We start from the raw sequence: 71,141 nt of genomic DNA, 5'->3' as shown, positions 1-71,141 counted from the left end.
GAATCATAGAAACCAACATATTATATATGATATGGCTGTGTCAAAGTGATCTTGCAACATTTTTGGAATTCATTCAAGCAAGAATGCAGTATTTTCTGGCGTTTATGAAGCGACTATCTTTCATTCTGAAGTAAATCTAGTGCTCCAGGAGCCGTAAACATGTCCATGAACTTCTCATCACTCACAGCAAACAAATCCAATCCAGGTGCTACCATGAGGCGCTCTTTGCTGCACAAGTAAAAAAATCATAGCCCATCATTTGATTCAGATTGATCACCAATAGGGATTTAGTTTCATGGATATAAAAATGAGTTTAATGGCTTCTTCTAATCAATTTGGTGTTTTGTAATAAACGGGGAAGATACTTAATTGGTGATTACTTAGCTGGTACGTATTACCTTTAAAACAAAAACTCCACGGTTAATAAGAACACATCCCCTTACCAAGGTATTAAAAAACCAGAATTCAGAGTTGATGCCACTCCCCTCTCATCTAGAACTTCATGAATTCGAGAAAAATGCTGAGCAGCAGGTGAACATATCTCTGAGTAAGCTGATCCTGAAAGATACGAGGTTGATATTCTTATATTAAGCAATATTGTTTTTTTCAAGACAAATAGATATTTTTAAGAATTTTTTTTCAAAATTGATATATTTAAGTTCCTTATTCTACAATGTAATAGAAGTTGGCAGTAATGTCATCCCTAATTCTGTTTCATAATTTCAAAAGCCAAACCGTGAAAAAATTGTTAATCTATTTGCAACTATTGCTAAACTTTATCATAATTTTCTTGATACAACAAAGTTACGCATAGTATCCAATTCTACATACCATACCATAACAGCTTGCAGTAGTAAACGAAGGTTTCAACAATATTTTTAGGAGCAAAATTGAAAATACAATCCAAAAAAACAAAAGAGTTGCACAGTTTCTCTGCTGTAAGTATCTCAAACTCCATCCTAGTACACAGGACGCCAAAAACTATCGCCCACTACCATAGTATAACAGTCTCTCAAGAGTTGTTTCCTCTCCACTACCTTAACTAAGATAGCTGTAGCCAACAACCATAAGTGCAAGAACCACCAGAGCAGCAGAAATAGCCCACATCCAATAGTTTGTCGCCTTCTTGCGTTTGAGCATGGCCTTTGGTGGAAGTGAATCCAGACCGCCTCTGGGGCGTGCTCTATACCTGATTGGGTTTTCTTTACGAGCCTTGATCTTGTGGGGAACAGGAGTTTCGTACTTTTCCTCGACCATCTCCTGTTCAACAACTTCTTCGTTTGTTTCAGACGGCTCTTCAGAATCCACAGCAGCAGCAGTGGTGCCAGTCTTCTTCCTTGCTCTCTTTTCACGCTCCTGTATAAATTCGAATAAAATAACTTCAGTATCAAAGCTTGAAAAATTGTTAGTTGGAAATAGTGTGTGAAAAAAAAAAGATATAATTTCCTTGAGCTTCTTTTCCGCTTCCTGCACAGCTTTTTTAGCTGCTTTGGCCGCAGCTTTCTCTGCCAACTTCTTCCTCCTTTCTTCTGTCTGAATGCGCTTGGCCATCTCTTCTGCTTTCTTAAGCTCTTTCAGCTTAGTTTCATCCAATTCTTCCTTCCTGGGGAGAGAATCCTTCTGGATTTTATCAGACTGAAACACTTCCTCCCTGTCTTGCTCTTCAATCTTCTCCGAGGCGAGTTCTGTTTTATTGTTTCCTTTATTGCTTTTAGCATTCTTAGGATTCTGATCTTTCTGTTCCGAAGCATCTCCTTTAGCCGCGGAGACCAAATCTTGCTTTGGGGGTTGTTTAAAAGTTGTTTTTACCACCTCTGGCACAGATGGAGTGGGCACCTCTACTGACACCAGTGGTTTCTCCTCCGAATTCCTCATCCGACCATCCCTACTCAACTGCCTCGCATCAAGAGAGGACAAGATTCTTCTCTCATAATCATCCCGAAAAGCCTTATTATTATTCCAGAGGTTCATGAAGTTCCCAACCTGATTGAGGGAACAACGGAGAACTGTGAAATAAATTATTACAAAATAATGACGTTGAGTTACTAGTTAAAAGAACATTATCCTCCAAACCTCTGTATCTGAAAGATCCTTCAGGGCCACAACATCCTTGTTAACTGCAAGTACTTTAGCTTTGGTCAAGATGACACGATTTTGATGCAAGGGAGAATTCTGAAAGATGGAATAGAAATTTCATAATGATCGAAATTGTGAATATGGCATTGTTTCCAAGAATGACTTTATGGCAAAAAATATTCAGATTTAAGCTACTAAGAAAAATAGAAAAGCAATCAAGTAACGAGTCCATTTACGACGACTATCCATCATATTTTATCACATTAAAGACTATATAAAGGGATAAACTTTTCTTCCTATTAGCGTCATATATAAAAGAATCAACAACAGCACATGATGAACAATTAAGAAACAACGTTTCACAATTGCATATCAGTGCAAGTGTTCTCTAGTATTGTTATTGTAGTTAAATCTGTGGCATAGTTATTGGTGGCTTAAGGTCTCACTGAGGCAACAAGCATCATAGAACATAAGCACAAGGCATGTGCTTATCAAAGTAAGGGATTTTGGCGCTAATATATTAATATCTAAACTGTGAAGATTATGTCATCCTATGTCATTTATCAGGTTCTTTAAATTCTGTTAAACACAGAAAAACAGATAGTCGTAATTTCTAAACAAAAATGGAAGATCATAGCCTTACATGTTATGCTGAATTTACCATCACTAAATTTAGGATGTACTTAAAAAGCGTTTTGAGCTTTAAAGATACTAAAGAATTGTGTTTCACAACCCAAGCATGAACTTTATTGAAATGCTGAGCCTTGACTTGCATTTGAGCAACGTTTCAGCCTCGTTGCACCTTGTGCCCGACACACATCTGATTATAGGTTTTCACTAACTACTGTGTGATTTTTAAAAACATTTTGACACTGATTTTTTTAAGTAATATAGCCAACAAATAAAACTAACAATTGAAAAAAGAAACATTTTGATTATAAACCAAAATGTATTGCAAGTTTAATAATATGATAATGAGTATTTAACTCGAAATTTATTAAGATTCAAACCTTATTGACTATAATAATATTCATAAATCAAGATTTAATATAATATATTTATTTTAGATGATTTCTTAATAATGAAGTAACAAGGATATAGTGAAAATTTAATTATTTTTATTCTACAATAATTTTAATAACATTCAAACTTTATCAAATACAATGGATATGTTTGTCAAGAGATCGAAAGGATCGGCATGATATAGTTTGTATTTGGTATGATGTAGTGGGTATTTTGGCCGAGTGAGCTCAAACAAGGGGCTCTCTCTTGATACACAGTATAAATGGTCGGTGCATGCTAAAATCACGTCATGGAAAACAGATAGTCCAAAAAATCAGGGTCGTAGTCAATACATTGCATATATAGCTGTAAATCTAAATAATCATACGCGTATCAATATTAAATTGAATTATAGTGATCATAAATTTAAGAAGCGTACCCCTTCGTCTCGCTGCTTTCTCAATTCTTTAATGTTTTCGAAAGTCTTGTCTCTCTTTTCAGTAAGTGCAGTCAATTCCTCCTCTAAAGCTTTGATCGCTTTCTCTACTGTCAGTTTTTCATCCTCAAGCTGCTTCAGTCTGACATTAATCACTTGCTTTTCCTTTCGAACTCCATCAAGATCAACTCCAATCAGCTGCAAAAATACCAAAAAATAAGTATTAGTCTACTGATAAATGGAACTCGTGAAGATTCTAAACATGAAAATGTCAAGGGACTAGATTCTTACTTTGACCTGGTCCTGAATGGCTTCTTTTTCACCTAACGAGTCCTGAATCCTCGCCCTCTCAGCTGCATTTGCAATAACCTTTTCCCTTGTACCTTCGAGCTGTTTGATTTCCCTAAGGATTTGTTTTTCTTCACTGAGAGGAATGCTTTCGTGCTGAATGCGGTATTGGAAACTTTTAATCTGAGCCATTCAGCAATAATAAAAATGTTAGTTACATAACCTCGGAAATAACATATAAAGAATCGCTGTAATATATACTACGTGAAAATAATAAAAAATACAGTTATATAAAATCTTACAAGATCATTGAGTTCTTCCTCAGATGAACATATACCGGAAGCCCTTTCTCTACTTCCGGCAGGACCTCTCAACTTACCCAGAGCCTGCTGGAGAGGTTCCATTTCTTTCCTTTTTTCGTCCATAAATGTCCTGAATTGTTTATTCTCGATGCCCAAAGACCTTAATTGAGCTATTATATTGGCTCGATCCCCCTGCAACACACACTTGGTGTCATTTAAGTTCTCGTTGTTTGCTTTTCATAATTAGATATTGTAATGACCCGAATCATTATTTGAATGAAGTGCTAATTAAGACATGATTAAAGGGTTGTTAATTAAGCATTTTTATGTAATTGATTAGTTGAGGATTAACATGTTGGGATCCACCAAATTGCAAATGGACCACTCAATCTACTTCAGATGACATTATCCCGAGAAATTCAACTAGACAATGAGATAATTGGTCTGTTTTCGTTTGGGTTGTAACATTATTAAGTGATTTGGTTTTCGCTATTTAATTGTTGCTATCAAATTTAATTATGCATGTTGGTTGGTTTAGCAGTGACTCGGATAAGGGCGCTACAGATCTATATTGCACACTAACTCCAGAATCAATACCATGAGAACATGTAGAATAATTAAAATAAGACTAAAGTGGATAGATCAAGTAAACTTTCGGTAGCAACATCGCGCAGATTAATAGGACGAACCAATTTAAAGGGAGGAGGGAGGAGGGAGGAGGCATGGCTAGAGCCCATCCAACCATCAGAGGTACATTCACATGATTTAACATCATCATAACTCATGTGTTTATAGTTACTTAAATGTAGACCTTCTAACACTGAAAAGTTCTCCCAGATTGTAAAAGAACAACACAAATCAACAAAGCGCGGCATTAAAGGGGCAAACAATGAAAAAACTGGTATAGTCTCAGCTAAAACACAATACCACAGCTTACCCTTTTAGCCTTCAATTTTTCAACAAGTTTCAATCGATCCTGATTCCTTTTCTGAAGCTCTTTGTCAGCCAGATCAAGTTTGTTCTTCAGGTTTGGGTCTTCAAATGCCCGGTACCTAACAAAATAAAACGAGTGTACCTGCTTGGGCTCTGGCCACTCGTCTACTGCATCCTTAGGGATACTGGACTCAAAAACTTTAGGAGACTCTCCTTTAACTGGCTCTTCCACACCATGAGAGCCGAAATTTATATTTACTTTTCCATTTTCAACTGCAATGCTGGCTTCATTTCCATTTTCCATGTTGACAGCTGAGTTAGATTCCCCAACCTCCACACCCATGTTATGCAACAAAAGCTACGGTAAAATGCAGTAAATTCTCAAAACCTACACCAGAAAGCAATTACCGTCATCAAACAATCGACCTTACAAAATAGATGAATTCCCGAAAGGAAATATTTTATCAACAAGAAAATGATCTGTTCGAGGAACATTGATCAACGAAGATCACCCAGAGTCTTAGATCAAACAAGTGCACAATCTTAACTATGATGTTTAAGGAAATCAACTCAGGCTAAGAAAGTTAATTGGATTGGTGCATTGTCCCATTAACACTCAAATTTCCACTTCTTATCAGATGGAATCTAGAAATAGAAAAAATAAGTTAGCACCAAGAAAATTCAAGAATTCTAATTCATGCGTAATCTCGAAATCAAGATGTCCCCAATAGATAATTACAAATTAAATACTACGAGCACAAATCGAATAAAGCCACTATGTTTGAAACACCAAAATGATATAGATCAATCTCGGTAGGAAATCAACCGTAGAAATTTTAATTTTTAACAGCAAATCATCAGACATAACACGCAAATCATTCATACAATAATAACACGTGAGAATGCACATACGGGTAAAAATCACCAAAGAAATGTTCAAGAAACCGCGTAAATGAATGCAACAGTTTCGGATTATCGACCTAAACTTAAAAGATTAGTTCATCTATGTATCTTCATAAGAAAAAAAAAATGGAAATTTCGGACATAGGAAAATAAAGTCAACCCCTCATACTCCTCGATCAAATCAATACCACCCAAATTCACCAAAAAAATCAAGAACCCAACATATCGAAGAAGAGGGTGTGAAGAGCAATAAGAATTCCAAATTTGACCTAAAAAAACAATCAAAGAGTAGCAAAAAAAGGCTAGAAAAAATAGTGGGTTCCCATCAAATGGCGCAAAACTGGCATAAACTTACCAGTAATAAATAGCCAAGAAAATTACGGCGGAGATTTGTAGGAGAGACCCTCCTCTAAAGAAAGAGAGAAAGACAACAGATCGCAGCCTTTTTAGAGAGAGATGGAGAGAGAAAATGAAAGAAAGCTAAATTCTTGATTACCGAAATGGGATAAATTCACGAGACGAAAAAAGGTAGATATATATAGAGACAGAAATTTACGCCTGTGTTAGAAATAAAAAAGAAGAAACAAAATCTTGAAAATTACAATTATTATTATTTTTATTATTATTATTACCCAACACCATTAATGGTGGGATTACCGGGATTTCGGTCCGTGGTTATAGTTCTGGTAAAAAGATGCTTCAACGCGGAATGAGAAAGGAGACAAGGTTCGGGTCACACCATTGAATTACAAAAGATGAAACAAAATATCTTCTTTTGTCTTAAAACGATTTCTATGATAATGTAATGTAATTGTTTTGGAGATGACAAATATTAAATAAAAATAACTACTTTATAAGTATATTAAAATATTTTAAATGGTTCCTCTTTTAATAACATTAATACGATAATCGACAGTAAAAATTTTTTAAAAAAAATAGTTGAAATTATGTAGTATTTATATATGGATTAATTACGTTGACATCCTTGAAGTTTATCATAATTAAAATAAACCAAATTAATATAAAAATACAACTACTCCTTAACAATTTTATATATATTATCTTTAAGGAGCGTTTGGTACGCGTGATTAGGCGGGATTATTTTTTTTATCCTGCCTAGTCAGCTGTTTGGTACGCGTGATTATTTAACCAAGTCAATCCCTCCTATGAATGATTAGATTATATTAGATAGGTTAAAATAATACCTCCTCACCCCATAGGATTATTTATCCAACTCTTAATACCTCCTATTTTTTCAATTTTACATTTCTCTTATATTCAAACTCACCACCACTTCCCGCCACCGACCGCCGACGGACCGCCGCCCGACCGCCGGCGCCGACCATTTCTGGCCGCCGCCCCGTCAGCCGTTTCCGGCCGGCCGGCCACCGCCGCGACTGTCGCCGTCACCGCCGCCGCGTTGGGAAAGAGCAATTTTGTCTTTTCATCAAAAAATTCAAAATTATCCTACACTTAAAAATCTTACCAAACATAATATTATTTTACATCATATATTACAATCTTACCACTATCATTTTCTTTATCATTTATATACTAATCATTAGTTTATCTTATTCTTCCAACCAAACGTAGCTTAGGGTATATTTTGTTATCTAACCTTAGTTAATTATTTTAAAAAAAAAATGAATTTTTGCAGTGTATTTATACATTTGAGAATATTATATTTTTTAAAAATGATTGACCAAACAAATTTTCCTAAATATCTCTATTATATATTATTATCCATCCATTAAAAATTATTAAAAAAATATAATTCGAAATCTCTACAATATTCTAAATTTATCCTTAATCAATTACACTTTATATAAGTTTTTAATTTTTTCATAATTACTTTCTTAAAAAGTTTTTGTATTTTTAGTAATTGACAAATTTGAGTTATCAGAAAGTATATTAATAAAAAAAAATATATAACATTCAAAATAAAACTTTTTATCAATAGTACTTATATAAATTATAATTTTTAGAAGTTTCACTTTAATTTTATTTATGATTTTCACAATTATTTTAATAAATATAAATTTTAAATATTCGACAAATTTGATTTGAAATTACTACAAAATTAATTGTATCTTAAATAATTTTATTTTAGTCATATTTTTATTTTAAATATGAAATGGTTTTTATTATATGTATAATTTAATTGACACTATTATCATACGAGTAAAAATAATTAAAGTGTAATCAAAATTTTTGGAGTGAAAAGTCATAATTTTTGTATAAAAATATTTAGAGTGAAAAGTCATATAAAATAATATTTTTTCATTAGTATATCGGATAAGAAATTTGTATCTCAAAATTGACTCATAAAATAATCTCACATAAGTTTTTTATAATAAATATTATATACACATTTGATTTATTTGTTACTCTCTATATGTCAATTCAAGTAAAATATTATTTTGTAGAGTTTATAAATCACATTTGATAAATCAAAAATTGAATTTAAATATAAAAATTACATCTTTTTTTTTTTAAAAAAAACAAATTATTATATTGTGCTTATTTTCTTTTAACCGAGAAAATGAATGTGTCGATGAAAAAACTATAATTGTTTTTTCCTTATTTTCTTCTATGGAAGGATCGGAGAATCGGCCGCCTTGTTGGGCGGTGGCGACGGTGTTTTTGGCACGATAACTCGAGATGCATGACCAAATTACTAGAAAGCCCTCATCTACACACCAAAATTACAAATTGATGCCTATGATAAATTAGTTGGTGGGAGGTTGGAAAATAATGTTTATGCTTATGGTACAATTATTTAGTTATAACTTGAACCGTTGAGACCAAGTATTACATTTACAGCTAATAAGTATTTCTTTCATATTCAAATATTTACAGGACAAATAAGATTCAACTATAATTATATAATTATTAAAAATAAAAATTATTATATATTATATATCGTTATATTTATTTATTTATCCCAAGAATCGATCAAATCTAAATATATAAATTAAAAATTATGTATTGTTCTCCCGTCTTATCACTTATACTATCTACTCTATATCCCAAAAACTTATGTCAACTGTCTCATTGGTCAATTTTAGGATATATATATTAAAATTATATTAAAATGTCTCTTGGATTTGGGCTTTTATTAACAGACTATTATAAGATGAGGCTAATGAGCCTGTCAAATTTCATATGGACCAATATAACAAGTCAGACAAGGGCCCAAAAATAGTTGTAAAAGAGCCTCATTGAGATTTTAACATGGCTATTAGATAACAACAATTTTTATTTTTAGGCCCAAAATCGATTATGCTCAATCGGGATTTGGCGAAAGTCTATTGTAACCGAACCATCGAACCAAAACTAGTAACACTGAACAAATTAGAATTTTTTTCGACAACTTAATCGACTTATTTTAGTCATTAAAATCGATTAAATCGAACCGATAAAAAAAAAACTATTTTAAATTTTGTGTCGCTCCTCATCTAATTTTTTTATTTAATTCCGACAATGATTTATTCCTCAAAGTTGAAATGAAACTTGAAAAAGGGATTGTGTAAATGTTTAGGCTCACTTTCAAAGTTTTAATTAATTAAAAAAAGCCAAACAAAAAAATCGCAACGAAAGTGAAGCTCAAACCCTTATAATTTTTATTTCTAAATATATATAAATCTATATTGGTTTAAGCAATTTAACCGATTTTTCAAATTTAATAAATCACCTAAAGTTTAATAATACGAAAAGCCGTCTAGAATTTAATCTGTGCGGCCTACAAACATTAATTTAATGTCGCCCCTATAAAAAAACGTTGTCGCCATTTGCTTGATGTCCTTGGCCATATATATATATATATATATAACACACACACACACACATTGTATTTTTTGGTATTTGTTCTTCAAATAGATCAAATACAATATTTAAGTTGGGATTGCGTTAATTCAAATTTTAATATTTTTAATTGGGTCGATTGATATTATTCATATATCAAGATCAGCATTTTTTAGTTTACAGTGTTTTTTTAAAAATAAAATAAAATTTATGCACTTTTCTTTTATAAATTTTTCAAAAACTTAGAAGTTCGACAAAAATATTATTTAATTTCAGAGAGATGCTTGGTAATTATAAAAGACAAAAGGAAGAAGACATGGCGAGTCGACGACGTGATGCATGACGTCACTTCCTGATCGTCCATCTAAATTAATTTTCTTAAAGACGATTTTTCCATCTATTATTTTATGGAAGAAAACAACCTCAACTCGTTTTAAAAGTTTTATTGGCCTAAAAACTTATTTTGATATTTCTAAATAAATTTTAGAGAATAGTCCTGATTAAAATTTGAAAATTCACATATTTTATTTTCTAAAAGATAGACATGTCTAGGAAAGTAAAATGTTGCTTAATAATCATCGTTCAAGTAATCTATTATCTATATATATATATATATATCTATATATATAATATAAGAACCAATGTTTTCATAACCAAACAGATAATCAAACCGAACTCCCTTATACAAACGATTCAATCGGACGGTCGATCGGATGGTCGGACCGAAAAAATGTCATATTATATTAAATAATAGTAAAAAATATTTTTAAAATTCTAAATCTTAAATATGTATATAAATATCAAAAATATATTCCAAAACTTAAAATCTAAACACATATGTATAATCAAACATAATTATATATATATATATTTTTAAACAAAAATAAATCAAAATAACTTCTATTATTACTAAAATAATATTTTTAACAAAATTTAAAATTGAATCAATCACATTTATAACTAAAAATAAAATTTAAAATATAAAAAATAAATATACGAAAATAATCAAATTATTAAAAAAATTTAATATATTTTAAAAATGGTGAATAGGTCGGATCGGTTTTAAACGGCTCACCGGTTCTTGATTAGTTCGACCGTAAAATTAATTTTTATACTAGGTTCAAGGTCGGACTCGTGCCTGGTTCTCGATTGAATCGACCGGCTTGATTTTAAAAATAATGACAATTTCAACCTATAAAAGTCACTCGGAGTCTTCGTGTAATTTTGAATTTGCCTAAATCACCCTCCATCTAATCAAATTAACTATATGATTTTATTTTATATTATAATACTATTTTTTATCTCCTACCATTTGAACATAAAAAATTTATAACTCTTTAAAATTGTTTTAAATTAATTCATTCTTTATTGTTTTTTATTGAACACACACATCTCGGTTAGTTTTACTAACAAGTCAAGTATTAATTTCTCCCATTCAGTTACTCACGTTAGTTTCTTTTTGAGTTCTAGAAACAATACTAATCTTGATTTAGTTGATAATAAAACTTTTTTTTTATTTTTGTAATATAATTTTACTCAAGTGTTAGTTTCAAGATGTCAAGTTGAGAGATTTGACAAGCTGAAACTTAAATAAAGTCAAGCTGAAAATCTGGCGAGGTAAAGTATTTCAATAATATCGCATAAATCAGTAATCCAAATGACTAGCGGCCAAAACGGTTGGAAAGCCAACTTAAATATCTAGAAATTATATCTCAGGCCAGTTGAGCGAATTCGTGTGTTATAGAGGAAAAATAGTGATCGCAACATCCGACCGGCTAAACATCCACGAGCAAGTCGGCTCGATAAACCAGCTCTCGTATTTTGGCGATATCTCTAAGTTCAATTATCGTAATGAAACGATTCAACATCCATTGTAAAGATACGACAATGATCGAAAAATCATATTCAAACATTGAAGTTTGAATCTAAATTTAAGAAGCTGATATTTTGCAATAAAATTGATAGTTCTCCACAAGTTGTAGAAAAAATTCAAGCGTGTACACAGTCTAATATTTTCAGCATGCCTATATCATATATACTCGAAATTGAACGCTTTTAAATTATATGGAAAGCTAAGCAAATGACTACAACTTTCATATTCAACACTTAACCCAAAAATAAACGAATCTAGAGATATATTCACCGGACCATTTCACGTTTCACTCAACCATTTTGCTCATTCGCTCAACTGTTTTGCTCATCTGACTTGTTCATTCATTCAACTGTTTTGCTTCTGGAATCGGACTGCACCAGGAACTTGTCAGAAAGGCAAATATGATCGTTGCAATGTTAAAAACATTACATAACATTTCCAACAATCATATTTTAGTGTCTAATATATATATCAATCTTGGAAGCTATATATAAAATCTTGAAGATCATATACAATATTTTGAAGGATATTCAAAACATGAGCAGTCTGCATGAATCAATTAGCAAAAATGAGAGCAAGCCCAAAAGTGAAAGTCTAAATATATATATTAGCTTAGTGATAGCTTCTTTCCATTGTGTATGAGGATACATTTGATAGTATATGCACCGTAATAGATTAATTTCCTCACACACACAATCACTCACATACACAAGAGAGATGAGTTCCAAAATTTAGTAGAGTGATCGACTTTTCAAAAAACACTAAAAATTGTGTTTGTAGTCTTGACATAAAAGACGTTAAACATTATGCAGATTGTGAGGTTGTAGCCTAAAATTGATATTATACTAGGAGTTTCGATTAGACAATGGATAAGTCATAAGTCAAAATGAGTTTATACAAATGATTGTAAAAATTAAAGTTTTCTGGTGAATTATTCAAAGGGGAAGAATGAGTGATGCATGACGCATTTAATTGCTTTTGCTATTGTTTTTGATAGACATAGTTGAATGTGTTTCAAATACCAAAATATTACATAAAAAATATTTGATAAAATGCTTCAATCATCCCATGCTTATTGCTTCAACTTGCATACATTTTAAATATTTTTCAAAATTTTTAATCGATTTTTTGAGGGGTTATTTTGAGTTTCTCCCGTTTGATTTTATAACCAAACTCAATTTAATTTCTCGGTGTTAAATCTATTTTTGAACATTTCAAGAATGAGCTATTGTAGCTCTTTTAATCGGAAAATATTTTAAAGATTTTATTTATCCTTTTAAACGTATGAATAAACTCTGACTCGTTGTTAACATTTATAATTAAAAATATGATTAACACCCAAATACATATTTTTTATTCATTAATAAAAATAAATAAATTGCAACAAATTAAAGAGCAGGACTCGTGAAGATTATCCGTGAGACGAGTCAACTCGATCTATACTTACAATAAAAATTATTACTTTTTAAATTAAACAATATTTTTTCATAAGTCGGAAATGAGATATATCACATAAAATTAACATGTGAAAGACGATTTCATAAAATTTCGTGTGTAATTGCATATTTTCGCTGATATGTGGGGGAAAATACCATAACGAGTTTAATAATAACAAATGCACCAACCTCAACCACTAACAAAATTTTAAATCAGATCATTGACTCCACCACTATTATTATTGATAAAATCTTTTCCCAAACTCAATAGCCTCCTCAGAAATGAATTCATGGGTCCCTCTAAATAAAATACATATAATCAAAGCAATCCAAGAATTGTATACAAAACGAACTCAATTAAATAATAATTACTGATTAAGAATGTATATATTTAGAAATATATAAAACATAGTAAGAATTTGACAAAGAGATGTGATATTTAGCACAAATAATAAACAAAGAGATGTGATATTTACACTATATTAGCGTTATTTATATTTTATTTTATGTATAAATATATGTCAAATAAAAAATAATAATAATAAGAGTAGATTTCTTGTCAGACGATCTCACGAATCTTTATCTGTGAGACGGGTCAACCCTACCGATATTCACAATAAAAAGTAATACTCTTAGCATAAAAAATAATATATTTTCATGGATGAGTCAAATAAAAAATTCGTCTCATAAAATACGATTCGTGAAATCGTGTCACATGAATTTTTGCATAAATATCAACTACTCTTAGTACTCTGACAGAGATAGGTAATAGGAAATAGGAGAAGCAGACCTTTAAATTTTGCAAGTCCACGGAATGAAGTTATAAATGAAGAAGAAGACGTTGGGGTCAAACCGAATAGCACACCAGGATTCAATGCTTTCCCATGTCTAATCCAATCTAATTTACAGGTTCAAAATATATAGTTTTCTCTGATTTTATCATCTTTTTTAATTGGTCCTATCCTTCTTCCTCCTACAACGTAGTAACAGAATTACACGCACGAAGCACTCCCTGAAATTTCGTGATCACTGCAATCTTTAGATTATGATATTGAAGAACGACTCAAACCCACCATTTTTTAGAGTGTTTTTTTCACTCAAACAGCTGTATTTCTTCCTCTCCTCGAGATCTTTCTCCCCATACACAATATACGTGGGACACTGATGCTTTTTTAACCAACGTGAGGCAATAAATAACATAACATAAAGTTTCGGCTTTTTTAATTAGAATTGTATGGTTTTAGCTGGTGATTGCATATTCGTTTTGTCGCTGACGTACTTGTAGTGTTTCGTTGTCATACAGATTCATGCTTACTTTAATGGCTGATGTTTTGATATTCAAGTTTATTGAACTTCTTGTGATTGCTGTTGTAACTGATAAGTTTTTTTCTCCCTCTATTTCTGGGATTGTGGGTTGATTAGATCGTAGATTGAGTGATCTAAACGAACGATTTGGGATTTGTGCCTTGCCGTCTATATAATTCTCTGGTTGCTGTTCTGTTCTGTCGGTGAACTGTTGGCTAATTTTTCAAGATTTATATTGTTTTGGGTTTTCATCATCGAGTCCTATTAAAAACTTCTCGCACATGAGTTGATTGAGATAATACAGATGTATTTTTGTTAAATTAGTTCTGATTGACTGTGAGCGTTTGCTGCTTCGATTATATTGATGCTGTATTCATGTCTTTTCTGCTCAATTTTTCGGCCGTACGCACAGAAGAATAATATTTTAAGATGAATAATTTTTACTATATTTTTTTGGCTTTGGGCAAAATGATGTTTATTTGTAATATAATAGTGCAGAAATGTATTTTGTTTTAGTCATTTGCTAGTTGTTTGAAGGGTCTTTCTTAATTGTATAAGGTAACTTAGAATTCAACAATGACTAAAATTTTGATCTTTTTTTGTATCTAGATTCCTTTTAACATAATACATTTCTCGGTTCCGATCAAAGAACTCTTTGATTCATGTTTCAGCAGTCGGTGCTACAATAGGGGTCAACAACCCACCATTATAAATCACTTTTGCGTTCAAATCTTTTGTACGAATATATCAGATATCACAATTCAGTTGTGATGAGAATTTCTTGTTAGCTTTCATGATCACAAGCTTTAGCAATGGGGTACATGAATATGGAGAAGAAGAAGTGGATGTTCCCTCTTGTTATAAGCTCGTTAGTATTCATTTTGCTTCTTGCCACCTCCTTCAATATGGGGCTTGTTTCCTCCTTGAACTCAATCAATTCGGTTTTTTCGATATTCCCTTCTCGTTTAATGAACAATCAAAGCGACCCTTATTTTGCTGAAGCAAAGCTTAATCGAGCTCCACCCCCTCCAGCTCGTCCTTCAGTTCCCAAGTTTGCTTATTTAATATCTGGTTCTAAAGGCGATTTGGAGAAACTTTGGAGGACTCTTCACTCTTTGTATCATCCATGGAATTATTATGTGGTTCATCTTGATCTCGAGTCTCCTCCAGAGGAGAGATTGGAGCTCCAGTCTAGGGTCGAAAATCATACTCTTTTTGCGAAAGTTGGGAATGTTTTTATGAACAGCAAAGCGAATATGGTTACTTATAGAGGCCCCACCATGGTTTCTAGTACTCTTCACGCTTGTGCTATTCTTTTGAAGAGACATAAAGATTGGGACTGGTTTATTAATCTCAGTGCTTCAGATTATCCGTTGGTGACTCAAGATGGTGAGTTTTTGAGTTCTTCCTGGGATGTTACAAGGAATCTGTGATTTATATCTTTGTTGCAAGAGTTTCTTGAAATATGACTAATTTGTCGTTCTCGCAGATCTTCTTCGCACATTTTCTGATTTGAAAAGAGAGCTTAATTTTGTCGAACACACGAGCAATTTAGGCTGGAAAGCGTAAGTTTTCTGTGTGTTAAGTTGGATTGTTTGGTGTCGAGAAGATGAGGCCATGGAAGCTTAGTAATGCAAAATGACTTCGTTGCAGGAACCAAAGGGCGATGCCATTGATTGTTGATCCAGGACTCTACCAGAAAACAAAGTCCGACAGTATTTTGGGTTTCTCCCAAGAGAAATTTACCTACAGCATTTAAACTGTTTACTGGTTAGTTCTTGCATCTGTTTTTTCAGACTTGGTGAAATATTAAATACGACATTTCTCAACTGTTAGCAGATAAAAATTTCGTGCACATATGTCTATAATGTAGAGTTTTATCGCCATTTGCAGGCTCAGCTTGGATGATCTTATCACGCTCATTTGTCGAATACTGCATATGGGGCTGGGATAATCTTCCCAGAACTTTGCTCATGTATTACTCCAACTTTGTTTCCTCCCCAGAAGGCTATTTTCAGACTGTCATCTGCAACGCCCCGGAATTTGTTTCAACTGTTGTAAACCATGACATGCACTATATTTCTTGGGATAATCCGCCGCAACAACACCCCCACACTCTGTCCCTCAACGACACTTATAAAATTTATGCTAGTAATGCTGCCTTCGCACGTAAATTCAAAAGGGACTCTCCTGTCTTGGACAAAATCGACAGAGAACTGCTGAGGCGAAAAAATGGGAGCTTTACGCCTGGTGGCTGGTGCGCAGGAAAACCACGGTGTACTAAGGTTGGAAATGTAACGAAGCTTAGACCAGGTCCTGGTGCTGATAGGCTTGGAAGACTTATAGGTAAACTGGTTTTGTCACCAAAATTCAGACAGAACCAGTGCAGATAGATTTCTTGTATCATTCTTGCTCCTGGACATTAGAGATCGAAAATACTATAGTTACATGGCAAGCTCCATTAATGCATTATATTACACTCACACGCCACCTAGCCACATTTTTGTAGGCTCTTCCTAATCAGATGTTGCACAATATTCTTATGAAAATCGATTTATATCTTTCTCGGCATACTCACGTTTTCATAAAAAAAATACGCATTATGATTTCACCAGCAGTAGAAACGCCAATAAAATTTGTCTTTTAAGTGAAGATCAAGAACCATGTGCTGAGACCATACAAGCATAAATCAATATATATATATATATATATATATATATATACACACACACATATTTTCCCCTCAACCTTATCCTATATATATATATATATATACTAGGAATGATCACGTGCGATACACGTGGATGATTAATAATGAAAAATATAACAACGAGATTTAGATAATTTTTAAAATCATTTGAACATCTTGTTTATGAGTATTTATTAATCTAAATATATCATACCACAATAAATAAAAATACATCATGAAGATAAATCATATAAATTCACTTATTTATATAACATTTTTCAATTTGCATGATTATAACATAATGACAGTTCTATCAAATTAACAAAGATATTCTTCATCCAAATATCATTCACAATGGAAAAAAATAAAAATAAAATTAAGAGAATAGTAAATTTACTAAAACCAAAATCACAATGTATTTAAATAGAGTGCATATAGTGATTGTCAAATAAAATCTCTTAATTAACTAAATTATCATACTGATGTTAAAATAAAACCCCTAAACTTGTTATTAAGTTAAATATCAATTGTGTTTTTGCTAATTTTTAACTCCTTGCAAATTTTGTTTAACATTTTCCTTTTTTAGAATAGATATTATACATCAACTCAAATATTTTAAACGGTATAATAGCTCAATCATCATGATTCGATCGATGTATCCAACAATGACAATTATTGCACTCCAACAATATCAATAATTACACTAATTGCAATATATATAATCGATCTCATGACTTTGACTCTTATATATATCAATTGTAAGATCATGCATTTGCCGCTTTACCAAAAGTTATAACCAAATAACGATTCAACATTAACTAAATTCTTTTAAAATCGTAAAACAACTCAAACGTCATATTTCGATTGTTATACCTTACATAAACAATTATTGAACCTAACAAATATGATATAGTGTTATTTTACATTCTAGAAATCATTTTTCTAAATCAAATTTATCTTCACTAATCAAATAATTTCATCGAACACAAAGTAGTTTTAATTACTAATAATAATTTAAACACAAATATTAATTGTTAGGGTGACCACTCTATGTCCTCACCTATGTTTCATTAAGTTGCAATCATAGAAATAATGCACAATGAATTAGTAAACATAACTTAGTTAATTTAATAAGTGAGTAATATTAAATAATAATTTTGTTATTTTGAAATGTGAAAAATAGTTTTTATATATATAAATTCATCATATATAATGATAAATTAATTAATATGTAGAAAAGAGAAAAAAATTGTTTTTTATGTATGTAATTTCATCATACTTTATATTATGTTTAGAACGCAATTGAAAATTGATAACAAAATATATAATAATATAAACTTTAATTTTAAAAATATTATTATTTAAAATATTATCAGAATACATGATGAATCATAAGTGAAATCACTAAATTATTGAGTAACTATTTATTTAATTATTACTTAAATCAATTTATAAAATAAAATAAAAGAAAAGATATAAATATTAAATATTCATAGGAAGAAATACACTGATTTTAGTAACAAATTTTAGTTAGCAAAAAAGAAAAATTATGGGTAAATTGATAAATTCAATATGCATTAATATCTAAAGGCATTTAAGATAGATATTAAATTATAAAAGAACCCATCAAAAAAATTATTGATTTAATTTGCTACATTAAATGAATAAGGGTATATTGGAAAATTCACAATTAGAAGTCATATATTTATATGTATGTTAGATATATATATATATATATATATATACGTATTCCCCTCACCCTTATCCTTCCTAATCTTTATATATACACATTCAATCAAAAATATGAATCTCATTCTCCGTGTTAAAATCATGTCCATTACAAAAGCTACAGCAATTTTTTTTCTCAATGCACCATCACCCCAGCATCAACTACTCTGAGTGGATTGTGGAAGTTTTCCGAATAGTTCAAGTAGTCAAGCCATCTCCAGAAGCTTAATATTTCCCATAGAATTTGCAGCAACTAACGTGGAAGACTGGCTACGCCAACATACAGAAGAAATGAACTGTGTGGTATCATCCACTTCGTCACCGGAAAGTGGATCCATGCTATTAAATCTGTATGTTAGTGTGGGCATGGGAAATGCTTTGTGATAAACAAAAACCTGCATGGATATAAACAAATTAGAGAGAAGAAAGACAATGTAATATTCAGTGAAAAGGATTTGAGAGGCGGTAGCTGAGGGTCGTAATTAATATAGTATGTCTCTCCCGAATAACTATGCCACTTATACATCTTCTTATTGAAATTTCTTCTGCGGTACTGCCCTAACTGCGGTGAGAGAAAGAAAGAAATGTAGAAACTTCTTTCCCAGACCATCTGCACCAAATATGCTAGGACTAGCTGTTTTTTAAGTGACGCGACCAGCAAAGACTGGTCTGGACGATAACTTCCCGAGAACTATATCATGAATTTTTTGAAAATAAATGCTTAATATAATGGATTTAATCCAACCATCTTATTTATGGAATCTAGTTTCTTTCTTCTAACACTCCATGCCACTGAACCCTCTTGTATCGGGCGCCTTTCATCTATCAATAAGGGTCATTAAAATACATGCATTTGGCTCAACCCATGTGACCGATGGTCGCCCCAAGAATTAATCATCATTCCTGTGCCCACTTCAAGCCAATGGCCTCTTTCCAGTATCCCTACTTATCCTCTTCTATCCCACTCTCACAGATGTAAGCTAGTACTATCCCAATTACCCTTGACGACATCATTTGTTTCAGTTGATAGGATGGTAATGAAATAATGATAGATTTCTAATACATCTTCATCCTATGTTCGGTTTACTAATTAATTGTTCTACTTTCTTTCTTATCCTATAAAATCAAATGATTTATTATTCGATAAATAATCACCTATCATCCTATTAACCGAACAAGACGACACCGAACATGATCGGTGAAATTACAATTCAGCTTTAGAAGAAAACTAAGCGTCCTACATCGTTATTTACTTGTAATTGTGTGCGCATGGAGCCCTATGCATGATAGGTGAGTGACTTCTTTAAGTCCTCTCAATTGATTTATCTCGCCGGGAATCAAAACATCGTAAAGATCGGGGCCTCACTAGTCACCACCACAGGTAATTGTCCCCATCTCAACCACACCCGAACAAATCAACAATGCACAGATGTTACCTCTGCTACTCTTTTTAAAATCATTGTCAATTTATTTTCTGGTCTTGGTCACAAGAAGAGGGTATGGCCTAAAACATGTTTAGAGAAGTCTGTTACAGGCAAGAGTAGCAGTCTTGAACGAAAAATTATCAGCAGCAGTTAACTAGAAAGAACTACATAGGAAAGCATATATGTAGTTACTAATTAAAAATTAAAAGACGAAAAGCAGATTGTATAGCAAGTATCAATATACAGCACCACGTAAAATACCTCATTTGTTTCTGAGCCAGTTGCAATGTAGCCTTCAGATACAGACAAACCAACAAAATTCTGAAAAATGGGTGATCTATCCATCAGTGTCAAACTTATTATAATTTTGTTAACTGCAATATCTGGGCATTAGAATTGGGTGGGGAAATATCAAAGAGATACTGAATCGACAACAAAATAATGGAACTTGAACCTGAGTACCTGACTACTGTCCCGGAAATTGTTTGTGAGTAATCAACTAATCATGCACATTAACATTTCGAATAATGGTGTCCACTATTTATGGTACGGTATTACCATTAAAAGAAAAAATAAGAAACACCACACCTTTACATTAAGGTGGCCAGTGAATGACTGCAGAGGACAATCGATAACTCTTGCTGTGTTCATGGACAAATCCCAGAGCTTTAGTGTGTTATCCGTGGATGCGGACACAAGTGTTGTTGAATCTATGAACTTCACGTAACTCACTGTTTTGTTATGACCAACTAGAGTGCAAAGGGGAATTTTTGAGTTACGAAGATCATAGTAATATATCATATGATCTGCTGAACCAAATGCAAGGGAGCGACCGGAGTCAGTGGGAAATTGAACACAGCAGACATTGGCCTTTGTCTTAATGGTACCGACACTTGCTCCCTGCAGTGGCAATTGAAGCAAGAAAATTAACTTGTTACATTTCTAGAATTTACTTCATGCAGCAATGATAACTAGATGCTTTAGTACATTTAGTTTCAAAGCTCACATCCACCAAGTGCAAAAATAGAATTGCCTGATTGATATTCCAGAGCTTAACGGTACCATCATCGCTCCCGCTAGCCAGCATGGTTGGATCAGCCACTGAAAAGTCTACAGACCACACACGACGCTCATGTTCTCTCATTTCCATGAAAATTTGGTTTCTCATGGCATCCCACACCTGAAAATATATCCAGAGAGAATTGATCACAACACAATTAATCACTGGAAGAGTAAGTGGAACAGATTTACACATTTAATATCAAACTTACCTGCACCACCCCTTCAAAGTTACTTGAAGCAATCTGACTTTTAATGTAGCCGTTCCAACATATGCTGCTGAGCTTCGATCTACTTGCCATTTCTACCACAGGATAGTGAATATCACGTTCTTCATTTAAGATTGAATTGTATTCAAAAATTTTTATCTTCTTGTTTACACCAGCAGTCGCAAAAAACTCCCCATCACGGTCAAAACTAAGGGAGCATACGAGGTTGGAGGAATTTAAGAGATCCCCTTGCTTTAAGTTTGCTTTAACTTTGAGCTTACTAAAAGATAGATACTTGCATAGGCCTTCAAGAAATGTGTTTATCCATCCACTTTGCTTCTGCTCATTGCACCTTTCTTTTGATGATGGATTACTGATGGAACTTCTTTCAGTTGCAGAAATAGATCCTCTACCATCACTATTGACAGGGAAATTTCTGGCCAATGATCTGCCTCGTGGTTTGGCAGCCATGCATCTCGTTAAAAAGTAAGCTGATTCCAGTTTCCTAATATTAGTCATCAGTCTAGAATTTTTGGAGAGATCGTTCCCCTGATATCCAGAAGGCATCTCTAACTTTTGATGTTCATCTGCACGGTGGGAAGTTTCACCTGGGTTGCTGTCACAAAGGCCCTGCCTAATTCTCTTTCTAGAACCTGAACTACCAGATTCATCAGCGCCAGTAATGCTAATTGACTGGCAACCTGAGGTGGAATTCTCGGCCAACTCTAATTTTTGGCCTCCTTTTATTCTAAGAGCTGTCTGCAGATTTGAGACTTCTTCTATGTCAGAAGACATTATGGATATGGTCTCGTTCAAGCTATCTGCGGTATCCTGCTTCCTTTGTTGCAGTAGCAGAAGAAACTCCAGCAACAACTCCTGCTCTTCTATCTTCTCTCGAAGGTCTATGGCAGCTTCTCGTTCTTCTATGCCATCTCTTGGTGCATTCAAAAACTCACTTTGCAGCAACTCGCTGCAAACAGAAAGAGAGTATCATGGCTGTCAAACACAACTTAGAAACAGAACACACATCTGCGAGACAAATCCACCGAGAAGAGTATTTGTGGAGAGTTTAGTGAAGATGGGACCAAAGTTTAGTAAAGATGGGACCGTCTGATGTACAAAAAAAATATGCTATATAGAAATCACACTTGATCATAGAAATTAGAAAGATTGAACATGTATGACGATATAAATGAACAGTCTGATGACTATCATATCCACCCATTTTATATTTTTCCTGTGAAAATAGAATGCATTTGTCTGCAGGTAATTGCATATCAAATGCAATGAAATATCTAAATCAGTTTCGACAAAGCGCACGTTCTTGCTTTCATATTTTTAAGCAACAGCTCAAGCATGCACAAATTCACAAGAACAGACAGCTCAACTCTGCTATTTCCCCATAATAAATCAATGTTAGCACTCTTATGCATATAGTACTCTCAAGGCAAGTAATTTACGAGTCTACAAAATGAGCTACTTTGGATAGAGAAGCTCGTTTTAGAAATAATCCTTATCTTTACAAAATGCCCTTCTCAAAAACAGGTAGCATCTGGTGGGTCTTCATCTCTAAAACTACGCTTAAAAAAACAAAAGCTAGAAGATAGAAATATGTGACTTTTAGGCTTTTGCTCCAACTTCACCTCAAAAAATATATCAAAAGAAGCTCGTTTCATTCCTAAAATAGAAGTAGGAAAAAAAAACTCTTTTCATTAAATAACCGAATATAAAACTGTTTATTATTTAAAAAATAAATTCTAAAAAAGTCACATTGTCCAAGAGTTCCAAGTCTTTATAAAGCTAAGAACTTCTGTATCTAAACTGCCCAATATCTACAAGAATTACAAAAAACTCGTAATTAACTCAACCAGATACATTGTCAAAAGAAAAACACGTGCCTTGTTGAAGTGGATAATAGAAACCTTTTTCGTATGAAAGGGAGATAATGTTGCAGGAAATAAATGAATACAAATAATAATGGAAAATAAAACTTGAAGCTTCAACGGATTGGAAATGCTCGGACAAAAACCCACCCTATTTTCGGTCTGCTACTTGGCTCTGGATGTAGCAACCACAAGCAAAATGAAGCTTCTTTAGGCCACTTGAGAAGTAACTGGGGAGGGAGGACCCGGTGTCTCAGACTTGCCATAGTCGTGACTTTCTCTTCCATTGAATTAAAAGGGCAAAATAACTAGCTCACAAGTAAAAAATTATATCAGTAACGTCCTAGAATAAAAAAATTCATCACGCTAAATCTTACTCATTAAAGATCAACACCAAGAAAACCAGGAAGTTGGTGACAAGCATCGGAAAGGTAAACTCGTACTAATTTTTCACACAAAGAACTGCCTACCACTTACCTCAAAGAGTAAGACACCAAGCTGATAGATATCAGATGCACAGGAACTATTACAGTCGCCAACCTCTTCTGGACTGCTGTACCAACTGGATTCTTTGAGCAATATTTGTTTCATTGGAAAGGAATTCTTCTTATCACCTGTTCGTTCGTTCCCAATGACTTCTGAGGCTTGCAAAGCCTGACCTGATAATGATTGCATGCAACTGGCATCCGAATTCATATGGGAAGTGGGATTCACAACATCAGTCGGGGGCCCACAATCTTGTATGCCTAACTGACTTCTTGATCGGAGGTGTGAGTGTAAATCATGGGATGAAGGTGAAGCGGGACCCTTAAACTCAGCTGTTTGACTGTTTTCTCCATAGTCCATCGAGTCAGAATCCGAATCCGAGCAAGAAGCAGATTCAATGAAAGAAACACGATTAAGTGAAGACATGATAAAGCACGAGGGGCGGACATTGTGAACAACAATTCCCTGAGAATGTGCCAGGTTTACAATATCTACAATTTGAGAGAATATGTGAAGGCACTCAAGGGCATCCACCGTCCTTTCGGGATTATCCAACCAGTGTCTCAGGCTAACATCATTGCATTCCAAGCTCCGACCTCCAGCTGCATCACCATCCTCGGTTGCCCCAGCTTGAGTTTTGTTGTTGATACAGGGCCACAGCGTTCGTTCACTCCCTTTTCTCACTAATACTAAACCAGATTCATGGGATGCATTGCCTCCCGACGATCTGACAGTTCTTGCTTGAAAAGTTCTGGGATTTCTATCCAGTAATGATGAAGAGTTTAACCCCCTAGAATTATCAGACCTTTGCCAGTTTGACTCGGACGAGCCTTCCATAATTATCCACCTGTAAGTGTACCTACATGAATCCCATCGCATACACAAACGATATAGCACGATAATACTATCCACAAACTTTTTACAAGTTCTCTCACCACCAAAACCTCCATTTCGATCAAGTGCAAGTCATAGCCACGAAATACTAAAGCTTAGATTATGTCTATACATGTACTTGCATCTTCATTAAAATAACTCATTCAAACGAGGATACAGCCCATCCCAAGATCATCATCAGATAATGTTCCTTCAAGCAAATCACCAAAATAAGGGTAAACTGGTAACTCGGATAACCCACAAAAGTCCTATATGCAACACAGAAAGAAAAAGAGATACAGCAAGCAGCACCAGTACTCAATATGAGAAAAGGGGAGAGAGGCTAAGCTAGTTGGAGTTTCAGATGGAGCAAACAAACACATGAGAACCACACAAACTGATAATCTTAACTCTTTCTTCAAAGCTCAACAGGAGTGATAAAACAGTGCGCTTTTTTATCTCTAGAAAGCACCAGAGCCTCATGTTTGCTCCCCAAGGTATTTTTTTCCAAGAAAAAAAAAAGGAATTTGGATCGTCTACTCAAACCACAAAAAAAGGTGCTAAAAAAACACAGGCCTCATGTACAATCCCCTGATGGGTACCTATATAAATGAATGTTTACAATGTCAGAAAACGAGTCTCGTTATATCCTTTTTTATTGGTAAACCCTAAATGGATGCTATGTTATCATCTACAGCCACATTCCACCCCCTCCAATTCCAATCTCCTGTTCCATGCCCATGGCTACGTGGCTAATCCACATCCTCAAGCTCCCAATCCCCAATTCAAATGAAAAGTAGCAACATGTAATCTTAAATTTTTATATTTGATGGTTTTAATCCAATAATAAAAGATAAAATTATACTGCAGATACATGGTCCACAGTATCTTCAATTCCCAACAACACAGTCTCTAAGATGTCGAAATTGAATCACAATAAAATATTATATAATAAATTATGTGTGGCTGTGTTAAAATTGTAGACTGGTTAGTGGTTAACCTAATCTGATGACGTAAATTGCATAAAAAGAAGCAAAGTTACTCTCTTTGGAAAACCCATGATTCATTATAAGCTTCCAACCTCTGAATGTGAGAAAAAAAAGTCATTAAAAACAGAAATCGGACGCGGTGTTTAGTTCTGCTTTCGATTATTAATTAAATATTGTCGGTTTTCTCCTTATCTGAGGCACAACAAATTGCAGGAATTTAATTTAATGGATAAGTACAAATACTGTAGATAAGGGGAAATCAGTTCTCCGAGAATAGGAGGCTATGGCGGCATTCCCCTCCAACAAGAAGGTGGCATATCAGGCTGGCTATCAACAAGTGGAAACCGTTTCTAACATGTGGAAGCAATTTATTTATTTATAAACATAAAAATCAAACGAACCGTCGAAAAATTTTACTATTTTGGGATTTTTTTCAATTTCACTTTCTACATTTATTGACATTTTTCTTTGGTTTTTTTTAATTAATGCACTTATGTTAATTCTGTATTCAGTCTTGAAAAAACGTGCAACAATCTTTTGAAAGGATAAAAAAATATAAGATAAGAAAATTATTTATAATTGAAATCAAATTTCTGTTTTCGTGTGCAAATTCTTCTTGGGATTGCTTTTTGCATAGTAGTTATCTGGTATTGAATTTCAAGTTGAAGTTTTTTATTTCTACTATTATTATTAGGGGCTTTATGGTGCAATGCTTGGTAAACAAAAAAATATCCTAAATACCTATAAGATTACAAAACACTTCATTTAATTTTTAAAAATATTATAAAAATCCATTTTGATAAATATGTAATTTATGTAAATTATTACAATTAAATTTTTAAATGATTATATCATCTTTAACATAAAAAAAATTACTTTTTAGAACTTTTATATTTTCTTTCACAAAAAAAATCTGACTGAACAATTGCCAAATAAAATATCAGGAGGCATAAGCTACGCTTTGTGACCAGCACGTGTTTTCAACAGCTCCGAACATTTACACAAGAGACTATGCAGTAATAAAACTTAAAAATCATGATAAGCTCTACAAGAATACTCCATACAGATGAAAAAGACTGCCAAATAGAATCCAGAAAATGGAAGGATTTCCCATTGAACTCTAAGGGAACTGGCCACAACCTACCTTCGGCAGCACAGTGTAGTTACACCCCTATTTATACAACAATTTCCTCCCTCTCACATTTTCCACAAGAACAAAAAAATAATAAACTAATTATTGAGATTCACCCATAATTTTGGTGACATCTTCCTTCTTCCATGGTTTCCAACTGAATTTTCTTGTTCAACGACCTGAAACAAATAATGAATTTGTTGATGGCTGGTTTCTGTCAGCCTGGAGTTTTCTCATCCTCGCCTTGTCCAGTCGAGCTCGTCGTACAGCTTCTTGAACTTGGCGGTCGTTATCTTTCAACATCTGATCCACTTTGCCTGAAGGAACCAGAAGTGGTCCCGAGTAGTGAATTTTGTTTCCCTTCGACCCATAACCGAGCTGGAGGGAGATTATTATAAGTACAACAGCCCAGCGCTATGTTTCGATAGCTATGCCTCATAAAGTAAAAATAATATGACTACTTACAAGTACAGGATTGTTGCTAGTTCTTTCGTCATCGTGCTGCTGAGAATTGGCACTTGAATGATTCTTCTGGACTTGACTCATTGCAGAACTTGAAACCTCTTTGTATGATCCAGGAAACCTGGCGATAAGTTTTGGAACTTCGTGCTGAGGCAAAGATTTATCCCTACGCTCTTCAGACAGCATGCTCCTTCTTGCAGCAACTAAACCAGACATGGCTGTTAACTCAGCCACAGCCAGGTTTTTAGGAGCATCTTCCAAGTTCTTTCCGGCCTTTGCCCAGGCAGCTCGATTAACCAACGGCCCAGAATGGGAAGCTCTCTTGTGGATATTTCCATGAGGCTCATTGTTTGCTTCATCCACAGATTGGGATGGTCTTGGTGGTTCGATAGGAAAACCAGATGCAGCTTCTTCAAAATGAGAGTCAAACATCTCACTCCTGCTCTTGGGGTTGGACTGACCTTGCCTTTTCTGTATTCAAAAAACACATTAGTTTTGGATGTACTTTAGATATAAGCCTATACAGAGCTTACGCGGTTTCACAAGGATCAGATTCAAGAACCTGCTGTCTGATGGTCAAACACATAAAAGGAGCAAGAATAATAGGCCAAATAAAACAATAATAATAACTCAAAAAGGTCCACATTTTAACCCATCATTGAAATATATTTTACATCTCCTTTAAAAAAAACCTAATATACATCTAAATATTGCTGTTTTCTGCATTCAGTTCAAGACAAAAGTGATCATAATAATTGCCTTCAGAAAAACAAATTTTAATGCAGAAACATTTTAAATTCAAGTTTGATCTTAAAAATGCTTTCTTGTCTGATGAAATAAAGATGGAATTTACATCGATTATATTTCATCAAGTTCAAGACAAAGTTGCCTTGGCTGTATAATTAAATACAAGAATATTACACCCATCATAGTGTTCTGCAACCAGCGTAAAAAATTGGAACAATATTTGACAGGCCGTATAGTTAGTTACCTGCATAGATGAGACTAACTCAGCATTAGCATCAGGGGCGGGTACTGCACGAGATTCTCTTGGTCCTCTCTTTTCTAGGTCATATCTTTGAACTTTGTTCCCAGCTGCTATTTGTCTACATGTTCCACACATTTACGAGACATTCAATAATTTTTAGATTTCTACTATCTGAAAAATAGACAGTAACTTTCAAATTTGAACAATTACCTTCTTGCTTCTTCATCTCGTACTTTAGCATCAAACTCTTTGCTAGGAGGGTACTTCGGCAAACTTGAAGGATCGCAAGGATATGGTCTTGCCGTAAAGAACTGCGAGAAGAGTTACAAACAATGTAAGAATTCTTAAACAATCAGTTTACCGACTCATTCCAATATGTGACCTTAAAAAAATATTAAGTAGAAAATGTTACCTCATTCTTCAAAGCAGAGGAAGTAGATCCACGATCTGCAGGATCTATGGACAGCAAGATCTCTATGAGTGCTAATGCCGGTGCAGGGAAATCTTTGAATGTTTCGGCAACATGACGATTGTAAGGTTGTTGGGGTTTGAAAATTGTTGCATGGGGCAACTTTGATTTTCTCCAATACTCCTCAGAAGGTGACCCACAGAGTTTAAAAATTTTATGCAACTGCTCAACCTGAAAAACCAGATTTGTGATTTCCCCGCCATTGTACTTAAAATTACTCTAAAAATAAATTATCTTTAGACCTTCACAAGAACTTCATCGCCTCATGACAGTTGAAAGTGAGAAACTACAACAATAATGTACCTCCGTTCTTCCTGGCATGATAGGCTTGCCAGCATATAATTCAGCAAGTATGCATCCAGTACTCCATAAATCTACAGCAGTACCATAATGCGTAGCTCCAAGTAAAAGCTCTGGTGGCCGATACCACAGTGTCACAACACGGCTGGTTAGCGGTTGACTTTGCTGAGGATCAAAGAAACTAGCCAAACCAAAATCTGCAATCTTCAGGATCCCATTATTGTCAATCAAAAGGTTGGAGCCTTTTATATCTCGATGAAGGATACCACGACTATGGCAATGGTCTAGCCCACGTAAAAGTTGTTGCGTATAGCACTTAACCTGGAACAAAGAACAAAACCGTTTTGGTCCTTCAAATCTGAGATTCAAGGTCAGAAGCAATGCATGTAAGTAAAAACACAATTCTTGAAGCAAAAAGAGAGAAATTTTCATTATACGATAGTGTAGGAAATACAGAATATCTGCGCACACCTGAGGTTCAGTAAATTTGAGGCCAGGGCGGGACGCAAGTCCTGCCAAATCATGCTCCATATACTCGAAAACAAGATACAAGCTGCAAGACATCCGTGAAGTAACTAGACCTTCCAATTTAACGATATTTGGATGGTTAAGCCTGCGCAAAATGTGAATTTCCCTCGCCATAAAGCGAACGCTCTCTGGCTCCAGATTATCAAATCTCACTTTCTTCAAAGCAACAACCTTCCCTGCATCAAGATCACGGGCACGATAAACATTACTGTAAGTACCCTGGCCAATCTGTACAAAAGAAGGCCACAAAGAAAAATTAAGTATTAGCAGAGAGTAATCTTGGCAAGAGCACATATCATCAGTGTACTTAAAATTAAAATATCATACATAAACAGAATTTTGGCTTATGACAGGAACATGCATAAACTTCATTACAAACATGTGGAAGACAAGAAAGAAAATACAGATTAAAGTAGCATAACTTGCGACTTAATTGTGATAACACACGTATATGACCAGAAGCAGATACTATATGACACACAAGTCAATATAACTCGGCGTTGATTAGGATCCGAAAATGCAATTGTTGTGCTCAAGTAGCTTATGGGTAGCACCATCGGCTTTCCAGGACATATGGCTTGTGTTTGAGTCACGTCAGGTGATTGAGTATGAATTTTTTTTATAAACCCACACAATTGTTGGCTCTCAATCACTCTAAGACTGTGATAGAGTTCCTACATTCATCACATAATATTCGCATGATTACGCTGTTCGGTGCAGCATTACTGTCAAAAAGGGATTCAAGATCGTAGATAGTTCATACATAAATTCGTCTGGGAGTGACATAAAATGGCCAAATATGAAACCCACTCCATGGGTTTTTAAAAATAAAATACGGGTTTAAAACAGCAGAGTTTAGCCTCCCAAATTAAGAAGAATATGCAGCTGTATTGATGACAAGTCATTATCATCATTCCAGAATTTGAAGTTGGTGGAGACTGGAGAATACGGTTATCAAATTCATAGTTGAAAATAATAAGCATATAGATACATTAGCTGCTAATTGAATCACTCATTAACATAAATGCAAATTCTTATGCATCAACAGAGTTCTATTGGGCTACACGCAAACAATGAGGTCTCATAAAAGGACTTCATCTTTCAAAGGCATAGTCTTGACTCTTTCGGTTCATTCATATCAATGGATGATATTGGATCTAAACCATAACACTTGTATATCATCCACTGTTTCAATCAAGCGAGCATAGACAATGTCATATGAGTTACATTTCAAAATAGTTTGATACATGCAACAAACAAAACATCAAAAGCCTAACCTTATCCAATTTTTCAAAAGAGTCTGCCCTCCTAGGGACCCACCCTTTAATAGCTTCGCCAGCCACAGCAGCTAACCATGGTGGCCATCCAGCTGCTACCTCTTCCCCTTCAATTGCTCTGGGAACCATACCCGCCCCAGGATGGTGTGCGGCAGTTACACACTCGGCCTTCTCCCGCTTCTTCTCCAATTGTTCTACATACAACCTGGATGAACCATTGACTTGCTTGTCTACAAATATAAACCCGCCCTCGTTGTTATTACTATTACTACCCAACCTATCCTTCAGCCTCGAATTCTCCTCCCTCCGAGAAGAAACAGCCCTTGGAGCCCGCAAATCCGAAGATTCCTTACCTGATGGCCTCTCCCTTGGACTCTCGTTACTATCATCAATGGCATAGGGCCTACCACATATACAACCCATTCTCGCTAAGTAAACCCAATTCACCAACAACCCATCTCCCAAATCGGACTTCTTTACACATTTAGTCACCCCAGGAACCTTTCTTCTTCCATTTCTTCAAAACAATCAAATCCATCCAAGAAACCAACTTTAAGCCCGGACTCAATACAGTTTGAGCAGAAACGTAAATTAACCAACTCCAACGCTTGATAAAGACACAACTGGTACAAACACTTGGAGGAACTCTTAGAAAGAGTTCAACACAGGGAATACCCAACAACTGAAAATACACCAATGATGTATCCAGACGCTCAAAAAGGAAATTCGATAAGAAAACCGAAAAGGGCTCACAATTGGTGACTGAAAAGACAATGAGGCATCGATGAAAAGTTGGGTCAGCAGTGATTCATGGCTTGACATGGGTGGATCTAGGGCATTGACGGAAAGTGTTGAGAGAGAAGGTAGAGAGAGAGAGGAGCGGAGACGATAGATGACAAAAGGGCTGAATCTTTTTTCCTTTTTTTTACTTTTTTTTTCCCTGGAGGTGAAAGGAAGTGTACATGGAGTTTTTAGTTATGGTGTATTTATATATTTCTGATGGTAGATTGAACAGCTTTAGCATTGAGTTCCACAGAGCTTGTTACGTTTGAGACATTTCTCAACACTCCCCAACCACGCGATTTTTCGTGTGCGTGTGCTACACTCTTCCATGCTTCCTATTGTACATTTTACCATTAAAAAAACAAATACAAATTTTTCTTTTCTCTTTTACTTTAAATTAATACGACGATTTTGTGAAACATATCTCTTGTATCACTCGATTTATAAAAAAATATTATTTTTATACCAAAAATATAAATGAAGTCTAGCGAATATAGATATGTGATATCATCTCACAAAATACCTATTTTATTTTTTATATTTGGTAAAACCTGTATTTAGATACAAACATAAATTAGATGTATATATTGAGTTGAATGCAAAATGTTATCACGTGTTACTTAAAAAGACAATTGACAGATGCAATATTTGAATGTAGGTTGTATCAGTTGTTTGTTACAATTGTTTTGTAAATTGTAACACTACTGGCAATTTGAATGTAGGGACAAGACGAACTGTTATGAGATTTTCTTACGAATTAATTTTGAGAGACAATTTTTCTATCTGATCTGATCTATTACAAAATATTTTTGTATGTCAAAAAATTTATTTTTCATTTTAGATATATATCGGATCGATCTTCTTACGAATATAGATATGTGATACTGTTTCGCATGAAATATTCTCATTTTGTAATTAATTATTTGACGATATTATTAAAATATTTGTTATGAAATATGGTCTATAGTGATTATTGTATTTTGTAATGTCCATGAGCTTACTGATCTTCTGGGCATACAATTATATCTTTCGCAGTATTTTATGTACACTACTTACAAGTGTTATTTCACTCCTGACAATAGTTTCTTTTGCATTCTCAAATTTGAGACATCCGGTATAAGTATTATGATTTTAAAGTGTGGGTACTTATTGAGCTAAGTCTCGCTCCTTCCAATGGTTTATTTCACCTTTCTCAGCAATTGAATCAGTACTTCCAGATCAAATACACGAGTTGTTCGAGTGTGTATGCTAATTGAGCTAAGCAGTCACTTACATAATTATGGATGTAAATGTTCCAAAACAATAGAATAATAAATGTTTATATTAACTAAATGTATTTGATCCTCAAATTAATTGATGGATATATCTCATGAGACAGTCTCATGCATCCATATTTAAGATGAGTTGAACTGGTCTGACTATAATGAAAAATATTATTTTTGACATAAAAAATAATATATTTTTCAAGTGTTGAACTTGGTCAAAAATTTGTACAAAAAATTCCACCGGTTATACGATCTCATAAGAGTGTTTATAATAGTTTTTTTTACATTATATTTTTTTCCCCTAGATAGAGTTTTACAATATATGATTAGAAAATGGACGGACTTGGGTGTAAAGGGTCTTTGTTTAAAATATATTATTATAATTTTTTTTATTACAACACACGCGAGGAGGGGAGATCAAACTTGGAGAAGGGAACCAGCTAATATAGGGGGTGAAATCATTAGACTACAAGTCAGATCTCTTTATAAAGTATTTAGATACAAGACTACCAGAGTATGACTTTTGAGTGGTTCAAAATATGAATTTTATTATATATTTCAACTGTTTTCTTAAGAAATCGTTTAAAAAATAATTTATATATAATGATGTTAACGGATATCTTGATCATATTTTATAGGTTTACTTTCGAAAACAAAAAATAAAAAATTGTCCCATAAAAATACATTGAGGATTTTTTTTGTATTATTTTGAGTACTAAATGAATGGAAATCTCAAACTCGATGCTCTCAGGGTTAAAAAGCAAATCCAATGTTCTAGATAAATCATTAAAGTTTTTATCTGATAATTGGATTTCACACGAGTAAAATATTTAAAATAAATTATATTAAATCACACAAGGATAAAAGAAAAACTTTGAATTAAAAGTTATGTTATAAAAATTGAAAAATGAACTTCTAAAAATATTATAAAATATAAATGTCATTCTTATTTTCAAAGAGTATAAAATATTGGAAAAAATACATAACCAAAGTAACCCAAATTTTTTAAATAATTAAGTTTCATTTATCTTTTTAGAAAATTAATAAAGTTTAACATAATTATTTTCACTCAATACTTTGATAAATCCACACTTAGTTCACAATGCAAGCCTAAGTGAATTTTAATGAGATCACACGGTATTATCATCTCACTTGGATGCTATAATCATCATTTGTCCAAATATGTGAGGTTAATTCTTATTTTCAAATAGTATAAAATACTCGAGAAAACAACAAAACCAAAGTAACCCAAAACTTTTAACTAATCAAGTTTATTGAAAAAAATATTTTAATACAATCAACTTTAACTTAATGATATTAGTTTAAAATGCAATTGCATACAAATTTGTTTGTGGAATTTTATACAGATTAATGAGATCTCAGCATGTGGATATTTATCTTCATTTTGATGCAATATTCATCATTGTCTAATTATTTTAAAATTAGAACTCGAATCTAACTCAATCCCAAAAGCTAGCTCATTGGGAGATGATTATCAAAGTCCATATATGCAACTCATAAGTATTTTATCCAACCGATGTAGGACAACTAACACACCTCCTCGTGCCCAGAAATGAATATTTGGAGCATTGAGTTTACAAATGACCTAACTATGGGCAGAACGGATGGCTCAAGCTATAGGCATTACAACACATAACGGTGAAACTTAGGTTCTGATACCACGTTAAGATTGAAACTTGGACCTAACTCAAATCCAAAAGCTAGCTCTATGAGGGAGGATTGTCCAAGTCCATACATGCAACTCCCGTGTATTTTATCTAACCAATGTAAAACAATTAACAAATATACGTGTGTGTATAAATTTAAATGATTATCATTAAATCTATTTTATAATATCACTTTCACGATAGGTGGAATCAGACCTTCCGCGAAGATCTAAAAAAATTAAGTATTTGCTTCAATAATAAAATTAATTATTTTTTTTCAGATGAACTCTTTCTATTACTAATATAAGATTTTAATACACTTTAATTTGGTTAAATTTTAAAAAAATACATCTGTCTATATTTACTTTAAGATTCAGTATCTAGATGATTTTTTTTACAAATACACACACTATAAATTAGTTTTAACTTTCTAAAAAATAAATTTACATTTTTGCCCGTTTATTATTTAAATAAAGATATAATTTTACCCACCAAATTAATTGTGTGTTTTACATATACCAAATTATTAGTACCTATTATGGAGTTTCAAATACTTGATTGTGTTATTTGAATACTCCAAATGTGTAAAAAAAATACTATATTTTTGAAAAATCACCTTAAATTCAATCATTATTGGTTTTTCATTAAAAATTCATTATGATGAATTATTCATGTCATTTTATTTTTAAAAAAATATAATTTTTTACTCATCATGAAATAAGATTAAGTACTTATTTTGACATATAAAGTATCTATTTTGAATTTTCAGATACTTGATTTGGCTCTTTAAATACTCCAAATGTGTAAGAAAATAATGGATCTTCGAACGATCACCATAAATTCAGTCATTGTTTGTCTTTTAATGAAAGGTATATTTGGATGACATATTCATCTCATTTAATATTTTTTTGTAAAAAATATCAAATTCCAAACTAAGCATGTAAATTTTAAAGTACTTAGTTTTACTTGAGAAATACCTATTTTGAGTTTGCAAATACTTGATTTCGTAAATGAGATACTTACAATATGTATTAAAATACTGGATATTCGAATAGATAACATAAATTCACCAAGTATTGATATTTCAATGGAAAATGCATTTGGATGACATATTCATCTCAATTAATTTTTTTTTTGTAAAAAAAAATTCTCAAATAAACATGAAAATTTTAAAGTACTTGGTTTTACTTGAGAAGTACCTAATTTGAGTTGGCAAATACTTAATGTCGTAAATGAGATACTCACAATATGTATTAAAATATTGGATATTTGAATAGGCAATGTAAGTTCTCCAAGAGTCCAAGTGTTGGTATTTCCATGGAATATGCATTTGGATGATAAGTACCTAATTTGAGTATGTAAATACTTGATTTGAAATAGAAGATACTCATAATATATAATAGAATACTGAATATTCAAATATGCAACGTAAGTTCACCAAGTGTTGGCTTTTCATGGAAGATGCATTTAGATGACATATTCATCTCATTTAATATATTTTTTGTAAAAAAAATTCTCAAATAAGCATGAAAATTTTAAAGCACTTAATTTTACTTGAGAAATACCTAATTTGAGTTGGAAAATACTTGATTTCGTAAATGAGATCATCACAATATGTATTAAATATTGGATATTCAAATAGGCAACAAAAATTTTTTAGGTGTTGGTATTTCCATGGAATATGCATTTGAATAAGAAGTACTTAATTTGAGTTTGCAAATACTCGATTTGACACATGTGATACTCATAATATGTAATAAATACTGGATATTCGAATATGCAACGTAAGTTCCTCAAGTGTTGGCTTTCTATGGAAGATTCGTTTGGATGACATATTTATCTCATTTAATATATTTTTTGTAAAAAAAAAACCAAACAAACAAATTCTCAAATAAGCATTAAAATTTTAAAGTACTTAGTTTTACTTGAGAAGTATATAATTTCATATTGCAAATACTTGATTTGGTACATGAGATACTCATAATATGTAATAGAATACTGGATATTCGAATATGCAACGTAAGTTCACCAAGTGTTGGTCTTTCTATGGAAGATGCATTTGGATGACATATTCATCTCATTTAATATTTTTTTATAAAAGAAAAAAACAAATTATCTGATAGACTTAATTTAATTGTAATGATGATAGTCAAAACCAGTATATCTCGTTAGTAAACCAGAAGATAGTATGAAAACAAGAGTTCTCGTATCGCCTTAACAAAGCAGTACTCTTCGTGTACTTATCAGCTTAGAAAAAACAGAAGCAGAACTTGACTTTTGCTAAATCAGAACCTATCGATCATATATTAAATGTTGTCGTTACTTTACCAAATATGAGTATTAAATGCATCATTAATGTTGAACAAAGTCATTTAATACATTTTACCAAATTTGGTATGAAACAAGACTGATTGTTCTGAAGCTTTTTGCATGAATCTTTTTAGGTAATAAAGCTGATCCTATCAGAAGTCAAAGAAGCCGTTTTATTTATAGACGTTGGATTCAAGACTTCTATAAATACACAAGATCAACGATGTTTATAGGTTATCGAAACAACGTTTACATTCTCTTTATATACGAACGTCGATTTGAGCACTCAGACTTACTTATCATCTTCAAAGCACAATATTGACACCATCAAATAATCGAATTTGAGTATTTAAATGGTAAAATCAAGTATTTGTGAACTTGTATTAGGCATTATTTGTATTGATTTAGGTATCACATTAGATACTTCTCAAGTAAAAATAAGTATTTTAAAATTTTAATACTTAGTTGAGAATTTGTTAGTTAGTTAGTTTTTGTTTTTTTACAAAAAAAATATTAAATGAGATGAATATGTCAGCCAAATGCATCTTCCAAGGAAAGATAAATACTTGGTGAGCTTACAATGCATATTCGAATATCCAGTATTCTATTACATATTATGAGTATCTCATGTAACAAATTAAATATTTACAATATCAAATTAGGTACTTCACAAATAAAAACAAATACTTTAAAATTTTTATGCTTAGTTGGAAATTTGTTTTTTCTTTTACAGAAAAATATTAAATGATATGAATATGTCATCCAATTGCTTATTTCATGGAAATGTCAATACTTGGTGAACTTACGTTGCTTATTCGAATATCTAGTATTTTAATACATATCGTGGGTATCTCATTTACAAAATCAAGTATTTGCAAACTCAAATTAGGTACTTCTCAAGTAAAATTAAGTACTTTAAAATTTTCATACTTAGTTGAGAATTTGTTTTTTTTTTTAGTTATTAAATGAGATGAATATGTCATCTAAATGTATCTTCCATAAAATATCAACACTTGATGAACTTACGTTACTTATTCGAATATCCAGTATTTTAATACATATTGTGGGTATCTCATTTACAAAATCAAGTATTTGCAAACTCAAATTAGGTACTTCTCAAGTAAAACTAAGTACTTTAAAATTTTCATGCTTAGTTGAGAATTTGTTTTTTTTATTATTAAATGAGATGAATATGTCATCTAAATGTATCTTCCATAAAAATACCAACACTTGATGAACTTTCGTTGCTTATTCGAATATCCAGTATTTTAATACATATTGTGAGTATCTCATTTACGAAATCAAGTATTTGCAAACTCAAATTAAAATATTTCTCATTTAAGGAGTAAAATAAAATATTGATAGACTCGAATTAGATCATTTTTTCGTGCTAATTTAGGTATCATATTTTAACTTCACAAATGACATATCAAACGTCACTCAATATTACTTGAAACTATATTTTTTTATATACCAAAATAATCAAAATTGAGTCTTAAAAGGGTAAAATCAAGTATATATGAAATCAAATTAGGTACTATTTGTACTAATTTAGGTAGCACGTTTTTTATTCACAAATCTCATCATCAAAAAATATTCAATATTATCTTCAAATTATATATTTTGACATACTAAATCGAATTTGAGTATTTAAAATGTAAAATCAAGTGTTTGTGAACTCGAATTATGTATTATTTGTATTAATTTATGTATCACATTTTTGCTTCACGAATATCATCATCGGTGTCACTTAATATTAACTTCAAATTATATTTTGGCATCTGCAAATAATTGGATATGAGTATTTATGAGGTAAAATCATGTATTTATATACTCTAATTAGATACTCTTTGTACCAATTTAAGTATCACATTTTAACTTTACAAATGAAACAATCAAAAGTCACTTAATATTACTTGAAACTTAAGTATTTTCTTACAAATTTGAAGTATTCAAATAGCCAAATCAAATATTTGGAACCCGAAAATAGATATTTTATCGATCAAAATAAGTAATTTTCCTAATTCAACAATGTGTGAGAAACTGTGTTTTTTCAAAAATTAGATGACATGAATAAGTCATCTTAATGTATTTTTAATGAAAATACCAACAATTATTGAATTTATTGTGATAGCTCGAAGATCCAGTATTTTCTTACACATTTGGAGTATTCAAAGAGTAAAATCAAGCATTTAGAACTCCAAAATAAGCATTTTGTTGGTCAAAATAAATATTTAATCTTATTTCATGATGAGTGATGACCTATGTTTTTTTTAAAATAAAATAAAATGACATGAATAACTCATCCTAATGCATTTTTCATGAAAATACCAACAATGACTGAATTTATGGTGAATGTTCGAAAATACAGTATTTACTTATATATTTGAAGTATTCAAAGAGCGAAATCAAGTATCTGAAACCCCATAATAAGTACTTTGTATGTCAAAATAAGTATTTATTTTTATTACATGATAATTGAGAAACAATATTTTGTTAAAATTATATTTTAAATGGAGAAAAATAATATAATTTTTGTGGATAAAATAATATATTTATTTAAATCATAAAGGGTAAAAATGTAAAGTTTGCTTTATGAGTAGTTAAAACTAAATATATAGATATGTCAGGTATTGATTTCTAAACAATTATGACTAGATATTGAATTTTAACTGAAACAGTGAGGTATTTTTTGAAATTTACCGATAATTTAATTGGTAGCATTTTTTGGGAATTTATTAAATGTGGGCCCATGGAATTTATTATAATTTAGAAAACTCATGGCACTTGGGATCCATCATTAATTATTCCACGTGTTTTTTGGGGGTGCGTGAATATTTTTTAAATCTTTAAATTAAATTGACCTTTTCAATTTCTATACAGAAAGTATACTCACTTTACTTGACGCTCCCGACTCCGAGTATAAATATAAATTGATTTTGACCAATAATAATATCATCATAGTTTGGAATATGAAAAACATGGAGGAAAGTTGAAAGATTTTAATTTTTTTTATACTTAAATAAATTAAATTGAATTAAAAAGATGTATAATTAATAAAGAGTAGATATATTTTAGATGATCTCACATATTCGTGAGACGGTCTCACGAATATGTATTCGTGAAACATGTTAACACTGATGCTTCTTATGTTTACAATAAAAATGTAATACTTTTGACATAAAAAATAATATTTTTTTCATTAATAACTCAAATAGAAAATATATCTCATAAAATTGATAATATTAGATATTTAAATGATCAACTATCCTTATCTTTAAAAAATTTTAAATTTCATCAATCGTCGAAATTAGGGGAAGTTGGTGAAAAATCCTCAATCAAAACATTTCTTTGGGTTCACTCCCTACCCACAAAATTGTGGTACTATGTCATACAAAAATGTGGTACACTTCATGTGAAAATGTGGTACTAAAAAAATACACAGGGACTGAACACAAAAAAAAAAACGACGGCTAGAGACTGAAGGACAATTTCCCGTCGAAATTAATTAAATCATCAAACGCAGTCGGTCTTAACATTTTTTTTTACTAATATACTTATATTAATTATGTTTCGAAAACATGTTCAATCAATTTCTGAAGATAAAATAAGCAATTAGTTAATAATTTTTTTCCAAACGATATTTTAAATCTTTATAAAAATTCAAACAAATTTATATATTGTGTGGTCGTCGCATAGGGCCCTTACCGGAGAAGACCCCCGATTTTTTTATTTATTTATTTTAGTAATTTTGTTTATGTTTTATGTAATTGTGCGTATAAAAGAAACAAAAACAATAAGTGAAATATTCATTTTTTTTATCAAATAATTAATTGTTTCCTAAATTCATTATTGCATGTAAGATACTACTGACTATTATGGTGTCTGTTGCGTCTGAATAAATTATTTATTTATTTTTAAACTGAAGTTGTTAAAATATTTTTTGAGATCAACCATGATCCAAACAAGATTTAATGCATTACTTGTGATTTTGATCGACAGAGTTTCTAGAAGAAATTAATTGATTTATGGTCTTGAAGATAAAAATGCAAAAATATCAGGTTTTAATAGTTCTTTATAATACCCGTAAGACAAAAATTTATGTGAGACGATCTCACGGGTCGTATTTTGTGAGACGAATCTTTTATTTGGACCATCCATGAAAAAATATTATTTTTTATGCTAAGAGTATTACTTTATATTATGAATATGACGGTAGGGTTGACCGATGATAAAGATTCGTGAGACCGTCTCACAAGAGACCTTATCAATATGTAATGATACTGATTATTATTAGTATGGAATAAGTTTTTTGGGAGTTATTTTACCTGCTCAAACCGAAACATCCTAAGTTGATATATGACAAGGAAAAGGACGTAAATAACTTATGTAGCTTGGACACATATTGTCTCGTGATTATGGTAAATCTTAAACTCGAAACTTCTACGAGGTGGTTTCACAAGTCAATTTTGTGAGACAGATCTTCAATTTTTGTTGCACAAAGAAAAAAAATTTCATGTCAAAAGTGTTACTTTTTACTGTAAACATAGATAGAGTTGACATATCTCATTAAAAAAAAATCTACAAGATGGTTTCACAATAAACATATTCAATCTTAAATCCTTGGATGATATGTATTTTGTAACTCTTATCTGAATATTTCGAAACATAATTTAAAAATATGGATTTGAGTAATTCATCAAATCTCCACAATACCTAGTTACACATGTAGTATTTCTTTTTACAGCATATATTTCCTTTTGGGGTGAAGATAATTAATTCATGCACGACATCGACATGGAACCTCTTTTTTTTGGCCCTTTAAAGTTTTGGTACAAAATTACAGTGAAATGGTTAATATGTCAAGGAAAGGAGAGACAAGGGCCTCCTTAAAAAACAGATGTTTACCCCAGCCCCACCTCCTCTTGTTTTTTTTTTTAGTACAAAATTACATTGCAATGGCCCATCCAAAAACTCTCCAGTTCGTAGAGAGGCATCACGTGGAACGATTTCTGATCATTCACATGGCTCAATTTATGACATGTTTAGACTTCAGAACTTTACCCCATTCAAGATTTTTTTTATTTATAGAGAAATACTTATGAGCTCTTGCTTTGGTTGATGGATGATTAATGCAAATAGGAAATTAGTATTACATGGCCTATATATTTTTAAAAAATAAAAATTTCATGAGATGTATATCTTATATGGGTCATCAATGAATTTTTTTATGTGAAAATTATTATTATAAATATAGACAGAGTTGATCTGTTTCACGGATAAAGATCTGCGAGACCGTCTTACAAATTATTTTTGAGAAAGGCGAAAACTTGTGTGAGACGGTCTCACGAATCGTATTTTGTGAGACGTATCTCTTATTTGAGTCATCCATGAAAAAAATATTACTTTTTATGATAAGAGTATTACTTTTTATTGTGAATATCGGTAGGGTTGACCCGTCTCACATATAAAAATTCGTGGGACCGTCTCACAAGAGATCTATTCTTTGAGAAATCAAACGAGAAATATGACATTTGTTCCATTATATTTTCATTTTTTTTATGGTAACATGATAGGTTAGATTATTGATTTTATTCAACATTTCGTTGTTGTTTCATGGTATATATCAATTTTGCTAAAATAAAAATTATTGGGAGAACGTCTCATAGATCAATTTTATGATACATATATTTAATTCGACCCAACTCATTAAAAACATTATTTTTTACTGTCAAAACTCATGATAAGTATCTATCGAATTGACTTATTTAATCGACATAAACCAATATTGAGATCTTTTCACAAGAGATCAACTCGTTTTTAAATTACAAACAAAAAAATCATATTCTACAATACACATCAACATCTTTACACTTTTTAAATTAAAATTAGTTTATTCAAACATCCTTACAACTTTTTCTTAAAAATAAGACCATATAGCTTACAATACCCCAAGACTTCATATAAATATACAGTAGTTTATCCGTTGTTTTAATAGTTTTTTTTTTTTTTTTTTTTTTTGATCATTAGATAAAGCCATAGCTAAATCTTAGTGTGACTTTTTCTTTACGTAGATAAGCATTTAGATTTTAGAAATGCAGCTAAATTTTTTGCAATCACATTTAAAATTCAAATTGGAAATCAAGATTGCAATCCACATTCCATGATAACGATTATAGTTTCCAACTTATAAAATAAATAAATAAATAGCTAATTTTCAAAACATAAAAACTTATATGATATAATGTTATCGTCAATTTTGTGAGAGGAATCTCTAAATCCTTGAAAAATATTAATTTCTATGTCAAAAAATATTAATTGTAATTATAAAATAAAATAAATCAACTCGTCTCACAAATATAAATGTGTGACAAGTGAGACTTAATCATTCAAAAATTGTAATGTATTGCATAAAAAAAATTTGTTTTGCGATGAATTATTATTTGGTATATTTATCGTTTCCCCGAATTACCGAAACCCGCACACGAGAAAATATCCTTACAAAATAATTGGATTAGAGCATATTTCTTGAATTTTGCAAAAACCAAAAATATTATGGATGTTGGCAGTTGGCTCGTAATTTCCCAAAAATAATTGAATTCAACAAAAAAATATTTCACCAAGACGACGCGATTCCACTGTTATTAGGTGCCCACAAGAACGAGGAAAACAAGTCCTGCATTTTTAAAACTTTCCAGATTTTGTTTGTTGGATATTTGATTTCTTCAGAGTGTGAGTATTATTCGGAGGTGGGAGCAACCCAATCTGATAAATATCTCACTTTTTGGGTACTTTCGACTCGATCGTTTATCCGCATGCATTGATTTAGGTAGGTCCAGATTCGAAGTTCCCAAGCTAATGTATTCTTGGATTTCTGTTTTGATTGGAATTGCTTACGTCTGTCGCTGCTTTTGTTTTAGTATTTTTGTATTCTGGGTGATTGGCTTCTAAAAACGGAGCTCGGAGTTGTTCTACGTGCGACTGTGCTTGTTATTGTGGGAAATTAGGATTTGTTAAGGTGGGGGGTTTTAGAGCATTTCTTATCTTTTCTTCATTATTTTCCTGGAAATCGTTCGAGCATAAAAGGGGGCTGATCCTTATCATGTCATTGTTTCTAGTTGAAGAGTTGTAGGCTATCCGTTTTCTGTTGAAATGGGTGTGATAGATTTGGACCATTTCGTGGATTTGAAGTATGTCATCATCAACTTTTGGGAGTGATTTTGTGACGGGATTGACATTTGTTTGTGATGTGAAGCATGTGCGGCATTTCTCATTCCTTTTTTCAGAAAATAAAATAGCAAATTAACATACTTTATATTCTTGATCTTTGTGAACCAATACTTGATTTACTTTTATTGGTATACTTACTGTACCCGACAGGGAAATTTTTTCTTATCTATATGTCCTGTTAGTAGATGTATTCAATTATTGATCATCTGGGATGTGATTTGCGATTTTCACACAGCATATTATCTGTGAATGAATGCCGAATTTGCTGTGAAAAGAGATGAAAATAACTTCTGAGGGTTTGGAGTTACAATGACTGGAGGGTCATTGGGTCTTAGAGCATCAGGTAGTTATGGATTATTGCAGCAACAGCCACTGAATGGAGGGTTGCTACCTCAGAACTTGTACATTCCTCGGAGGCCTTCAAAGTCATCCCTTAATGGTTATAAGGAAAAAGAAAGACAAGTTCATTCTGTTTTCAGATATTTAAGCCAGAGGAAAGTGGGAATGCTGATTTTAGCATCCCTTGCTCTTTTAGCTTTCACGACAGTATTCTTTACCGTCAATAAAGGTGGTTTGATGCAATGCATTTCATATTCTTTTGTTGTCAGTATTCTATCTGATATTGATCACATCTCAACATTGATGTGGCCTCAAGACTCTTCGCCACTAATTGATGAAGGGTCATAAGATTCCTGTTTTTGGCTTTAGTCTCTGAGTAATTGTATTGAACTTAATCATTATTATAATTTATATCCCAAGAATTTATTTCTGGTTAGGTTCTTTGCATCAGCTGAGATGTTTGTTATTTATCTGGCTTAGTTCCTAATATTTCCCTTATAATCAGTGCTAGTTGTATTAATAATTCCAGCGTTGCACATGCACAAGCGCATTCACTTTCAAATAGTTGAATTTTAATTTTTTTAACTCTAATCTTTATATTCGACATTGCGATGATAAAATACGGACGATATCTTAAAGATGAGATATCAAGATATTAAAAATAGTTTCTATTAGTTTTCTTGGTTTCCAATAGTGTGTGTATAATAGAATAATAAAGATTAATGTTATATAGTGAAATGACTAAACTTAATGTGTTTTTGTAATTTTTAAAAGTGACACACCAAAGAGAACAAACTCTTAATTACTTTACTCAGTATACACTATAGATAAATTTATCATGTTTATTAACAGGCCAGGAGATGTTGATCCTAGGCTTAAGGCGTGTCATGACTCAATCCTTACGCCTAAACTCATAGGAATGCACGTCTATTCAATAAAGCATTCTCTTTTGCTGTGAATCATTTACTCTCGTGCACTTTAAAGGCGCAAGGAATGCCTTAAACACTTCTTAAATATAGAGATGCTGAATCCGCGGTGAAATGTAGGACACTTGTCATTCATCTCACTTGAAGGGTAATGAACACACACACATGCAATATATAAATATGTTACTGTTCGATAATTTGTGTTTTATAAAGTATTTTATATTGGATGGTGCATGATGAAATTTTCTGCACATAATAGATTCCTATAGTATTATTGCTTAGTGAACCTTTATTCGTCAAGGCTCATTCTTCACATGACATATTGCGTCCAGGCTTTACGATACCCTTGCCCCTCTAATAACCATAAAACCTGCTTCCCTTTTTCCTTGTTAGGGGGTATCCTTCTGTCAGATTATTAAGTTTGTTATTAACTATTTCTAGTTTCATTATCCAGTTATGCAAGTAACCAAATTTATGTGCCTCGTATTGTTAACTTATACCAGTGATTTATTATTGATGTCAGAGGCTGATTTGGGAGACTCTAGTTTGGATTTTGATTCAAGAGATCCTAATAAGTCTCATGCTTTATATTCATTGTTGACTGGGAAAGAAACAATGCCAAATAATAGTAGTATTAAGATGAATAAAGTTACAGTATGTGATGAGAATGCTGGCTGGTACCCGTCCATCTCCCATGCTTCAGCAGCAGTTGTTGATTCTAGTGCTGCTTCTTTTTGGGATAATCCATGTAAAAATTTTGCATTTCCACCCCCTCCTCCCGGTGATAGAAGGCGCATTGGACCTCGCCGTAAGTTGCCTCGCTGTTACATTACTTTATAGATTTCTATTTTTGGATAGCTATTGTTCTACTGACATCCTAACCGACTACTGGTATTAATGTGATGGATTGTATTTCACATCTATGTTTGTGTTCTTTACATGCCTAAATACTCTTAGATATAGTAATATGATTTCTTATTTTGTTGCCTCAGCATGCCCGGTGTGTTACATTCCTGTGGAGCATGCCATAGCTAGTAAACCCAACTTCCCCTCAGAATCTCCTGTGCTTCGTCATTTAACATATTTCTCTGAAGAAAATCCTCTGAGAACTGAACCAAATGGAGGCTCCGACTTTGGTGGCTACCCTTCTCTGAAACAGAGAGAGGATTCTTTTGATATAAAAGAATCCATGACCGTGCACTGTGGGTAGGCTAAATTTCCTGTTTGCTTTATGTAGACAATATTTTATTTTTACCAAAATCTTTGCTTGTATTTATTTCCTTTACTTGCTTCTTGCCCTTTAGATTTGTAAAAGGATGTGGACCAAGAGATCAAACTGGTTATGACATTGATGCTGATGATCTTAAAGAATTGGAGCAGTTCCATGAGGTCATTGTGGCCTCCGCTATATTTGGTACTTCTGCGTTTGAATTTTTCCTTATTAGATCAGCATGCATTTGTCCAATGCCAGTCGAGAAGCTTGGAAATACTTGCACCTTGCCTGATGTCTTAACCCCCTGCTGTTTATGAAGCCCTTCTACATATTTTTGCATAGGTAACTATGATGTGATTCAACAACCGAGGAATATTGGTGAAGTTGCGAGAAAAAATGTCCCCTTTTTCATGTTTGTTGATAAAGAGACCGAAGCATATATGAAGAATAACAGTGTCTTGGACGGTGGGAAACAGGTTGGATTATGGAGAATTATTGTTGTACACAATGTGCCCTATAAAGATGCAAGAAGAAATGGGAAGGTTAGTTTTCTTCCTTTTTGTGTTCTTCACATATGTTGATTTCAATCTATCTGTACATTGGTTTCTGTTCTGACCATACTGTTCTTTGGTCCAAATTTGACGTATTCTTCCAAGAAAATTTTGGTTTCTTTGGACTTGAGTATTCTTATTTAATCAACTTTGATGTTATGTTTTCATTTTACCTAATGATTAGGAATTTGTTATTTTTACTGTGCCCACTTTAGATTAATCCAGTTGCAGCAGCTGCAGAAGAAAGTTTTTATTTAACTTAATGAAAAGATTTGCTGATGATAATTCATTTGGTCTGGCTTTCATCTTGGGCGTTGGCACATCCTATATTTGCGAGTCATTTGATTGTTACTGAATGAAATTTATAGTTTGTACTGTTATGTAGTTTCTTGGGAGTTGGATTCAGTTTTTATCTTGACTTATTTTCATTCGTGTTGTTGTATGATAGCTCATAGCATATGGAGCTGAACAAATGAGTATTTGATCTGCAGGTGCCAAAGCTCTTGTTGCATAGGCTTTTTCCTAATGTTCGGTACTCTATCTGGATTGATGGAAAGCTTAGACTAGTCGTGGATCCATACCAAATTCTTGAGAAGTATGCCTCCCCCCTTGTTGTTGTCATGACTTCATCTATATTTTACAACTTTGTCAACATAGAGTGCATCCATGACTGGTTGCGGGACTGCAATTACCCATCTTGCTTACTTTCTTTCACAGGTTCCTGTGGCGCCAAAATGCTACTTTTGCCATATCAAGACACTATAGTCGTTTTGATGTTTTTGAAGAAGCCGAGGCTAATAAAGCTGCAGGAAAATATGATAATGCTTCCATTGATTACCAAATTGATTATTACAAAAAGGAGGGTTTAACATCATACACTCTAGATAAGCTTCCTATAACTAGTGGTATGTCTGTGTGACTTATATAAATGGAATATGCTTTCACTTTAGTTTCAAAAGTGATGATGTTTGATTTCTGCATGGACCAAATTTCTGCAGATGTTCCTGAAGGGTGTGTAATAATAAGAGAGCACATACCCATCACAAACCTTTTCAGTTGTCTATGGTTTAATGAAGTTGATCGATTCACGTCTAGAGATCAGCTGAGTTTTGCAACTGTGAGGGATAAAGTGAAAGAAAGAGTTAATTGGAACATTAACATGTTTCTAGACTGTGAGAGGCGGAATTTCGTGATACAGGTTGCATTTGTTTTATCTTATCACAATATTCTTGACTCACAGAATGTATGTTAATTTATGAGGTTCGAGCACTGTTTTTGGGTTTGTTTGTGCTGGGAAGAAGGGGTTCAAGTACTAACGATTTATGATCACAAGGCAACATGTATTTGACTTTGCACTTTATAAACCTCGGGCAGTGTGTGTAATTTGGTGAAAGTTCAACAGAGGCGGATGCTTTAACCAATTCCTTTTCAGATAATGTATGATTGAGGATGATTAGTCGCACCTACTGGTTTTTTAGGGGCACTTGTACAAATTGGCTTTTTTAGATCCCTTAATGGGTGCTGATTTTCAAAACGATTTCAGATACTTGTTGGTTCTTACATGTGAGATGGGTTACCCTCATAAATATATGTAAGCATATTTTTATGTTGGCAAACTCTATTTCTGTTTGTAAAATTTGATTGGTTGAACGGCGTTTGATATAAGAACCAAGAGAACTCAATTGAAAATTTCAAGGAATGGTAACTAGTGTAGCATTCGGAAAATTTGATTTGCATAATGATGATGTCTGGCCACCAACTGTCATGTTGGTGTAAAAAAAAAACCTTGTGTTTTTACCATTTTGGAATTGGACTCTCAAGTTGTACCCTTAGATAATCTGCAAATGCTTCATGCCTTGAACCATCGAACTATCCTTAATGCATGTATAGTGATTATATTTGTTCAGTTTCTTCTTGTCTGATTTTGTGTTTGGCAAGTAAAATTTCCAGATCACCCGATCCTTACTTGTGCATCAGTAATGTTGGAATCCCATTGTTTACAGGCATATCACAGAGATTTATTGGAACAAAGAGCTCATCAGCAGGCTATGGCTAGAAATCACCCTCCCCCAGTTCTGATTCACGAAAAAACCCCTGTGAAGAGAAATCTAGTCCGGCCTGGTAGAGGAAACAAGAAGCCTAGTTCAAGGAGGCGCCGGAAAGTAATTCCCAGGAACAAGGAAAATTTCTTCATTTGATTTTTTGCTCCATTTTTTCAAGTGAGTGTTTTAGCTTGTTATTACCAACCAGGTGTAGGACAATTTTTCGAGTTATTTTTTCCCAAGGTGAAGAGTTCAGCTTTTAGCTTAGAAGGTAGAGAAGAAAGCGACTCGAAGATTGTTAAAAATTATCTAATTTTATTCATTACATTGTACATATAACTGTGCCTATGTGGCTATGTTTATGATGGACCAAAATCCCCTGCGATAAAGCAAAGACATTACTCACTGTGCCTCAATATAGATGGCTACATTACGTGTTTTCATTTTGAAAATAATGATTATTTTTATAGAATGCCATACCATTTAAAAACATTTTAAAGGTACCTAGAACTTTCAGATTAGAATTTTAATTAAAATTATGTAGCAATACTTTTTGGCAAGATCTCTTCCAGATATTCAGATCCACGAGTTTAATAATTCAATGATCCACATAAAAACTGACACAAGTTTATTTATTTTTTAAGTGATCATTTATCATCACTTTATTTGATATTTCATTTCTTTCAATCGTTTGTTTTATGCGCATGCGACTTCAAAGACGCAGACAGGAATTATTCATAATTTTTCTGACGCCCCACCATTATTCACAACAATCATGTCCAAAAGTCGTCTTTAAAATTTTGAAAAGATCAAGACTTAATGCCGGGTCAGTTAAAAAAGTAACAGTGAGATAGAAATTATTTAAAAAATAAGTACTCCGATTTTTTTTTAAGAAACAAGAAGTTGACTTTTGATTATTACATTAACTGAAATTAAACTCTTTAACTTAATTAATTATCCCATTCTTTTTCTTCTCTGCACATACATATTTCCCCAATTAAAATTTACGAGTCTTTTTCCCCAAATCGAGATATGTCGATCTAAAACCAATTTAATCGACCATGATCGACCCAATGTATTGGGGCTGTCATTGGGTTGACAGCGTGGGTGACCTACGTTGTTTTTTGGTCGACCCAAGCATCAAGCTTGGATAGACCCAACAATCAACAATGGTCGACCATTGTTTATCGACCATTGTAATTGGTCGACCAAACAATGATCGACCAATTGTTGGTCGACAATTTACAATGGTCGACCAACAATTGGTTTGGTTGATCAAACATTGGTCAAAGACCAATTGTTGGTCGGTCTTTGACCAAAGCAATGGTCGACCATTATCTTTGGTCGATCATTGTTGGGCCTTGGATAGGTCCAAGAGTAGATAGATGGTCGATCTAAGCTTGGTCGACTCATGCTTGGGTCGACCAAAACGTGGTCGAAATTTTCTTCTTCAATCAGTCGATTGACCAACGAAAATAAATAATAAATCGAAATAAACGTTAATATTATCAGATTATTATTAGCCATTGCGTCGATTTGTGTTGAGAATTGTAGTCGGAAAGGAAATGAAAAGGGGGTCGACGGAGAGGATTTAGGTTGAGTCGACTGATGAGAATGAATTACGTGTTTAAAGTAAATGTATATATGTAATCAAATTTAATGATGTATTTACACTTAAAATACAACGACGTTCAAGTAAATTGACTTATAGATCATTTTATTTAAATACTTCATAATGCACTCTATTTTTCCTAAATTTCCCCTTAATGTCCCATGCTGACTCATATCTTGTTTCAAATTCTTGTGTTTTATTTTTCTGAACAATAAATTATTGTGTTTTAATCTGTTGTAGAAACAGTATTTTTTTTTAAAGAAAAATAAAAAACCATTCTTTATTTTTTTTAAATGCTAGTTGCAAGATATGAAGCATGCCAACTACAAGACTCGAATCGACTCGACTCTGTAGCAGGGATAATTTTAAATATACATGTATTATGTATGCTGGTCTGGACCGATACGTAAATGATGTTTTCTCTATGAAGTCCTAGTTCTGGGATTTGGTTTTTCTTCACCAATACATTCTTTTATTGTAGATGAACGGATCCAATGCATCTTCCTTTTTTGGTGACAAAAATAAATTTAAACAGGTATGAGACAAGAAGAGCCTTCCACCCATAGTAATTGTTAATGGTCCACACTATTTTTGTTTCTTTTAAGCTCTGTAAACCCTCCAACCAAGTGAAATCTACTCTCCTTTTGTTTCCACATCATAGATCTTAGGATTTGTCACCAAGAATCTATCTTTTCGCTTCTCCTGACCTTCTATTAAAGAATCTCTTGTTCACGTTTAAGCCCAGGCCTGAGATTCAAAAATCTGTTGATGTAAAAGTGGTTAAGTACCTTAGCTGTCATCTTAATTCAAGATTTTTCTTTTTATGTTTGATTGGCTTTGCTCAATTATGTTGCTAAAGATCATGTTTTTTCATGGTACATAACAAAGGGTTTCCTCCGTTTCTCCTTTAAGTATGCATTGATAATTGGGATTCAGACTGCAATCGAGCTCAAATGCTATTCCTGTGGAAATTTGATTTTGTTTTGCCGATAAGCCGAGGATTTAGGTGGGTTTTGATGATTGAGCCTAGGAATTAAATATTTGGGGATCTGTGCAGTACATGAATAAAGCCATCACTACTATCTGTTTTTTCCTCCAGTCATCAATGGCGTCCCAAGGCTTTTTTCTTATCTGCATGCTCCATTCTTTGATTGCCTTAACTTGTGGAGCCCTGATGATGTTCTATAGAGATGAGTTTTTTGTGTTTAGTCATGGTAGGGAGCGCGCTAGTAAGCTTTTAGGCTCAACACCTCATGATCAGTTGTTAATCCAGACATCGGATTCTTTTTCGGGTTTGCTTATGTTTGCTATTGGGTTTCTCTTGTTTATGGTGGCATTTGTTGAGGATAGGGAATTTCATAGTTTTTTCCCCAAAGGCTGTGTGCTTCTGCATATTACAATGGCTATATGGAGAATATACTTTGAGAGGAAAGTTGAGGTTCTTGGCTTCGATTGGCTGAGACTTGTCGTTGGTGACATTGTTTTGGGACTTTCTTGGGTTTTATTTCTTGTGTGTTCATGGAGGGAAAAGTATGATTGATGTTAACAGGAAGAAGGGCACTATTTACGATGATGGCGCGACAAAGAGAAAAACTCATATTTGTCGCTAAAATAACAAGTGAAATATGAAGATTTTTGGATTGAGTGGCATCTGCTGTTGACCATCCATTCCAGAGTGTCTCCTTTCGAATACAGGAGTTTGTTGATTTTTCGTCCACGCAGTTTTCTGGCGCTGCTGTTGAGCTCCAAGATCATATAATTTGTTATATATATTTTACGTCTCCATGTCAGTGTCATCACTGAAAGAATTTGAACCGGAATCTGGTTCAACTCGCCTAAGAATGCAAGTTTAGTCTACAATACATGAAATTTATTTGCATCGTGGAATCTTTCATCTCTTCCATTCTCAATGTGTATAAAGTTTTCCCTGTTACCTCATCTACGCAGGCTCCTTTGAAGTAAATATTCCTGAAATATCATTGATGTATATGCATTCTCTCTCCTTGCTATATATTCGTTATCTGTTGCATATGTATTCAAGATTTTACAAATTTGGGCACTTGTATCAAGTTGCTGTAGGTATGTTTGAAATGCTTCTACATTTCGATTGTAATGAGCTACGTTTAGTGGAAGTCTACTTCTGAAAGTATATGCAAACAGCAAACTTTTCTTTATATTATCTGTACTGGTTCTAGGCTTGGTTAAATGTGGGATGTCTGAGACTTTTGATTGAACGAGACTATCTATTTCACTTTGTGTGATGATCTTGGTCAATCTTGATGAAAAATCGAAGGAAAAAAACAAAACTTCACATTCCTAATTATTGTGTAACATCCTTCTTCTGCTAACATTCATTAACTTATATTTAGCCCTTCTGATTTGTGATTTTATATTCCCTTCTTTCGGTGCTTTCGCCCAGTATTCCCTCTTTATATATAATCTCCTAATTTAGTTTTCTTCATTTTAACGAGATAATATCAACTCTTTTATTTATTTATTTGTGATTCCCTGTCTGATCCTCTTTTATTTTTCCTCGGGGATGTGTATCGATCTGATGAGTTTTTTTTAATGGTTTATAATAAGCAAATCTCACTGTATTATTAAAGTGAACAAAACATAAATATGCTCTCCTCGTGCTTGAGAAAATGTGCAACAGATGTATCGTGTCGTGTGTGTTTAATATCCAGAAGCGTATAGTGAGACACGCTTTCGTCTTCAGAGCTACGCTTTTGCTATGTGCACCATTTTCTTAGAACCCTGTTCGTTGATTTGAGGCACGATTCTTCCTTGTTCTGAAATTTTTGCGCATCCACGTGGGCTTGAGATTTATTTTTTCGGGCAGTGCAGAAGGAGTTGTAAGGAAATGAATAAAGAGAGGACTTGCGCATTTTTTTTAATCAATGGATTAAATTTTGTTCGTTTTTGTTATGGTTCAGTTCGATAAGGTGCCTCACAAGCGAAATGCAAAAACTATGACATCTATAAGGCAGGTTAAATCTAGTTGAAGCTAAAGAAATATAATAAAGTGATGAGAAATGCGAAATTTGTGACTGTTGTTTTGGGTTTTAGGGGTGGCATAGTTTTTATGGGTAGTAATAACCTAAAGTAATCGAAAGTATAATAGCATCTCGTGTAAGAACTTTACCGATCAAGATGGACAAATTCCAAACTACGTAAGGATGCTTCATGAACAAACGTGCCTCTGGCTAGTCGGCTACGTATGTTCAGCTACTGTTGGATTTATAAAATGCGTGTCTTGGTCTTTTGAGTCTTCTAAGCCTGCTAATTTTGTAAGAGGATTCGCTAGGAATAGGGAGGCGACTGGCATTTTTAAGAAGTTTGGTCTCACAAATGACAGTTAGGAAGGATAGTTCTCAGATGGTTTTCAGGGTCTTGAACTATGCGTCGCTACGGTTTCTTTTTTTACTATGTTCGCTGATAGAAAATCCATAATGTCTCTCAAATTAGTAATTTCTCTACATTAACTTTAATGGCTTGAGTTCTGGAGCCTGAGTTTCCTCTTATTGGAAAAGGAAGTACAACTTGATCCATTCAATAACCATTAATTAATATTTTAAGATGCTATCTTACTTCTTGATGTCTGACTTTGAGTTTTCCTATCTTACAATTTGTCTAGTGATCATTGTTTATTAACTTTATTGTGTGGATGTAGGAAGATAATCTGGTTGTTTGAAAGCGATTTTATGTTGTTTGACCTATAAATTCTGGTAATTTCAGATTATTTTAGATATTGATTACAATTGAAATTATCTAATTCTGGACTTGTTCTCTCTCTTAATTCCAGTTTGTCCAGATTTGTGATTTTGTTGCTTAAGATACCCCTTATTATTACAGTCCATGGCCAATAATTTTCTTTTCTTTATTCTAGTAGTTATCTTCTCTATCGTTTGGTGTTCTCCTTGAAACCTCAGACCATGGGAAGTTTACCATTACACAGCTCTTCCTCTGTCATATCTCTGCAATCAAAGGACAAAGTGTCTGGTTCAGTATCATATTGGCCTGATTCGAAGCTGAAGAAGGTATCTTGTGCATGCCCTGATACTAAGAAGCTGACACATGAATGCATAGTCGAGCATGGCGAATCCTCTTGTGAAAAGTGGATGGAGGCTCATCGTAAATGTCTTCGTGCTGAAGGCTTCAAAGTTTGAATACGCACTCAGCTTCAGAAAACCAAATACAATGTGATTTTGAACATGAGTGTGTGGCTACTTACTTTAATTTGACAGAGTTTGAAAACAATTTTTGCAGCCCATATGGATTGAAACCGGTCTTTGAATAAGGTATATGAAATAAAGGAATACTTGTTTATGTTGTTATTTGTATAGAGTGGTAATTCTTTATTTTTTGTTTTCATTTTTTTTGGGCTTTGTGGAAAAATGAGTTACCAACTGCATTCTGATCGTATTATGTCCTCATATTCAATATTTTCATCATGGAGAATCAAACTCAGTGTTGCATGTGACACCTTGCAATTTGATTATGGTTTTTTGTTTCTTTCTTCTATGGAGATAAATTGTGTAATCATTCGTGATATAATTTTAAGCTTAGATTCCCAATATCGTCTTCTGTAATCCCTTGAGTAGATGAGTTTTTATCCGGGCAAAAACATGCACCGGTTGGAAGTATATCGAAAATATGAACAAGAGATACCCATCTTTCTAATGAAAACCGACAGTCTATAATTTATATGTTGACCATTGTTATAAAGAACAACAATTTAACTAAGTTAACGCGTCCAACAGCCAAGGTGGAGGCCATTCATCGAGTCTTGCAGCATCTAGCAAGGTTTTAGTAATCCATGCGTTTTATTTGTAAATATATCGAGACGCATGAAACACTTATGAATGTTGCTGACGATGATCCAAGTATATTTTGTTTCCTCATACATTTACTTGTTCTAGATCTTATCTTATATGTCTGTTTATAAAACTTCCAAGAAAAATGAAAAGCGATTGTAACACACTGGTTTTATTATTAGTTAATCGCTAATGACATAAAATAAGATACATATGGATAGAGATGCAACGCACTACATAGTTGTAAGGGACCAAACCATATATGATTGTATGCAGCAAATTTATTGGATTACATTTTCAAATATGATATAATATAGAGGTGTCCCTTTTCTTGGAAGATCAGTTGCCACAGGTGCAGTTGGTGCAAGCACAGCTGGCACCGCACTTGCACTTCCCATCTTGTTCGGCTGCCGGAGTATCCATCACCAGGCTCATCTCACTGCCGGGAATCATACAAGAGTAAATTATTCAAGAATTTGACTAATTGTATGTTCAGTCACGATATATATATATATATGTATATGTATATGTATATATATGTATGTATATGACATACTATGCAACGTTTATATGAGACCGTCTGTGGTATTTCATGATTGAAAAACAACACATGGTAAGCATTAAAATCTCACTAAGCATTAAGCTGTTGTTGGTACTGTCGGAGCAAGGGAGTACCTGATGTTCTCAGTGACAATGATGTCAGCAGTGTATCCTTTCTTCCTGCGATTTTCGTATATTATACGTACACACTTACACCAGGATTAAACTAAGGAAACATAGTACCATGTACAAGTACTTACACGCATTGAGTTTTGTCAGCACAGTCGCAGCTTCCGCACATGTCCGACATGGTTGGTTGAAGATGAACTGGGAACTGGAGATGAAATAAAGGAGTTTTGATTGGAATATTGAATGATTTGCTATGTCTTGAAGCCCTTCAAGAAGCTGCTATTTATAGTTGTCTTGGGGAATCTTGTTTCGGTAATCGATGTCCTCCTCTCGTGTCAAGTTAGCCTCACTTTACACAAGATGCCTTATCTTTTGGATTCATTGAGAAAATTTCCCAACGCCAAGAACTCTTCTACAATTTCACGGCACCTGAGCGTGAGCATATTTATGGCGCCGTCCGCGTGCATCCTCCATTTTTTATTCTTCGTTAAAATTAGTGCAACAAACTCATTTTGACGACCATCATGACTTACACACTATAGAACACCTGACCATGGAAGCATGAATTTCTTCCGGGTTTATTAATTTTAGCTCAAGAAGTATTCTTTTACAAGTTTGATACGCTTAGGTCCAACCATCTGTTGCTTCCGCTTTCATCTTACAATTCAGAAAAGAGTTGAGAATCTTACGATATCGACACCGATAAATGCAAGATTCTAAACTATATAAAAACCCAAATCCGAAGTATTATTTGTGACCAAACACGTGAGAAAAAACCAGCCCGTTGAATTAGTGCTAATCTAATATGGCCTTAATTTTATGCTTGTTTATCTTTTTAGCTTGGATACTCCGACTAAGACTGATAATGGGTTCGTCTGCTTCTCCAACTTTCTTTCATTTTCTCTCCTTTCTTTTAAAGTGAGCAGTCATATTCAAAACTTTGTTTGATTCCCATAATTCAGAGTACAGTGGATTAACTTTAATATTTTATCACACTTTTGTCTGTGCTGATGTTTAATCTTTGGCAGAAATCAATGGCTTCAGCGCACCGGGTATTTTTTTTAAACTTGATCAACTAATTTTTTTTAAAAATGTCATGGGATGTATTTCAAGGGATGTTTAGGAAAGTAGATTTGGTCAAACATTTTTTTTAAATAACTTCCCCAAATATATTTGAAACACACTTAAAAATAATTGTTGGTAGGATTACATAACAAAATACTCTATATTTCAAATACATTTGAGAAAATTCATTTTCTTAAAAAATTAGTTGATCGAAATTATCTTACAAATTTCTCTCGCTTCTTAAAATATTTTGATTAACATAACGATAAATAATGTGTATCAGATATAAGTGTTGTCTCAAATGTAGTAACAACTCATGACAATATACAGCAGAATTAGGGATGTAAATGAACCAAACCGTTTGCGAGCTATTCGAAGCTCGGCTCGATAAAAAGCTCGTTTGAGTTCGTTTGTTAATCATATCAAGCCAAACTCAAGCTCGATTTTGAGCTCGAAAATTTAATCAAACCAAGCTCAAGCATAAGGATATTCGGCTCGTGAGCTTGCAAACATGTTCGATAATAGGCTCGCGAGCTCGAGCTCGTTTCGTTTACGTGGCTCGTAAGCTTGAGCTCAGCTTGTTTAGGTGGCTCGTAAGCTTGAGCTTGGCTCATTTGTTGAGTTGAAAAATAAAAATATTAGTACTAATATCAATGGAAGGAATTGAACACAAGACATATTTGAAAAAATGATGAATTCACACCACTTAGTCACAATTACATTTTTAATCTTACTTGCATATCATTATACTAAAATGTTCTTTAAAATACAATAAATATAAAGAGTGTAATGATGAGTACGATTGAATCCATAGATAACGGGAAATTATTTCATTGTTATTTATATGATGATATCAGTGTATGATGAATATTTTAGATGTGTTATTTTGGAATGTTCAATAATATACTGATTTATGTTTTTTTAGCTCTTATTTGTGTCGTTTTGGTTATTTATAAATGAATTTACATTTTTATATTTGATTTAAAATTAGTTTACATATATATTTAATTTTTAACAAGCTCAAACTCGAGCTCAATTTTATGTTTTATGAGCTTGAAAACGAGCCGAACTCAAATCAGGCTTGTTAAACATGCTAAACGAGCTATTAATGAATCAAGCTCGAGCCCGGCTTGATTAACACGCTAAACGAGTTTTTAACGAGCCGAGCTCGAGCTTTACACAAACTTAGTAATTTCAAGACAAACCGAGCTCGAGCTTTTCCCGAGCTTAGTAATTTCAAGACAAACCGAGCTCGAGCCTGATAATAAAAGATCGAATCGAGCTCGAGCCGAGCTCGATCTTAAACGAGCCAAGCTCAAGCCTGATACTGTTTGATTTGGTTTGGTTTAGATCGTTTACATCCCTAAGCAAAATAATAAAACACACAAATAAATAATTTAATTAAAAAATAACACAGAGATAATTATGCAAAAGTGAACACATTTGTGCGATATCTTATATCAAAATAATCACTAGAAAAGAAATCGAGTTTACAAAATCAATATTAGTGAATGAAAGAAAAAATCCTTCCTTAACAAGTCAAGGAAATAAATTATCCTATAATATCAATAATAAAATAATTTTTCAATTAACACATTGTATGAGTGTTGTCTTCAAATGTCTCCAACATGTTACGACAACACAGTGAAACAACGATGCTTCGTCTTTGTGAGTTCTTCAGAAAATTCTCTCGAGCTTTATCTTTGTTCTATGTTCGCCTTGTCTTTCTCTAGTATGCAACAACTATTCTTTCTATGTATAAACTTGCGTTGATTTTGATATGATTTCTCCAATAAATTTCTACAAGATAATAAACTATTCTTTCATTTGGAAACAAATTTTATTAAATATTAAAAATCAAATCTAAAGTTTAAAAAACTCAATATTTTAGAAAAACAAATTTTTTATGCAAAATCTTATATATATATATATATATAAAAGAATTTATGAGATAAATGGTGTCTTACCTTGGCAAGACGACGTTCCTTCCGGCCTCCACCATGTCCATCCAGAGTAGCCATTTCCAACTCACCCTAATGTTTGTTCACGAAGATGTTTTGTTAGAAATACATGATAAAAAGTTTGATAAAACAAGGCCGCGCAAGTCCATCTGGCCGAGCACGGCGGGAGATACACCACCATGGCAAAAATCACTCGCCTTTTAACGTTATCCGTTGATTGATATTATAGTAGGATGTAATTCATAGCGACAAAAATAATTTGAACATAAAGTCCAGGCAAGAGCTAGCTTCTTCACTGCTTTTCATCAAACGAAACTTCAATTTTCTTTTTCTTTTCTGCCCCAAAATGTCATTAAATGTATTCAAGGATTAATTAAGAGTATCTTAATTGAAATTTTGACAAGATTATCAAAAAATTAACTTTACTAAAGTTAGTTAAAAATCCATGAAATAGCAGATTTATCTAGAAAACTAATAAAATTTTCATACCAAAAAAATTAAATTGGTCAACATCTCGGAAAATTTTCAGTGAGCTATTTGGTATGAAAATTTCGGTGGAGTAGGCATTTTAGATAGCAATTTTTTTTGCACGATTTTATATATATATATAGGAAAAAAAAGGAAATTGATTATTCTAGTCTATTTCAAAGTCATAATTTCAAAAATGGCCTTCTTTATTACACATTTTGCATTATGTCTTATTGAATTAAAAAAATCATAAAATATCATTTTTCTATGAACACACATGTTCCATTTTCGTGATTCATTTGTTTAATTATCTATTATTTCTCTTTACGAGTTGATTTAACATTTGTTCTAATTTATTTGATTTATAATATATTAATTTTTTTAATACTACTTGCTTATATCAATAAACATATTTTAATAAAATAATGATTTGTTAGTTTGAATTAGTGCATACGAAACCACCAAGGTTATGAAACGTAATAATTACATCAATGTGAGTTTATATAAATATAAACACAAAATCTGATGGTCTCAATCAAGTTTCTACTTTATTCCATGCTAACAGTTTATGAGTATGCACGACAAACCTTCAAAAAAATAAAATGCATAAAAATGATACTCGACAAAATAATTATCTCAAATTATCACCACTCTATGTCCAAATGGATGAAATTCATAAGATTATTCGAGCAATTGCGAATATCAAATAAAGAGTTTGAGATAAAGAAATTGATGGTGAATAGAGTTTAAATGATAGGGGATATCTATGTAATTTGATATGACAAAAAGACTATTTTGATAAATTAATTTAACTGAAGACTAAAATTGATTATAGTAATTGTGTGAAGTCTATTTAAGAAAATCTCCCAAAAAAAAAACTATATTGATCGTTTTGAACTAAAAGAAAACTTTGGGGTGGAGTAGGGGTTTTTAACTTTTTTGGTAGTTTTTTTAGTGAAATATAGTCAGTAAAGAATTTGAAAATGTTGATAAGTAATATAAAAAAATTTATCATTTGGGTTCCATCATATGGGTCTTACCCATGTAAATTCATAATCATATTTTTAAGTAATTGTATAATCCCAAATTTCATCCAAGAGCATCGATTGTGTATGATCAAGGCACTTTCTCTTAGTCACATGCTTTTTTGATCACAAAACTTGTAGTATTATTGAGATCGAGAAATATCTTTGGTTTCAAGTTTTACAAACCAATAAGGAAAATCCCCATGCTTCCATGTAAAGGAAGTCGGGTGAGAAATAGCAAAAGACGCAGACACTTTGTTTTGTGTTTTACGTGTACAAAGGCTAATTTCCAAACATTATTAATTTTACGATGAGACGCTGATACAAACAATAAGAACAATTAAAATTTATATAGTTGAAATACCTATGATGAATTAAGTTTTAAACAATGGGTATTGTATAAATTTGTATATTCACGAGATTTTTTTGGGTATTTAGATTGGATATTTTAAAATCTAAACTCTGAATAGAATCAATTGTTTCGATTTGGTTGATTTAAAATCGATTTAAACCATAATTATTTTTTTAAAAAAACTGATTAGGATTAATGATGATAAAAGACATTTACACATATGCCCCTCTTTACAATTTTTGTTACGTGTCACACATGTAAGAGTGGGAGACCCTCGTTTCCCAAACCCGTCAACACGTTCAAAGGCAATTTTCACCCGAATGGCAGAGTTGTTAAATAAAGTGAAATTCCCAGGGCTTTATGGTCAGAACCTATGGGCGTTGAACCCACCCACGTACTTGACCTGGCGCCAATCCAAGCACAAGTGAGCGACACTTATCTCTCGCTGTTTTTACGCATAATATGCAAACAATCTTGTGATTATCCATTTTCATCGATTTACATACGCAGAGTCGAAGAACCAAACTGAACCCTGGAAGTTAATTAAATTATTATTTCTTTGATTTCATGATAAATCTTTACTGAAAATCAGGGGAAGATGAGCTGTTGCTGAGAAGTGGATATAAATCGCTCTATTGTAGGATTCGACCCTGATTCTTTTGACCCACCTCGAGTATCATTTTCGATCTGATCGAATGGAGTCGCCCACGCCGGTTTCTCGTTATGTCCACCGGAATTCGAAGTAGGTTTCTTTTTCCCTTTCGATTTCTTTTGTGGGTGAAATTCTTTAAGCTTGTGTGTGAGTGTGTTATCTGATGTTATGAGAGTGATGGTGCAGAAAACGTGTGTTTCCGGGGGGAAGTTCGTCATCGGTGTGTAAGGATGTGGATGTGTTGGAAATCGGGCCGCCCTCCAATCATACGCCTAAACCTAAGTCTTCCAGGAAAAAAGAGGTGAGTTGTTAGGGTTATTATTTTGTATTTCCCTTTTAATTTCTCAAATTGGGCTTGTTTCGGTTCTTCTCGAGTTTGAGGTGCGTTAGAGGCATGCTCTGTTCTTTTAGGATTTCTTTAGGTGTTTCAGGTTTGTTCTGAATGATCGAATTTTGATCAAGTAATGATTTTTTTTTTGTTTGCGTGCGTGGGCTACTGTGATCAAAGGGCTGTATCTAGTAAATAATTGAAATGAGACTGATTTAGGATTGTTTGTTAAGTTTAATTGGGGGATTTGCCTTTGAGTGGCTAATGTTTCTATTATTTTAGTGATATGGCTTGATGAGTTGGATGGTAGAAGATTGAGAGTCATTTCTTAATTGACTCAGTAATTTGTTTGAACTTTCTATTGGTCAAAAGGCTTTACCTAGTACTGGGTGTACATCAGACTTGCCTGGTTTCCCTAGTTATAATCCATGCACATGATGCTAGAATTATTGCTAGCACATCCATAGATTGTTCTCAGATGTGGCACTTTTGGATTGGAAGAGGCTGCAGATGGAATGTCATTTGACGTGGGACTAATGCCTTTTTGATCGGATCAATGAGATTTGACTGCTGTTGGAAGTGAGAATGGCATTACATGGGTTAAAATTTCCACTTAAATCTGTCCTTGTTTGTGTAGAGATCCTTTCAAGACTACATTGCATACCTCTTTTCCTTGATGAATGCTTTTCTGTAATCTGCGAAGATTTCAGGGCATGATAGTGCTAAGTTAACCGGTTGTATTGATGGATTTTTAGTTATAATGTGTTGGTTCTGTCAGTTTAGTCTGCCTTGATTTGTTCTGTTGTTGCCTCTCTTTCGTGACAACTGCATGAGCTTAGAGCTCCCTAGTCAGGGATTCGGAAAGGAACTTTTGGAACACCATTAGGTTCACATATATTCTTAATTCCTTGACCTGTGGCATTTCTATGACCTGCAATCACTTGAACTTCGTTCTGAAACCACTCTCCATGTACAAGCATGAGATGGGCATGGTTGGAGTTTGAAAATAATTACTCGTTTTGCTTCCCAATAACTCATTTTCTGAAAGTAATGCTGTATGCACACATCCTAACTTTCAAGTTACCTATTTTCTTGAAGGTTATTTGTCATGAGATAATTGATGTTGACGTAGAAGAAGACCGTGGTGATGTAATTATAATAGATCCTCACGTTGATGTCCACGGGAAGGGCAAGGTACTGTACTATTTTCACTAATTTGAATTTTGTGTGCTTCCTGTTTCTCCAGCAATGTAATAAATTATTTTTTTATCTGGCGTGTAGGAGGCTTTGCCCGCTTTTTCAATTTGTCTAGGTGGTTTAGCAGCGGATGGATTGGCAAGCGATATCAAATCAACCAATGGTGCTTTAGAATCACCTGATTCAATGATTATAGATGATTCCAGTTCTAATAATTTCTTTGGAGAGGAAGAGTGGCTAGACAATTATTACGATGACATATTTTTTGATGAACGTTCAATGTTAGAATCGCATTTTGATCACATGGATATACCACCTGGTATTGAGGCACCATTTCCCTGGTTACCAAGTTCTCCCAGAAATAAAAATAAGGTGACAACTACAGGTACTTCAACTAACTCAAGTTTGCAACTAAAGTCGGATGTTGCCATTGTTCCTTCTAGCTTAAATTCACCTCTATCGTCATGGCCATCACCATCACGGAGCAAGTCAACTAGGCAACCTAAAAAGTTGAAACTACCATACAAATCGCTGGAACCTGGTGCAGTTCCAAAGAAATCGACTGTTTCAATTAGTACATCCTTTCTGGGTTCACAATCCTCCATCAGTTCTTTGGCTCTTAAGCGCGGGAAGGAACCTTTGCGTTCTTTTGGAAAGAGTAAAAGGAAGACTCGTGCATCCCAGGTTATCTATTCTGGTCCACTAGGCCAGTTATCTTCTGGTGCGAGTTATCCACCTGTCAATCATGCCAGTAGCTCTCTGAAGTTGAAAATGCCATCGATTTCACCTGGAATGGAAACCTATATGCCTCCGTGGCAGGATTTGTGCCTGAATATGTTAGGACCTTCTATTGGTCCTTCAGGGTTTCTGACTGAATTTGTCACCTGGCCACAAGATTCCACCAATTTTAAAAATGGTGAATCTCCCTTGGTAATACAGACAACAAATGTAGAACCAAGAAATATTGATGAAGTTTTGCAAAATTTTGAAGGTTTTAAAAAATTTGACACCGTTGAAGATTATTCGGATCACTTCTACTCCAAAAATGCTTCATCCGGCAAACAGGTAACTGCTATTTAAAAAATTGGTTTGTTTCTTGTCCATCTCTTCAAAAATTCATCTGTGCCTTTATGATATTGTCTTCGGATGTTGACAGCCACCAAAGAATTGGGCTAAGAGAATACAGGAAGAATGGAAGATTCTGGAAAAAGATTTACCCGGTATGTTTTGAAAGTCCTCCGTCACATCTCCCTGTGTAACATTTTTGGCCAGCATTTTTGTTTGATTGCACTAATGAATTAACAAGGTATTGGCATCAAGTTATAGCTTCTATATATTTCTCACAGCTAATGCATTATTTTACTGATATTTAGAATAGCTTCGCCCCTAACCTTATATTTTTTCTGCTGTCACCAACACAGACACTATATTTGTAAGGGTTTACGAAGCCAGGATGGATCTTTTGCGGGCTGTGATTGTAGGAGCAGAGGGAACGCCATACCATGATGGTCTCTTTTTCTTTGATGTCTTCTTTCCGAGCAGTTATCCTAATGTTCCACCTGTATGTCTTTTTAATTTCTTCTGAAGAACGCAGTTTGGTGTCTATAAGCTGGGGTAATTATGAGGCCTAATAATGTGATTTCTATTCTTGCCAGCTTGTCCATTATCATTCAGGCGGCCTACGAATCAACCCTAATTTATATAATTGTGGAAAAGTATGTCTCAGCCTTCTTAATACATGGAGTGGTAACCACAAAGAGAAGTGGATCCTTGGTGTTTCAACCATGTTACAAGTTTTGGTCTCCATACAAGGGCTGATTTTGAATGCCAAGCCCTACTTTAACGAGCCTGGATATGCAAATACGAGTGGCTCCCCAACTGGAGAAAAACGATCATTGGAATACAACGAGAGTACTTTTATTTACTCCCTCCAAACGATGGTGTACAGCATGAAAAGGCCGCCAAAGGTAAGTTGAATCTTTCTCTTCACTTTATGTCTATGTACATCAAATTGAACTCAAACCCAATACCTTTATTCTACTGATAAATTGCTTATTCATTCATTTGTTTTTGTAGCATTTTGAGGACTTTGTAATTGGGCATTATTGCAAATATGCTCGTGATATTATGGTATCATGTAAAGCATACTTGGATGGAGCTCAAGTAGGTTGTCTCGTTAAAGGGGGTGTTCAAGATGTAGATGAAGGCGACAAGAGCTGCTCACAGCATTTCAAGAACAGTTTGGCTGGGTTCATCCCTACTCTGGTAAATACATTTTCACAAATTGGAGCTAAAGATTGTCAGGAGTTCCTTTCTTTGTCTCAAAAGGCTACCGGACCAGCAACTGCTACTCATAGGCCCTTACAACTTATGCCATTAGGCTAATGAATTTGCCAATCCTCGACTTCAAGATTGTGCGCATGAGACTTGCCGCTCGCCTTTGGTTATGTTAGTTATGACTGATTTTTGCATTGACTCGTCTTAGGAAGAACACAATGTTGTTGTTTTTTTTTGCGACATCTCAATGCCTATTTTGACAATTATGTGTACATTTGAACTTTACCTGGACTTTTACTCCTATCGAATCGATCTAAATCTCGATATTCACGTTCATCGTCTTCCCACTTTCCCTCCATTTTCATGGTGAGTTCATGTTGTGGAATATAGACTAAATCAACTCTTCATGTGGGCTGATGCAAATATTAAGAGTAAAGCGTTTCATGGTAGACTGCAAGCAAGGGACGAAACTTTTTTTCCGAAAAATTATGTGTTAAGTTTTATATTTTCCGTTGGTCTATATTGATTATCACGGGTGGTAAGTGCGATTAAGACGTTAGCATATTTATATTTAATATTTAATTAATGCTTGAAATATCTCATTTACATATGTTTAACTGCAAATTTTATTCCTTAATTGTAATTTATGAATGGGCTCTGCGAAAATATTGTTCCATTTACGAAATTTTTTATTATATCGACACCTATTCTTTAATGAAGTTTTTTTTTTTTTTGATTTATTTTAGATAATTTCATCAATTTATATAAATATTCCGTTAGTGCACACGCTAGGAGTGGGGGTGTCAGTGAGAATTGAACCCAGTTAACGTTTTACTAAAATAAGCCATCAGCAATAAATGAGTATTAATTAATTTTCCGTGATGCTTTTGGGTTCATCGTGAATCTTTCTAAATCTACACCTGGTTTTTATAAATGAAGGAATCTTAACAGATCCGAGTCAAACAAATGCCGCCATGATCCCAAAGTAATTGACACCACGTGAAACAAAAGGAACGGACCTCGAGTTCGAAACAATGCAAACCCCGTCTAATATAAAATTAAAGCTGTCCATGCTTGTCCGCCCAACGGTTACCGGTGAGAAAGATTGAAATGGAAACTTCGTACTTATTTACAGCGAATTATTTGTCTTATCCACAAGTCGTTGACATGGTCTAAGTCATCGTCGCCAGTTGAACATATTGACAACAATTAATGCTCACTGGAGTGGAAGGGAAAAAGGTACCCACGCCCGGACTTATTAGTTTCATGTTCAAATTGCATTGATTCCTGAGAGTTCTTGTAAAACAATAAAATAAGCATGCATCGTGATAAAAGGGCGTAGAGCCAGTCAGACAAATCTGGTGGATCAGCTTTTTCTGGGAAAGTGGGGCTCGGAAAAATGTCATTGACTTATGACAATGCATTGTAGCCTATTATGTATATATTTATATATAGAGTTCAATAATATTGAACGGCGGTTGGAAGTCAATTATTTCCTTATATACCATTTACATAGAACAAATAGATAATCTTCCTTCACTTGCTTTCTGGTTTTATGCTTTCGCGCAGTAGCCATGAATCCGTCACTCAATATGCCTTTTTCTTCGTTCTTTTACAAGTCCTTGTGCTTTTTTCTTATTAGTAATTACCTCTTTGTATCGTCTGTTCTTTCTTCTCCTCCATACACTGATCACTGTTCATCTGTAGTTCCTGAATCTAAATCCACCCAGCAGACTTACCAAATCCGTTTACCTCGATTTCGCACAACGTATTACACCGGTGGAGCAAGACTTATTGGTGAGAAACCACTCAACAAATCATATGACTATGTGGGAAAATTACTTTTCATCAAACTCACATCAGATTCATATGAGACCATCGCCAAGAATGTTTATACGGTTCGTGGTCAACTGGTTATCCGGTCCCCGTACCGGTATTACAATCGGTATATAAGCAATTTCAGCAATGATGGATCTTATTACAACAGGAGGAGACGCTATAGATCAAACGTGATCACGTTTTTCTTGAATGGTTTCTGGTCAGAATCTTCAAGAAAGCTTTGTATGGTTGGATCAGCTTCTTGGAATTCTATCAATCTTGATGCTGTTTTGAAGCTGAGTTACAATTCTTTGAATCCAAATATGCTTACCAGTGTGATTAGTGGAACTTTGGAAAGCACAAGTTCCGTTAAGGACTCGGGGTACTTCGAGCCAATTTCGATGTTTGCTTTTCCTTCTGTTCCCGACTATATTTACTCTTTGGTTTCGAAAGAACTCGGAGGTGGGTATTCGGGTGGTTTTGAAAGCCCAAAAGACCAGTCTCTTGATTTGGATTCGAGCAGGTTTTGCTCTTCTCTATTACAGGGTTTTTTTCCTTTCGAGTTGGAGCTTGGAAGAGAGTGCGACAATGCTCAAACTTGTTCTGCACGCGCTGTGGTTGACGGATTCTTGCCTCAACTGGTATCCTTACATCCAATCCAGTGTTACGAGGAAAAACGAGTGATTCGGTATGTGGTAAGATTTCAGAATGTCAGCTATACTGCATTTAATGAAAATTTTGATCTTAATGCCACGTTAATCGGTGAGGGAGCATGGGATGATAAGAAAAACCAGCTGTTGATTGTTGCTTGTCGAATCTTGGATCCAGTTAACCATTTTGGGAATGGTATAGGAGATTGTTCGTTAAGGTTGAGTTTCAGATATCCTTCAATCCTAACCATCAGAAATCATGCCAAAATCGCTGGAAAAATTTGGACAAACAAAACTATTTATGACGCAGGATACTTCAGAAACATTAATCTCACAAGCATTGATGGAGGGTATGTTGCTGGGTCATTTTCGGGGTTGAGATACGAATACACGGAATTGGATAAAGCAAAGAGATTATGCCGAGTGGAGAAGGTTGAAAAGAAGAAGGGGAATATATATCCAGATGCACAGTCTTACAACATGAGGTTCGACATGTCTGTGGAAAATTCGAATGGGAAAAAGTTTGCTTGGGGCTATGCAGTACCTCTATCCATTGGAAATGAGGTCTACCAAGGAGACATGGGGATAGCACTGGCACCAGAGTCAGCACCAGTCGCAGATGCTGTACTTGAACCTATTTCCGAACCCCAGAAAAGTAGATCCGGCCCCTTGAATATGAGCTTCACAGTATCCATCACCCCTTTTTATTCCGAAATTAATAACTCACGGAGTCAAAGTCAAATCCAGATCACTGCCGAAGGAGTGTATGATTCAGAAAACGGATGGCTCTGTATGGTAGGCTGTAGAAAATTTCCATCTAATGTCAAAAAATCTGATGACAACTCCATAGACTGTGAGATAGTTGTGAACTTCCAGTTTGCTCCAATCAATAATAACAACGGCGGTCTTATCAGTGGAATCATCAGAAGTACACGAAAAAAAACAGATCCTCTTTATTTTGAGGATATGACAATGTCATCTGCTGCATTTTACAGCAGTGTGGCTGAACGCTCGATATGGAGAATGGACTTGGAGATCACCATGGTCTTGATATCCAACACGTTCCTGTGCATCCTTGTGGGGCTACAACTCTTCCACGTGAGAAGAAATCCTGAGGTCGGCTCCAGCATTTCACTTGTCATGCTTTTGATACTTTCTCTAGGATACATGATCCCGCTTGTCCTGAATTTCGAAGCCCTTTTCTTTCAAAACTATAACAAGCAACCATTCATGCTTAGCAACAAGGGATGGCTTGAAGCTAATGAAGTAACCCTGAGAATAGTAATAATGGTGGCATTTTTGTTGCAAATACGCCTACTCCAACTGGTTTGGACTGCAAAAACAAGTGAAGGAAATGAAAAGGGTTTGTGGGGTGCGGAGAAAAAGGCAGTTTTTGTTTCAGTGCCGATGTATTTTTTTGGCGGATTACTCACTCTGCTGCTGAACTGGATAAAGAGCAAGAATCAAGAGATGCATTCTTATGTTGAATATGATCAAGTGTACTATTCTCTTTGGGGATACTTGAGATCTTATGCTGGTTTGATTCTTGATGGGTTTCTTCTCCCACAAATCTTGCTCAATACTTTCTCTGGTTCATCTGCAAAAGCTTTGTCTAATCCATTCTACATGGGCACCAGTGTGGTCCGGTTGGTGCCTCATGCTTATGATCAATACAGGGCTCACAATTTTCCACGAACCATCGTTAATGGAACATACTATTATGCGAATCCCTCTGCCGATTTTTACTCTACCGCTTGGGATGTGATAATTCCTTGTGGAGTGGTTGCACTGGCTGTGATTGTGTTTCTGCAGCAACGACATGGTGGACGCTGGATTCTTCCGAGGAGATTCAGGGAGTTAGAACTGTATGAAAAAGTTCCCGTCGTTAACAATGAGCTGTGAATCATATTTGCATTCAGAAATATAAGATGACATGTCTACTTTTTCAGTATTTTGCGGTTTAATGAATCTTTAAATACCATAAGTTATTAAGTAGGAGTATATGTGTCGTTAATTAATGACAAGTTTACTGTGCGCATGCTCTGATTAGAAATATCAGATAATAGTTTTCAAAATGGCTTCCCCTTTTTATTCACAAAAAAAAGTTTCCCGTCATGGCTGGTTTGAAGTGCACCGACATCGCTTGCTTATTCGGTAGGGTTTCTTTGCTCATGTTTTTGGTAGCCTTTCAACTTCTCACTTAAAAGTTAAAACACTACTAGGGAATGGGACATGTGACCAAATGAGATCAGTAAGGAGCGTGTCTTCAAGATAAGAATTGTGTTTTATGTAATGAATGTGATGAATCTGCTGCCCATCTTTTCTTTGCTTGTCGGGTATCAAATCGTTTGTGGAAGGATATTCGAGAGTGACTGGGAATGAAGAAGATTATGGGCACAGTAACCTCTGTGCTTCGGGCTTTTAGAGGTGTATACAGAGGCAGTTCTACGTTGACAAAATTGAGATGCACAGCTCTTGCAGCATGTATTTAATGGTTCCTGCTCAACCTTACGGCTACCCACCGCTTTGTGCTTTTGCAGGACATGCGCTGGGGAGTTCGTCTTCTCTGCACAAACACATGTTTTGTCTCGTGCATCGATATTTTAGTTAACTTCGCTTTGCTTAGTTACCGGTTCAGATTATTGTTCTCTCTTAGGATGCTCAATATACTTGTATCAAATCTTTTTACCTCGTTTTTTTATGGAGTTTTATTCATTTATATGTAAAAAATAAGGAGCCTGGAAGAATTGGAAAGTAATGACTATAGTGGATGCTAGCATGGTGTAAACATTTGAAAAAATCGGAGTAATAAAAGTACACGCCGAAAAGTTTGAAGACACGAACGTTCAATTCGATTAATTAATCTTGACTCGGTTATTAAATAATTTTTATTAGTATTATATTATATTGTATCCAATGTTTTGAAGGCAAGACTTAGGAAATAATAATAATCTTTTTCTATTTTATAAAGTAATATATCATCATAATAACAGTATCCCTGCGCTACTAATTTCAATTAAATAAAAATTTAGAAATAAGAAAAAATGACACCAATATTTTTATATTTTTA

The 71,141-nt window shown here is 33.7% G+C and overlaps 6 protein-coding genes and 1 pseudogene across 12 annotated transcripts; 4 read left to right on the top strand and 3 right to left on the bottom strand.

Moving 5' to 3' along the window:
- Window positions 1-770: 770 nt before the first annotated feature.
- LOC142517706 (proton pump-interactor 1-like) lies at window positions 771-6,667 on the bottom strand. Of its 3 annotated transcripts, none has more exons than XM_075620092.1 (7): window positions 6,598-6,667; window positions 5,042-5,425; window positions 4,105-4,296; window positions 3,806-3,985; window positions 3,518-3,712; window positions 2,074-2,172; window positions 771-1,983 (listed from the first exon to the last, which is right to left on the bottom strand). In XM_075620092.1, exons 2-7 carry the CDS (start codon window positions 5,378-5,380, stop codon window positions 1,039-1,041), a joined length of 1,950 nt encoding a protein of 649 aa, XP_075476207.1. In that variant the 5' UTR covers window positions 5,381-5,425; window positions 6,598-6,667; the 3' UTR covers window positions 771-1,038. The 3 variants fall into 3 exon arrangements, with proteins under 3 accessions (XP_075476207.1, XP_075476205.1, XP_075476206.1); XM_075620090.1 differs by lacking the exon at window positions 6,598-6,667 and adding an exon at window positions 6,292-6,546 and having other exon boundaries at window positions 5,042-5,417; XM_075620091.1 differs by lacking the exon at window positions 6,598-6,667 and adding an exon at window positions 6,296-6,462.
- A 7,177-nt stretch (window positions 6,668-13,844) lies between these two features.
- LOC142517921 (beta-glucuronosyltransferase GlcAT14A-like) lies at window positions 13,845-16,921 on the top strand (annotated as a pseudogene).
- Window positions 16,922-18,776: 1,855 nt separating this feature from the next.
- LOC142517632 (protein SPA1-RELATED 4-like) lies at window positions 18,777-26,007 on the bottom strand. 3 transcript variants are annotated; one of them, XM_075619961.1, is made up of 7 exons: window positions 23,828-26,006; window positions 23,501-23,658; window positions 21,471-22,437; window positions 21,206-21,379; window positions 20,788-21,099; window positions 20,461-20,520; window positions 18,777-19,170 (listed from the first exon to the last, which is right to left on the bottom strand). In XM_075619961.1, exons 1-7 carry the CDS (start codon window positions 24,713-24,715, stop codon window positions 18,982-18,984), a joined length of 2,748 nt encoding a protein of 915 aa, XP_075476076.1. In that variant the 5' UTR covers window positions 24,716-26,006; the 3' UTR covers window positions 18,777-18,981. The 3 variants fall into 3 exon arrangements, with proteins under 3 accessions (XP_075476076.1, XP_075476077.1, XP_075476078.1); XM_075619962.1 differs by having other exon boundaries at window positions 21,233-21,379; window positions 23,828-26,005; XM_075619963.1 differs by lacking the exons at window positions 18,777-19,170; window positions 20,461-20,520 and having other exon boundaries at window positions 20,846-21,099; window positions 21,187-21,379; window positions 23,828-26,007.
- A 636-nt stretch (window positions 26,008-26,643) lies between these two features.
- On the bottom strand, window positions 26,644-31,839 carry LOC142517883 (putative serine/threonine-protein kinase At1g54610). Of its 2 annotated transcripts, XM_075620381.1 has the most exons (8): window positions 30,855-31,835; window positions 29,521-29,805; window positions 29,053-29,370; window positions 28,693-28,920; window positions 28,491-28,591; window positions 28,284-28,398; window positions 27,296-27,763; window positions 26,644-27,208 (listed from the first exon to the last, which is right to left on the bottom strand). In XM_075620381.1, the coding sequence occupies exons 1-8, from the start codon at window positions 31,275-31,277 to the stop codon at window positions 27,002-27,004; spliced, it is 2,145 nt and encodes a 714-aa protein (XP_075476496.1). In that variant the 5' UTR covers window positions 31,278-31,835; the 3' UTR covers window positions 26,644-27,001. The 2 variants fall into 2 exon arrangements, with proteins under 2 accessions (XP_075476496.1, XP_075476495.1); XM_075620380.1 differs by having other exon boundaries at window positions 29,053-29,805; window positions 30,855-31,839.
- An 11,527-nt stretch (window positions 31,840-43,366) lies between these two features.
- LOC142518049 (putative hexosyltransferase MUCI70) lies at window positions 43,367-49,597 on the top strand. 2 transcript variants are annotated; one of them, XM_075620647.1, is made up of 10 exons: window positions 43,367-43,708; window positions 44,345-44,677; window positions 45,898-46,182; window positions 46,367-46,580; window positions 46,679-46,788; window positions 46,930-47,129; window positions 47,630-47,733; window positions 47,856-48,043; window positions 48,137-48,336; window positions 49,142-49,597. In XM_075620647.1, exons 2-10 carry the CDS (start codon window positions 44,419-44,421, stop codon window positions 49,334-49,336), a joined length of 1,755 nt encoding a protein of 584 aa, XP_075476762.1. In that variant the 5' UTR covers window positions 43,367-43,708; window positions 44,345-44,418; the 3' UTR covers window positions 49,337-49,597. The 2 variants fall into 2 exon arrangements, with proteins under 2 accessions (XP_075476762.1, XP_075476763.1); XM_075620648.1 differs by lacking the exon at window positions 45,898-46,182.
- Window positions 49,598-51,171: 1,574 nt separating this feature from the next.
- LOC142518690 (uncharacterized) lies at window positions 51,172-52,823 on the top strand. Its single transcript, XM_075621490.1, has one exon. The coding sequence runs from the start codon at window positions 51,853-51,855 to the stop codon at window positions 52,330-52,332; it is 480 nt and encodes a 159-aa protein (XP_075477605.1). The 5' UTR covers window positions 51,172-51,852; the 3' UTR covers window positions 52,333-52,823.
- Window positions 52,824-61,567: 8,744 nt separating this feature from the next.
- Window positions 61,568-70,546, top strand: LOC142518478 (uncharacterized). Its single transcript, XM_075621264.1, has 9 exons — window positions 61,568-61,891; window positions 61,988-62,102; window positions 63,228-63,323; window positions 63,411-64,391; window positions 64,483-64,546; window positions 64,748-64,887; window positions 64,982-65,293; window positions 65,403-65,708; window positions 67,139-70,546. The coding sequence occupies exons 1-9, from the start codon at window positions 61,845-61,847 to the stop codon at window positions 69,971-69,973; spliced, it is 4,896 nt and encodes a 1,631-aa protein (XP_075477379.1). The 5' UTR covers window positions 61,568-61,844; the 3' UTR covers window positions 69,974-70,546.
- The last annotated feature ends 595 nt before the right edge of the window (window positions 70,547-71,141 follow it).

This window comes from Primulina tabacum, chromosome 11, assembly GCF_025594145.1.
Source record: "Primulina tabacum isolate GXHZ01 chromosome 11, ASM2559414v2, whole genome shotgun sequence".
In the NCBI taxonomy this organism is placed as follows: Eukaryota; Viridiplantae; Streptophyta; class Magnoliopsida; order Lamiales; family Gesneriaceae; genus Primulina; species Primulina tabacum.
The sequence above is the reverse complement of the archived record's forward strand: the minus strand, read 5'-3'. Positions and strand labels throughout refer to the sequence as shown.

What these genes read in the sequence shown, in the direction of transcription:
- LOC142517706 (XM_075620092.1), bottom strand. Translation starts at nt 5,380, where the DNA reads ATGGGTGTGGAGGTTGGGGAATCTAACTCAGCTGTCAACATGGAAAAT. An exon ending in AGGAAGAACTCAATGATCTT is followed by an intron (nt 3,986 to 4,104) that starts GTAAGATTTTAT and finishes TGAATGGCTCAG; the next exon opens with ATTAAAAGTTTCCAATACCG. An exon ending in GAAAGCAGCGAGACGAAGGG is followed by an intron (nt 2,173 to 3,517) that starts GTACGCTTCTTA and finishes TCCATCTTTCAG; the next exon opens with AATTCTCCCTTGCATCAAAA.
- LOC142517632 (XM_075619961.1), bottom strand. Translation starts at nt 24,715, where the DNA reads ATGCGATGGGATTCATGTAGGTACACTTACAGGTGGATAATTATGGAA. An exon ending in TTGGTGTCTTACTCTTTGAG is followed by an intron (nt 23,659 to 23,827) that starts GTAAGTGGTAGG and finishes CTTGTGAGCTAG; the next exon opens with TTATTTTGCCCTTTTAATTC. An exon ending in CTGGCCACCTTAATGTAAAG is followed by an intron (nt 20,521 to 20,787) that starts GTGTGGTGTTTC and finishes CCCATTTTTCAG; the next exon opens with AATTTTGTTGGTTTGTCTGT.
- LOC142517883 (XM_075620380.1), bottom strand. Translation starts at nt 31,277, where the DNA reads ATGGGTTGTATATGTGGTAGGCCCTATGCCATTGATGATAGTAACGAG. An exon ending in CCTCTGCTTTGAAGAATGAG is followed by an intron (nt 28,592 to 28,692) that starts GTAACATTTTCT and finishes CTCTTCTCGCAG; the next exon opens with TTCTTTACGGCAAGACCATA. An exon ending in CTAGCAACAATCCTGTACTT is followed by an intron (nt 27,209 to 27,295) that starts GTAAGTAGTCAT and finishes ATCTCCCTCCAG; the next exon opens with CTCGGTTATGGGTCGAAGGG.
- LOC142518049 (XM_075620647.1), top strand. Translation starts at nt 44,419, where the DNA reads ATGACTGGAGGGTCATTGGGTCTTAGAGCATCAGGTAGTTATGGATTA. An exon ending in ATTCTTTACCGTCAATAAAG is followed by an intron (nt 44,678 to 45,897) that starts GTGGTTTGATGC and finishes TATTGATGTCAG; the next exon opens with AGGCTGATTTGGGAGACTCT. An exon ending in TGTGGCCTCCGCTATATTTG is followed by an intron (nt 46,789 to 46,929) that starts GTACTTCTGCGT and finishes ATTTTTGCATAG; the next exon opens with GTAACTATGATGTGATTCAA.
- LOC142518690 (XM_075621490.1), top strand. Translation starts at nt 51,853, where the DNA reads ATGAATAAAGCCATCACTACTATCTGTTTTTTCCTCCAGTCATCAATG.
- LOC142518478 (XM_075621264.1), top strand. Translation starts at nt 61,845, where the DNA reads ATGGAGTCGCCCACGCCGGTTTCTCGTTATGTCCACCGGAATTCGAA. An exon ending in ATGTCCACGGGAAGGGCAAG is followed by an intron (nt 63,324 to 63,410) that starts GTACTGTACTAT and finishes TCTGGCGTGTAG; the next exon opens with GAGGCTTTGCCCGCTTTTTC. An exon ending in TCTGGAAAAAGATTTACCCG is followed by an intron (nt 64,547 to 64,747) that starts GTATGTTTTGAA and finishes TCACCAACACAG; the next exon opens with ACACTATATTTGTAAGGGTT.